This window comes from Artibeus jamaicensis, unplaced genomic scaffold (genome assembly GCF_021234435.1).
Source record: "Artibeus jamaicensis isolate MK-2021 breed Jamaican fruit bat unplaced genomic scaffold, CSHL_Jam_final contig_384, whole genome shotgun sequence".
NCBI lineage: Eukaryota > Metazoa > Chordata > Mammalia > Chiroptera > Phyllostomidae > Artibeus > Artibeus jamaicensis.
The window spans coordinates 1524916-1597004 of NW_026521810.1; the positions used below are offsets into that span (position 1 = coordinate 1524916).

Below are 72089 nucleotides of genomic sequence, written 5' to 3' on the forward strand. Positions count from 1 at the left end.
TGAAAGTATAATTTCATATCAACATTATCATACAAATCAATTTTACTTTCTACTTGTAAACTATTCAAAAAGCTTCATTATATAAACAGTAAGACCAATTTATGTTTGTCAGCATATGGCTTCAGGCTAGTTCAGCAACATGGAGCCAGGCTCACCTGTTCATTCATTCACTGAGACGTGGACCTATGTGCTGAGGTAGCTTCAGGTAGAGGGTTGTGAGTAAGGATATCACTAGGGGGCTTGTAGGAGCAGTTGTTCACAACCCTGGCTGGACTGTGGAATCACCTGTAAGCTTCACAAACACTGATGTGTGTGCCTCGGTCCCAAAGATTCTGAAAAGACTGATCTGGACTGATCTATCTCCCTGGTGATTCTAATGTATAATCAAGGTTAAGAGAACCAGCACTCTCAAAAGGGATACTAAGAGATGATACTTCTGATAAATTATGATAATATTATATCACCGGCTTCAGATTTGAGCCTGTTCCCCTGAGAAAGAGGAACCATACAAGCTCTGGAATCAGATTTTTAAAACATAAGAAACTGTCATTATGCCAGGCTGCAAAGCTGTGTTAGGGCTAATGAATTACTGCTGCTTGTTCCTTTATGCTTTTCTTCAGCCCAGAATTTCTGGGGCAGCCAAGGTTAACTCAATTCTTGAGTTTCTGATGGGGATATCAAGGCGTGGAGTAGGAAAGCAAGACCCTGCCCAGCCTGGAAAGGTTACAGGAAGGGATGGTGTTAGGAAGGAAGCAATCATTTACTTAGTGCCTCCTGGGAAGATGGCCCAGTAAGCCCTCAGAACAAGCGTGGCTCCAGTCACTTGCTTGAGTGGCCTGCAAAGAGCAGGTTTCAGGCTCTGCCAAGACTCCAGCCCTTCCCACCCTGCATGGAGTTTTAGGTATGACCCTGGCCATTCCTTGCATTTCTCTGAGTAAGAACTTCCTTTGCAAAATGAGTCAGTGGGAATAAGTGGGTATTAAGCGTAAGAGAACACCCAGATTGGCAGAGAAGACTAGTATGAAGACTGTGCCACCTGTTAATTGCTTTTTCATATGGAATATACCCATAACAATAAAAGTATCAGGTGACTGGTGTAATGTTAACTGTTTCCACAGGTTTACACTAATTGCTCATTTAATCTCTCCAACCACTCCATGAGATAGGAGCTGTTAGGATCCCTTTTCACAGAACAGGGAACGAAGTTACAACGAAGTTAGCGACCTGTCCAAGTTCACAAAGAGCTGGGGACAGGCTCTCTCTCAGGCTCCAGGAACACAAGTGTGAGTTTTTCCGTCCGGCCCGACCTCCGGTCCAGGGGCTTCGCAGTAGGGTGGCAGCCCGATTGCGACGTCTAGGTGAGAAGACCCAAATTACTTTGAGGGGGGGCCTCGGTCGCTGCCTCCCGGGGTCCCGGCGGCCGACGGGGTGCGGGGACGCCAGCGTGGCGGCCAGCGGCCGGAAGGGGTCGGCCGGGGGTGGGGCACCGGGCCAGCTCACTGGCTGTCCGGTCTGGCGGGGCCTCGCAGTCTCCGCCTTCTGCCCGCCCCAGCGCCCGTGGAGCTGGAGCCGGCGGTCGGGCCTTGCAGTCCCGGTAGGCAGGTTGGGGTCCTGCTCCGACGCTCCGCCGGGAATACGCCCGAAACTGGCCCCCGGCAGCGGCCGCCGGAGGGATTGGTGTGGGCCAGCGCCCCCAGGAACGGCGGGAATGTGACTGCTCTGCGCTGTGGCCGGAGCTCCCTCTCTCTGCTCCCAGGGTCCCGGCAGGGCCGGCTTCCACCCCGCACGCCCCACGGGCTCGCCACGGTAGGAAGCTGGTGGGGCGGGGTCACTGGGGGAGGGCAGCTTGTGGCTTCGTGGAGGCACCTCTCCTTTCTGAAGCACGGGGAAAGCGTCCTGTTACCCCTGGTCTTCAATTTGTATGTGGGGGCGGGGGCGGTTCTTCTTTGTTTCTGTTCCTGTTCGGAGCAGGATAAAGGTTCAGATCCCTTTTGGGGAAGGGGACTTGGCAATCTTTCTGGGAAATTGTTGTAGGTGCCTATGTGAGGGTGTGTGTGTGTGTGTAAAAACTGCTTCCAGGCGTTATAATCCGACCAAGTTCAACTGGTGTAGGAGTGACCCTCTTAGGGGTACAGGAGTTTACCTCTTACTCATTTTTAGGTTGAGAATGATCAGGCTCCTTAACAAAATGAGAGATGAATTCTCTGACCACAGTGGGGTAAGGTAACTTGCGAACCCTCTACATCAAGGATGATGCTGGGTGGTATAGCTATAGACACCAAGAAGACTTTTGGTATCCCCAACAGGCATGTCCAGCACTATACATTTTTTAAGGCCCTTTATAGTTGTTGCTCGTTCATCCTTCCATCAGTCTTATGAGAGAGATGCTGTTAACACCCTCCTTTTACATCAAAGGAAGCAGAAGCTTAGCAAGGTGACTAATTTGGAGAATGGGCACCCAGAGGAGAGAGAGAATTCTGAACTTCAAACACTATGCCTTCCACTTTATGGCAGAATGCTTCCCAACAATCCCTGTTTACCAGGCTTTTCCCTCTGTTCAGCTGGGAGGGAGGAATGCTGCCAGCAGGGTGTGTGGGTGTGTGGATTCCTGCCAGGGACAGTTGTCTACAGAGTTTCCTGGATGCAGGGGGTGCTTGTCAGATGGGCATGTTCGAGTGGTTTTAGCTCCAGAGCTTAGAAACCAAGTAAGGGTCACTGATGCTGTGGAGAAAAGATAAGCTGAGATGCATCCAACATGGAATGTGATGTCTGGGTCACCTGGTTTGGTGCCAAGCTTCTGGAAGGTGCTTGCTGGAATGTACAAAATGGACCCCTCTGTGCCTGTTGATGAACTGAGGAGAGGCAGAAGTGGTGCTAGGGAAGTTGATTACCTTTCCTCTCTCCCAATTTACTATGCAGCTATAGGATGGGGAATTGACAGGAGCAAAGATGTGGACCACTGGTCTGTTTCCTGTCTCATTTGGCTCACTGACATTTGGCACTATGTGAAGATCACCTGTACCTATCCACCTTTGGGTCACCTCCATGTGGTCCCAAAAAGGATAACTGACCAGCATTCTCGCATGACCAAACCCTCAATTTCTAGTAGGCTCTACTGAGCCTGGTATGGCACAATGTGGCAACAAGTCTTTCTTTATGGCTTTGAGACAAGTACCATTTTTTGAGTAATTCCTTTACTATTTGCAAAACACTTCTTAGTATTAGAATCATTTATTTATTGAACCAGTGCTTATTGAATGTCTGCTGTATGCCAGGTACTGTTCAAAGTACTGAAGATAGAGCAGTGACTAACATAGATGAAAATCATACCCTCTAACAGATACGTTCTGGGTGAAGTCATAGGACATATGCAGTTGCTCTGCATGAGGGGGTGCTATGAAGTTCTCCCCTTTGAACAGGGTGTGGGTATACTAGCTGTTCACAGGCAGGATACTACTTAGCATCTCCAGTGGAGAGAGCAAGAAGACAGTGGACACAGACACAGCTCCTTGATTCCCTAAAAAAACAGAAGGGATATTGAGATAGACTGTGGCTTGGCTGTGCACCTGGACCAGGACAGATGGGAAACTTGTGGCTGGGATGTACCAGGGGGAGGTGGGTGTCCACCTGGAAGCAGGTAGAGATGTTGAAAGAATGCCCCATTTTCAAATTGGCAAAACTAAATAATTGCTGTGACACTACCATAGTCTTGTGGATAGGGAGGTGCACAGATTTTATTATTATGCTACATGATAGACCCACTGTGCACTTGTGGCTTTCGAGAACAAAAGTCATCAGGGTGCACTGTGACTTCTTGGCCATAGCTCGGCCCCATGTTTCCCATCTGTTGCTATTCACAGGTGTTTGGTTTGTGTTTTCCTCTCTTTGAGGCTACCACGTGGGCTAACAGGATCTGCAATGTCAGCAGCTTTGTTTCCCCCACTGATTGCGGGCTGTGACCATTATGCACTGCTGCAGCCTCCTGGCCACGCTGAGCACGTGGGAGCATGCAGAGGGGCTCCGACACCAGAATGATCCCACCAAGTATGAAAGGGGCTGTGGTTACTGAAGGCCCCTGGTCACCACTGTCTCCTCTTTTCATGCATGTAGAAGAATAATGGAGATAATTTTTTTATTCCCACCTGTTCTGGGAGGGATTTATGAAATGCCATAAATGGATGGAACTGGAGAGCATAATGCTAAGTGAAATGAGCCAGGCAGCTAAAGAAAAATACCATATGATCTGACCTATAGGTGGAACCTAATCGACAAAACAAACAAGCAAGCAAAATATGACCAGAGACATTGAAATAAAGAGCAAATTGACAGTAACCAGAGTGGAGAGGGGAGGGCAATAACAGGGAAAGAAGGGAAAGGATCATCAAAGAACATGTATAAAGGACACATGGACAAGGCCAAAGGGAGGAAGGAGTGAGGGTGGGCAGTGGGGGTGGGTGGGGCAGGGGAAAGTGGTGGCAGGAAAAGGGAGACAACTATACTTGAACAATAATATAAATAAGTAAGTAAGTAAGTAAATAAATAAATAAATGCAATGAAACAAAATCAAGAGTACAGATCAAATGGAGACAAAGGGTAGAGAAAAAGCAGAGCCTGAGTCTAGAAATGAATACAGTAGTCCACAGTTTTACTCTCTATGGTTTCAGTTACTCATAATCAACCACAGTCTGAAAATATTAAATATTAAATTTCCAGAAATAAATTATAAGTTTTAAATTGTGTACTGTTTTGAGAAGTGTGATAAATCTCTCACCATCCCACTCTGTCCCACTGGGCTGTGAATCATCCCTTTGTCTAGTGTCTCCACGATTTATATGTTCCCTGTCCATTAGTCATAGTCACTTATCAGATTGACTGTCACAGTATTGCAGTGCTTTTGTTCAGCTCACCCTGATTTTACTTAATAGTTGCCTAAAGCTCAAGAGTAGTGATGCTGGCAATTTGGATATGCCAAAGAGAAGCCATAAATTGCTTCCTTTAAGTTAAAAGGTATGTATATAGAGTAAAAAACATACTATAGAAGAGGTTCAATATCATCCATGGTTTTAGACATTTACTGTGGATCTTGAAAGTATACCCCATGGATAAGGGAGGACTACTGTAAAGTGTAAACCTCACTGACTGAGCTATACATGTTGCCAAGTGGGGCTATAAATGCGGAGACAAAACCTGGTGCTCAGATCCTGTCTCTATCTTGGCACTGTGGGAAATGCCAGGGCTGGATCACAGAGCAAACATTCACATCTCCAGGGGTGTGCCCAGGCACTGGTATTTTTAAAGCCCCAAAATGGTTTTAACATGTACCCAAGGTTGACAACACCAATACACATTCCTGCAGGCTATGGGAGACAGGAATCCTGGCTGGGCATAATTTCTGTGTTTTCAAGATGGAAAAAAGTACTCAGGAGAAGTGAAAGCATTACTGGTACAGAGAAGCCAGAATTTTCTCTTGAAGGTCCCCTTTTGAGAACAAGTTAGAGTCTGCCTCCTGGAATGACTCCCAGTGAAAGTGGAGCTTGGTAACCGCATTTCAGCCAGACTCACTGTGCTAATATGGGGGGGGGGGGGGGATGCTGTTGAAGCCCTGTGGGCCCTGCACATCTGGCTTCCCAGACTAGAGAATTTGTGACCCTTGAAAATGTAGCCAGTGATTCTTGACCAGGAGTTAAATTAAGAGTTAGATGCTGTCACTTTAGTTTAGTGCTGTGCACCTTGTTCAAAACCTAATACTCCCTTTTAATGCAAATATTTTTAAATACCCTTATAAAAATTCTGAAGTAATGTAATAAAACTTACCTACAATATGTAATTAATATAATAGCAATATGTAAAAAGTATATAGAAGCAATTTGTATTAAATTTGTGTATTTCAGTGTGTGGATGCTTGGGCTGAGCCAAACTAGAAACTCATGAGATCACCAGATGCTTTATGTTGACTGACTGTAGGACGGCCACAGTTGCAGTGTGGAATAGATGGTCCTGGTGGAAAATCCAGATACCACTGAATGATGAATGACTCTTGGTCAAAGTCTCAATGGTATTCAAAGGCCAGTGTCTCCATTTTCACAGTGCATTGTTGGAAAGGTCAGTATGTATGAAAAGTGTGCCAACAATGCAGGAGTGGTCAAAAGTAGGTTTACAGTTGTTCATATGGCAAATACAATAATTAATTAATAACACAGGAATGAACTCCATGTTTCATGTACTCAGCATTATAAACCTACTTTTGACCTACCCTGCACATATTTTATATATGTGTAGGATGGAGTGAGCTGCTGGGCTCAAAAATGATAAATGACATTTTCCATTGGCATGAGTGTCTATGTGATGCCTGGAGTCATGCAAGATGAGGGACAAGTCTTAACTGGGCAGAACTGCCTTTCATTGTTCTAGAAATGTGGCATCCCTGGCTTTCAGCACTAAATGCATTGTTGTGATCACTATTCCCCACAATTTCCAAAATGCTTTCTCAAGGGCCATATTGGCCCTTTGAGAACCAGTGATATCCTCCTATCACTTGCTAGGAAGTGAATAAAGCACTGATCTACATGTGTGCCTTTAAGAAGCAGGGTTTGGGTATAAGCTAGCTGTCCAGGATGACTCATGTTAATTGTCCAAGTATCATGAAAATAATGATAGAAATTAAAATAGTGGGGGTCAGGAGCAATGAGGGGTGCAGTCTATTGTGAGCCAGGCTTTGGGACTGATCCATCTGCTGTTGGAAGATTGCTAAGCTTTCAGTGTTTCTTGGGATTTCAGTATTTCTGAGATATTGAATGTTTCTCTTGCTTCTGTCTTGGAATAGATTTGTTTGCTCATAGTTCTGTAAAGCTTTTTCTGGGGGGAAAATCTGAGAGCTGGTGAATACACAGTTGGGTTTTAGGATGTCTGTGTGGTGGAGTGTATGCCGCTCATCTCTGTAGAACAGAAACAGCTATGTCACATTTGGAAACTCCTCTAGGGTCACTTCCATGTTCTCCTTCGTCTCTTCCATTCTGGAAGCCTCCTCAGTAGTTAGGGTTAGGTGCCCTGTCTGTTTGACCCCATGGGTATGAGTTTGTGGGACCATGGTGCTAACATTTCTCACAATTGAGACAAATAGAGATGACTGAGTGTTGACAGAAGGCAGTGCTTCTCAGATTTTCCCACCAAAGGACTCCTTTTGGGAAATGAAGAATGAATGCTCAAATGAGTACCTCACCTTAAGAGCAGTTTCTTTGATGCTTTATGTTTTATCTCTTGGAGACTTTTCTTTTCACTTCAAAATATAGCCATGTTTTCTTTAATATAAAAATGATAACTCCCCCCAGAAAATATTTGGGTAAAGTCACAGACTTTGAGTTCTCTGGCTACCTATAATTTCTCCTTGGAGGTAAGTACAGAATTCTCAAATGTTTTCTTCAAGAACTTTATAAGTAAGTTTATTTATGCCTACTCTTTAAAACTGACATTTTGGTTTTAACAATATTGGAGACTGTTCAATAGCTGTTTGAACCCTTGTAACAGGTGAAGGTCATACTTTTGGGTCTTATTTTAATACCATAACCTATTCCCCATACATGTTTCTACTGATTCTTAATGGGAAATGGAGGTTGTGACATTTTGTGAGCTAAAGAACATAATTCAGTCCTTGCTTTTTCCAGGGACTCATCCACAGTCATTTTTCAGTTATAGTCAATTAGTGGGAGCCTGATTCTCTGAACATTTCTTCATCGTGTCAACCATACATATATGTACATGCTAATTAATGTTTGAGATATGAAACTTATTAAATTATGCTGTGTATTTATTGTTGAGGCACTCGGTGTAAAGAGTGAGTTGGTATAAGGTGGAATGTGGAAATTACCATTAGGATTTCCTTTTTAGTTGCAGAAGTGGGACTCTGCTACTTCTGGCCCCTGGAAGAAGGAGTCACCTAATATTGTATCTCTCTTCTTGGGTTTCTGCAGAGGTTTGGCTGCTGTACCTTCCCTTAGACCCACATAAGAGAGATTCCACCCAGGCCCTGGAGGGTCCTGTCCTGCTCCTCAGCCAGTTGCATGCCTTGGTATGCCAGGAGTCTGAAGGCCAAGAGCAGGTGCCCCCTTGGAACCCACCAGCACCTCCCTTTTGACCATGACCCATGGACTTAGAGGGACAGCTGGAATTTTCTGCCCAAATAGCATGGACTCTGATTTTAGGACCCCTGCAGGCCTTTGTCCTGGGCCATCCCTCATGGAATCCACTGTCTGTGTGCCTCTCTGATATGAAGAGTGGGCGGGGGCCTTATTGGGGTGATGGATGTGGACATCTGGGTTTGGATGTATACCTCTGCATGCTCAGGGCCACTCACTATGTGGGATGTAGCTGGAGGCAGGCTGAGGCATCAGGCTTGGAGGTTACCGTAGGTAGAAACAGCATGGGACACTGCTGTGTGCAGGCGCATTGTGGAACACAGGACATTGCCCCCAGTGCCAGGTGTCTCTGCTGCCACTGGCCCCACACTTGTGCTACCTGTTCACATATCCCCAGGATGTCGGGGGTATGTCTGATGTGTGCCACTCTGTCTGATGTGTGCCACTCTGTCCCATGCCTGGCTTTTGTCTTTGAAGGCAAGATTCACAATGTGGGGAAAATTCCTCAGGCATGAGAAGGAAATTCCTCAAGGTTGTTGGAAATTCCTCAAGAATAAGAAAGAGATAATTGGTACCATACAGTCATAAGGAGGAACAGATACTCCCTGCCCCTGCACTGGAGCCTGGGGTCTTGAGAAAGCTGCCTGGGTTGTTGTGACACCACTCTGTTCCCCAGTAGTTACTTTTCATTTGTATGCACTGTGTATGGCGTTTCTTGAAGAGTGATAGGACAGTGCTATAGATAAAGTCAGTCCTTCCTCGAAGTGGGGCTTCCTTTGGGAGCCAGTTTGTTCATTGTTAATTCTTATACCTAAACTCTGCCTTTGTAAATTAGTTCATGTTGAAATTTCTCGTTCTGGGTCTAGTAGGAAATTTCCTCATGTTTCAAATATGCATTTTCATTTTATCTTTAATAAACAAGTAGCTTTGTAGGTAAGTTCCATGTACCAAATAGTCATGTTGTCATACACTGATGTTTGATGATATGTCATAATTAGCAAAAAGTAATGGGAACTATATTTGGGAGGTTCATAATGGCCAGCTTTTGCATGTGATTGCCACAGAAAGCTGCGCTTCCTGTTTCCATACTTGATATCTTATAGTGAATGGACCAAGCTGCTGGAGGTGGGGGTGACTGGTCCAAGGTGACTGCTCTGGGCTGGGCATCATTACCTCTGTGCACCATCTCTACACATACATGTGCATGTCAGCTGGAAGCTGCTCTAGAGAGGGTGTTAGGGAATCCAGGAAATTTCATGTGTGATGTAGGTACTTCAGGTAGAAGTTGGAACAGTGTGTTTGTGCTGGTTAAATTCTGGTTAATTTTGTGGAGGAGTTAATCTTTTGCTTTTCTTTAATTGTTTTATGTGGAAGAAAGATTCATCCACATAGTCACACAGTGAAATAATTCTGTGACTTTTTATTATTGTCAGGATTTTCTTTTTTGAAATTATGCTTTATTGATTATGCTATTATAGTTGTCCTAATTTTTCCCCCTTTGCCCTCCTCCATCCAGTACCTCCCACTCCCTCAGGAAATCCCCCTACCAACTGTTCATGTCCATGGGTCATGCACGTAAGTTCTTTGGCTTCTCCATTTCCTATACTGTACCTTACATCCCTGTGGCTATTCTGAGACTACCTATTTGTAGTTAATCTGCTCACCTCTTCACCCATCACCCCACATCCACATCCCATCTGGAAACCATCAAAACACTCACCATATCCATGATTCTGTCTTTGTTCTTCTTGATTGCTTAGTTTTTTTTAGATTTAGTTGTTGATAGATATGTATTTTTTGCCATTTTATTGTTAGTAGTTTTTTTTTTAAGATTTTATTTATTTACTTTTAGAGAGAGGGTAAGGGAGAGAGAGAAAGAAGGAGACAAACATCAGTGTGTGGTTGCCTCTTGTGTGCCCCCAACTGGGGACCTAACCTGCCACCCAGGCATGTGCCCTGACTGGGAATCAAATTGGCAACCCTTTGGTTCACAGGCTCGCACTGAATCCACTGAGCCATACCAGCCAGGGCTGTTCATAGTTTTTATCTTTTTCTTTTTCTTAAATAAATCTCTTTGACATTTCATATAATAATGGTTTGGTAATGATGAACTTTTTTAGTGTTTTCTTGTCTGGGAAGCTCTTTATCTGCCCTTTATTGGTTCTAAATGATAGCTTTGCTGGGCAGAGCAATGTTGGCTGTAGGTAGTTGTGGGGGAAGGGCTCCACCTGCAGGACCCCCCCACCCCCACCCCCTGGCCACCATGGTGAGAATAAGTCTACCAAGACATGATCTGCTTGGGGAGGAAAGGTGGCCAATCTGTTGAAAGAGAAGGGCCAAGAGCCTTTTCCTCAATGGGCTTTTATTGAGTTCATTTTGCACAGGAATACAGGTAAAGCTCATTAGTCACTGTTAGGCAGTAAGGATCAAACAATAGATAGCATACAAAGAACTATGAGGGCTTATTATGAGTCAGGGTCTATTGGCTAAAGGGCTACAAAACTTTGGGAAACAAAGTCATTTTCTGCTTGGACCCTTATCATTTAGTTGAGAACATTCTTAGTAAAGCAGGTTTCACAGGATTTTCTATATTCTTTCTTAGATCTGATTGCCCCAGGAACCTGCCCTTTCCAGACAGGGCTGCACTGCCCTCTGTCATTGTTTCAGGCTTAAGTCAGGCAGGGGAAGTAAGGCAGCCAAGAGATAAGGAGACTTCTTGCAGACAGAATGAGGACTAAGGCTATGTCAAAGTGGAAGGGTGAGGGTCCATCACCTCCTTTTACTATAGCCCCCCCCAAGTCCTTCTCTGGGGGTCCTCTGATTGTTTCTGTCTTACGTCATCCCTCCCTTGAGGAATCTTACCCATCATTGGCTAACTGATCAAGCATTGAGGGCCAGGCAGGGTGAAGTAAAAGGGGCAGAGTTGGCACCCCTGCCAGGGAGATAAGTTTTGTCTCCTTAGTGGCTTATGGTCTGAAGGTTGCTCACTCAGCCTTAGACATGGGGGGTTTACAGCTTCTGAAACCAGGCAGGGCAGTTCCTAACAGGTAGGTTCCTGCTTTTCATGACTTCGAATATTTCTTGCCAATCCCTTCCAGCCTGCAAAGTTTCTTATGAGAAATTAGCTGACAGCTTAATGGAAACCCCCCTGTAGGTAACTAACTTATTTTCTCTTGCTGCTTTTAAGATTCTCTCTTTTTGTTTAACCTTTGTCATTTTAATTATGATATGTCTTGAAATGGGCCTCTTTGCATCTACCTTGTTTGGGAGACTCTGTGCTTCCTGGACATGTATGTCTATTTCCTTCACCAAATTAAGGAAGTTTTTTCATTATTTTTTCAAATAGATTTATAATTTCTTGCTCTTTGTCTTCTACTGGCACCCGTATATTGCAGATATTGGACCTCTTGAAGTTGTCCCAGAAACTGCTTATACTATCCTCGTTAGTTGGATTCTTCTTCTTGTTCTGATTGGTGTTTTTTTGCTTCCTTATGTTCCAGATCATTGATTTGATTCTCGGCTTCATCGACTCCACTGTTGTTTCCCTGTAACTTGTTCTTTATTTCAGGTAGTGTAACCTTCCTTTTTTGCTGGATCTTTTTTATGCTGTTGAGGTCCTCACTAAGTTCCTTGAGAATCTTTATAACCAGTGTTTTGAAGTCTGTATCTGAGAGATTGCTTTTCTCCATTTTGTTTAGCTCTTCTTCTGGAGTTTTGATCTGTTCTTTCATTTGAGCCATGCTTCTTTGTCTCCTCATTTTGGTAGCCTCCCTGTGTTTGTTTCTATGTATTAGGTAGAGCTTCTGTGACTCTGTGTCTTGGTAGTGTGGCCTAATGTAGTAGGTGACCTAGAGGATCCAGTGGCATAGCCTCCCCTATCACTCAAGCTGGGTACTTGAGGTTCACCCTCCATGTGGGCTGAGTACACCCTCCTCTTGTAGTGGAGTCTTGGTTGCTGTTGGCAGATCAATGGGAGGGATTTACCTAGGCCAGTCAGCTGCAAGGATTGGCTGTGACCACTTACCCCAACCTCTTCCCTCTGTGGAGGATCAGCTGTGCAGGGGCAGGGTCGTGGTGCTCTGACCAATGTGGTCTGTAGGTATCCACTGGGTTTGTTGGCCCTGGGGTTTCCTGGATGGTACAGGCCAAAGTCTGTTCTCACTTGAGTTTTGCCTGGGGCCACCCTGCCTGAAGTATGAAGCAATCTGAAATGGATGATACTTATACTGGGCTTGGATATTTCCAGGCAAAGTCAAGCTGTGAATCTAGGCTGGCTACTGCTATTACTGAGCCTGGGATTCACTGAGGCCAGTTGTTGCTGGTTTGAGAAGATTTAGGAAGTTGTGTAGCAAGAGCCAAGACCAACCATTCATATGGAAAAGCAGCTTTGATGGGCTGATAAGTTGGGTGGGGTGGAGTCTCTAGGGATCTCCAAGGTGGGTCAAACATTGTTAACCAGTTTGATGGAGTCTCAGATACAGCCTGCTGACTCTGTGGTTGGAGGACCTAGAAAAGGGACAATGGCTTCTTCTTGCCTTGATGCCAGATACCTCAGCCTTCCCCTGCATTACACTGGTGCCTCGTAAGCCACCACCCTGGCACTGGAGCTCAGGGGGAGTGAGTCTGGGTAGGTGAATCCATGCGTGGGTCCTTCAAGAGGAACTGCTTGGAGCTTGGGTAGTTTCTTCTACCAACTCAATCCTTGCTGGGTTTTGCAGCCAGAAATTGTGGGGGCTTACATTTCTGGTATTGGAACCCTGGGCTGGTGGGCCTGATGTGGGGCTGGGACTCTTCTCTCCCAAGATAACCCTCCCAAATTTTTATCCACCACACATGTGGGGGACCATTCAGAGTCTGCTGTGTTCTTCCTACCAGTATGGATGAATGTGGTTTCTTTAATTCTGTATTTGTCAGACTTCTATTCAACTCAATTTCTGATGGTTCTGAGTGATCGTAGTTTTATATTTTAGATGTAATTTTGATGTGGTTGTACGAAGAGGTGAGCCAAGCCTGCATATGCCAACTTCTTGATCAGAAATCCCTATTATCATCCATATTTTCTAAAATAATATTTTGAATTTTACTTTAAACTGTAACATACCCCAATGCGAGCAAATGTCAGAAGCCTTCAGGAGTTTAAGATGGAACTTTATTGGCCAAAGTTTCAAAGTTTTACCTGCGTAGGGGCGAACTCTCGGGGTGCCTCCGGAGACACACGAGTGCCAAAATGGCTGCAAATGAGAGTCGCACCTAACGCTTACAGCCTGGGGTTCTTACAGAGGCGAGCAAGCAAGCAATTTCTAGAGGCGAGAGGTGGCCGTTAGCCGTTGGTCAGGGGCTCAAGCTAGGGCTCGTGATCTTGCTGATGATTGGCCTGCAAGGTGTATGAACAGCTCGTGCTCAGGTTAGCTATTGGCCTAGGGGCTCATGCTCTACCGACTGAGCTAGCTGGGCTCATGCTAGGGGGTAAAAAAACTTCCAGGAGGCTATCCGCTTGACTAGTTATTACTTCATTGTTCTTTTCTTAACTTCTTAACTTCCTGGAGTATCTGCCCGAGGTGGGGTGTGCGGTTTCCCCCACGCAAGCTTGAGCAAGCAGCTAAGGTTGAACAAACAACTTAGTTTTCTTAAGACTATTTCCCTTAGCCCCTAACATAAACCAATTTCAAAAATCATGATGGACTTTGCAAAGTCACCTCTGAAGAATGGAGGTTTTACTTACCTGCTGTTCCTTGTGGCATGAATAGCTTCCATCTCTAGCCCTGCTCTTCCCTAGCCTTTTGGCGATGAGCCCTTTGTCTAACTCCTTTGGTTTTCTACCTTCTCCAGAATGATTCCTGGCCATCTCTGGATTCCAGTAATAGCTCCCTTTGTTTTTCTATTTTCTGACTTACACTTGGTATCTATAGTTCATTCTTTACACCCTTGATTCTAGACCAGGTTTTTGTCCTTATGTCTAATGCAAAGATGGTTGTCTAATGGAAGCTGGATTCCTTCCTCTTTCCCTCCCTCCCTTTCCCTTCCTCCTTTCCTTTCCTTTCCTTCCCTTCACAGCTATTTATTTTGCTCTTACCATAGGCAAGATGTGTAGGGTGGGGTTTTCTTCATAGGAGTGTGCGAAAGGAGAAGTGCTGTCCTGTACCTTTCCCTTCCGGCCCAGGTAGGGAACGCTGGCAAGCATGGGAGCCACTCATTGCTGCTAGAGGGTGAAGCTGTATGATTTGGCATTCCTGGCAGTGGAGGAAGGCATTTTACAGGGGTCTTTAGGAGAGATTTCTGATCAGAATCTGCTTAGAGCTAGGCAGAATCACAGAGGTGGGCCAGCTAGGATTGGTGGAATGTTAGGACAGTCCTGAGAAGCAGTATGGAGGCCTTACAGAGGCAGAATGGCAGTGTGTACATACAGGAAAGCGGCAGAGCTTAGAAGGCCCCTGAAAGTTGGAAGATGGAGGTAGAAGAGCAGGATAGGCATGGCCTCATCCCAGGAAGTCAGATAGGAGGGAGGTGATGGGTAAGGCCAGGCATTCAGGTACTGTCCAGGAAAATGGAGACTGAGGGCCCTTTGCACTGAGAGACTCTGAGCTGGTGGTGGCCCAGCAGTGTGTCTCAGAGGAATAATGAGCAGAAAAGGAAGCTGGCAGTGTTGTTTAGCAGTGGACAGGAAGTGGAGGAAGGGAATATAAAGTTTCTTATGAAGAGGAAGAGGAAAAGTGAAGCATTTAGGGGGACATAGTGTGTTAACTCATCTGTAAAAGGTTTTCTGGGTCTTCCAAATAAACTCGTTCTTCGTCCTTGTCCTCTTCCTCCCCCAATCTATTAATTTCTCTGATATTCTCTATGTAATTCCCATTAGCTGCAGTCATTTCTGAGGCACACTTTGGGAGGCTGGGGGACACTGTGCTGGTACTGTGAACAGGCAGATCACCAAGTCTTTTCTTTGATTTCATGGTATATTATTAGGCATGTTGATAAGCCACAGTATCTCTGGAACCTTAAGGTTTTGCTGTGTCCTTTCTCATAACTCTAAAGTGAATAATAAAATGGTATTCATTTTGTCTAATCAAAATGTTAGGCTGTTAAATGCATTGATCATTAAAAGGGCTTATGCTTAGGGCTTCTAAGCTTTTCAAAGGCCTCAGGAAATGATTCAGACCTCAAAAAATATGAGACACCAAAGTACCAATGGTAGACCATAGAGGCAGAGAATAAATGGTGAGATGTTTCCAGGACATAATGGGAGGGCAGACACAGCTAACCAATTTTGAAAGTATTTTACATTATGTAATTTGCAGTGCAGGTGTAGTCTGTGCTTGTTATAAGGGAAGGCGAGGACTCAGAGAGTGTGCCTGTTCTTAAAAAGGGCCTGTTCATTTTGTTTTGGCATCTGGTGCATTTCTTTGAGCTTTATTCTTCAAGTGCATTAGTCTGTGAAGTCCCCAGAGGTGTTTGATTCGTTGTATCTGTTTATCTGTGTAACTGTGTCTAGCAGAGTCCCAGGTATGTGTATTTAATCAGAAGGAGCTGGTGGTGTGGAAATCTTGGATTTCTTTACCCCTGTGACTAGATTTTCTGAAACTGTGTACACTCCTTAATGTACACTCCATAAACATCTGTCTCATTTTCATAAGCATTGTTTTGATGCCTGTTGAGATCTGTGTTGCAGTTGATGACTTTAAGATTCTTTATTTAAACTTATGCCCTTATGTTCTCTTCCTTCCCCAGGTAGATGTGCTCTTTAAGGATGGCTCTCTTCTGAGCAGCAGGACCACTTTCTACAAGTAAGGCCTTCTTGGAGATAACAGGGTTGGTTCACCTCAGGTGCCCACCATCAACTGAAGTCCTGCAGCCTCAGTTTTAGGTGGTCCCAGAATACCTCCCATTGAATACAAAGTATGTTATTTTTTGGTACACTTTTTCTTTGGGACAATTCTATGATTTTATCAGATTTCTGAAGGTGTCTGCAACCCATTCAGAGCCACTGCTCACCCACTTCCCCAGTGTTACTTTTCCTAGAGCCACAGCTATGACCTATGTGATGATAGGTCCCGTTCAGAGTCTTTACCCTCTCCAGTTTCAATGCATTCCAAAGCCTTCTGTCCATTTCACTTACCTTTCCCCTCACACTCAAATTCTTGATTTCATTTGGAGGCAACACTGCTCACCTAGTCCCAGGAGACCCAGGCCCAGGGATGCCAGGGTGGCACCCTCTGGGCATCTCCTCAGGCTATCTGGATGCCAGAACCTGCCTTCCTTACCTGGATCTCTCCATGCTGGTCCCCACTTGAGTGAATCAGAGCTGATGAATCCCAGACCCACTCAGTCACCCCTCCTTTGCTGCTGAGAGGTCTGAGCTATAACCTTTCTATGTGTCTGGTGCTGTAGCCGCTCATGTCTGCATTCTTTCTCATCAGGACCTCCTCGTGGCAGCCTGCTCTCCCTATTTCCCCTCTTGTCTCCAGTTTATACTGCCACACATTAGGTGCCAACATTTCTGAAGAAAATGAAAATTTGTGTCCCATCCTGTGGCTTAAAACTTTCAAATGAGTTTTTGGCCACCTAGAAGGTGCAGTCCCAGTGTCCCAGCAAGGCTTTTCCTGTTTGGGGCACTTTCAGCCTCAGCTTTGCCTGGTGATACCCTGGCTCCAAACTGACCTCTTCCATGCCCTCCCTACTACCCCAACACCTCCAGGGGCCCCATCCAGGCTGAGTTAGGGCCCTGCCTCCCTCATGCCCTGCGCACTTCCATTCCTGTAGACACACTGGTATTACCATATAATTCTCTGTGGACATGCCCACTTGCCGGGCAGACTGATGAGCTCCTTGAGGTAGGCTCTGGGTCATTATTCCTGTTTTTGTTCCCAGGGCCAAGTGAAGATACAGGTATATAGTAGATAGTCAATAAACAACTGTTGAATTTGGCAGTGAGTGAATAAAAAATGAATGAACATCTAAAAGCATTTTTTCAAAACCTCTATTTGTCATAAGAGCATGGGGTGATTTGTAATAGCTAACATTTAAGTGTGACCATTTGTCAGACAATTTTATCAGCCCTTAAATGAGGACAACTCATTTAATCTTCACAACAAATGTCAGTGAATACTGTTATCATTTTCCCTGTTTTGTCAAATGGGAGCGCGGAGGCTGAGTGCCATTGATAGAGTGTATGGAACATATCTTGTAATCACATGTGGTCAGATGCCTAAATTGTGACCCTCTTGAGAAGAAGGTTCTCCTTTAATATTTTATTCTATTTAATTTTTTTACTACTCTTGTCTCTAGTACTAGCACCGTGCCTGGCATGCAATAGGTCACAGGTGTTTTTGAGGGACACTCTGACTTGGCTGCCTCTCGCGGTCTGGTAGTATGAGGATTGGGCAGGTTTGGCTTCACATTTGGAGTTTCTGTCTTACTCTAGAGTATAATGGAGTTTGTGTTGATTTTTGTTGGTAGCATGGTTTGTTTAGTCTTGGCTGCCTCTTTCCTTTTTTCCTTTCCACTGTCCTTATTCTCTTTGGTCATGCAATCCTAACTCCATTCCCATGGCTTGAAGCTGACCTCCTGCCCTTAGGGCCCTGGGACTGATGTGGCTTCAGAAAGTCCCCTGCTCTGGGGGAAGGAGCCACTTTCCCATCCTGCTTTTTTGTAGTCCTGAGGCAGGCTAAATAAAACCTGGACCCATGGGGCTTGCTTTCCACATTTCATGGGCTTTAGAACAGGAAGGAGTCCAAGATCATCTGACTAATTGTCTACCTGTGCACATGAGGGAACTGAGGCCCAGGGAGAAGTCATGTCCAAGGTTACATTGCCCTGTGGCAGCAGACTACTGACTTGGACTTAGAATCATTAAATGTTCTTTGCTCACAGTTAATTTGAAATTTTGTTTCGAAATGCTCTCTGTATGAGTGCAGCCTTTCACTTGCCTGACTAGTAGTCAAACAAGCCTGATCTTGTAACTAAGTGAAGTAATAGCTGGCATCTTCATTATTTTTATAGTTCCTTTATTTTTGTTTTTGATAAAGTACAAGTCATTGACTATCCTGGAACTAGTTATTGGGAAACATTTTAACCCTTTATTTTTTTCTTCTCTGGCAGGGAGACTTAAAACACAGGCTGTAAAATGTCAAAGCCTTCTATCTTATTTTAATAAACTGAGTATAGTTTAAAGGTAAATATGATAATATAATGAATCTAGGCTAATTTGGGAGAAGGCCAGTTTATAGGTATAAAAGTCAAAATTACAGGACATGTAAGGAATGCAGTCTTACTGCTCTGGGTAGGTGTTCAGGCTTGAGCCAGGCATATCAATCCTTTTTCTCACACTGCGGGTAATCTGAGGAGAACATAAGTGGGGGTGTCTCTCATAATTGGAGTCTTTTTCCTACATTTATTTGAAAGGCACAGTATAACATTTTTATACCTTTAAAAAATAATGTGGTTTATTATTATTTTTTAATATATTTTGTTGATTATGCCATTACAGTTGTCCCATTCCCCCCTTTATTCCCCCCCACCCTGCACACCCCCTCCCCCCATTCCCCCCCTTTAGTTCATGTCCATGTGTCACAAGTACTTTAGATTCTATATTTCCCACACTATTCTTGCCCTCCCCCTGTCTGTTTTCTACCTAACATCTATGCTACTTATTCTCTGTACCTTCTTTCCTCTTCTCCTCCTCCCACTCCCCCCTGTTGCTAACACTCCATGTGATCTCCATTTCTGTGGTTCTGCTCCTGATCTAGCTGTCTGCTTAGTTTGCTTTTGTTTTAGGTGTGGTTGTTAATAACTGTGAGTTTGCTGTCCTTTCACTCTTCATGGTTTTTATCTTCTTTTTCTTAGATAAGTCCCTTTAACATTTCATATACTAAGGGCTTAGTGATGATGAACTCCTTGAACTTGACCTTATCTGAGAAGCACTTTATCTGCCCTTTCATTCTAAATGAAAGTTTTGCTGGATAGAGCAATCTTGGATGTAGGTCCTTGCATTTCATGACTTGGAATACTTCCTTCCATCCCCTTCTTGCCTGCAATTTTTCTTTTGAAAAATCAGCTGACAGTCTTATAGACACTCTTCTGTAGGTAACTGTCTCCTTTTCTCTTGCTGCTTTTAAGATTATTTCCTTCATTTTAATTTTGGCTAAAGTAATTATGATGTGCCTTGGTGTGTTCCTTCTTGGGTCCAACTTCTTTGGGACTCTCTGCGCTTCCTGGACTTCCTGGAAGTCTATTTCCTTTGCCAGATTGGGGAAGTTCTCCTTTATTATTTGGTCAAATAAGTTTTCCACTTGTTGCTGTTCTACTTCCCCTTTTGGTACCCCTATAATTCGGATGTTGGAGTGTTTAAAGATGTCCCGGAGGTTCCTAAGCTTCTCCTCATTTTTTTTTTTTTTTTGAGTTCTTGTTTCTTCATTCTCTTTTGTTTGGTTGTTTCTTTCTTCCTTCTGATCTACTCCATTGATTTGAGTTCCAGTGTTCTTTTCATCACTATTGGTTCCCTGTGCATTTTCCTTCATTTCACTTAGTGTAGCCTTCATTTTTTCATCTAATTTGTGACTAAAATCAACCAGTTCTGTGAGTATCCTGATCAGTGTTTTGAACTGTGCATTTGATAGGTTGGCTATCTCTTGGTTGCTTAGAAGTATTGGCTCTGGGGCTTTGAACTGTTCTTCTTGAGCCATAATGTTTTGGTCTGTTTGCGCCTGTTACATATGTGGTGCTGAGCCTTAGGTGTTCACCAGGGCCAGGCAACTCAGTCACTGGGTTGTGATGCTGTATGTGGGGGTGGGGTCAGAAAAGGGCAATGGTGTTTTTTCTGCTGTCTTGGATTTCGGTCCCCTCTGCTACTTTCCACAAGCAAACTGGGCCCTTCTGGTGCTGGTTCCCAGGTATGTTGGCCTGTGCACCCTCTAGGACCCTGTGGTTCTCTCCAGTGAACTGTCTGTAAGCCTGGGAGCCTCTCCTGGCACCTCGACCCCCGAAAGTTTTTCCAATTGGTGCTTTTAGGCTTTATTTCCCGGCACTGGGGCCCTGGGTTGCACGGTCTGTCTCACTGCTCGTTCCTTTGCCTGGTTTATCTCCGCGTGAATGTATGACCACAGTCAGCCAGCCACCTTGCGCCCTAATTGGGTCCGCCCGTTGCCACCCTGCATCTGGGATCTGCCAACTGCCGCCTGCGTGCCTGGATTGGTCCGGCTGCTTTTTCCTGCTGCAACCCCTCTCTGCCAGCCACTGACTCTGCCCCTCTTACTGATCTGGATGAATGGTTCGTTGTTGTCAGACTTTGGTACAGTTCAATTTTCTGTTCTGGTTGCGTTCTGGTTTCTAAATCTTTATTGTTCATAAACTTGGCTGTGTGAGGAGGTACAGTATTTCCACCTATGCCTCCATCTTGGCCAGAAGTCCACATTTTTATACCTTAATGCCACTTCTTAAATAGAATGTTTTTTCACTATTCACCACTATTTAAAGATTGCATGTCATTATAGTCTAAATTAGTGATGTCTTGGTTAAAATATTTTGTGTTTGTAATTAACATATAACTACTGATAAGAATATAGGCCAATGTAATCTCCTATAAAAATTAAAGGGCAGGTTTTTTCAACGCATGAAATTATCAAAGTATGGTCTGCTCTGGACATTGCTGCATTTAGTGAAATCTGGTAGAGGATAACTGTTTCTATTGTTCATATTTTTATTCATTCCACAAAAACTTATTAAGGGCTTCTGGGTGCCAAGTGCAGTGCCAGATGCTGTGGGCACAGTGGTTTCTGCCCTCAAAAGAGGTGGTGGGTACAGTGCAGTGCTGTGTCTGTCACTGGGGTTGGGGAGTCAGTTTGGTAGAGAGAGTTTAGTTTGGGGCTTGTTGAGTTTGAGGTACTCAGGAGCCCTGAGTAGATTCATGCAAAAGTTCTCTGGAGGTCCAAGACTGGAACTTATTGTACATTAAGGTCCCCACTTGGGTGCAACTAACAGGAACACTCAAAAAATAAGAGAGATTATACTGAACATTAGCTTCATTTGAGCTTGAGGAGTTTAGAAAGTAGGCAAGGTTGAGTTTTTTCTTTTTCACATTCAATTGCTATCTTAGTGACCTTGTTTTTGTAGATAAGGGAATGGTATGGTCTCCTTTCAGCATGAAACATGTGCCTAATTTGATTATACCTCTGCCTGTATGTGGACAAAGCATTACAAAATTAAAATAATAAGTTACTAGGACCTCGGTTTAATACATAGTCCTATCATTGATCTATGCTGTTGTAGCTGATTGTATGTTGGTATGCCTTCTAAGCTACATGGAGGGAAGGGGGAACTGTGAAGGTTTAGCTACTTTGTGATATAATTGATGCATGCTTACGATAGAAGTTTTATTTTATTTTTTAATTGAAAATTTTTATTTTAATTGTTGTTCAAGTACAGTTTTCTGCCTTTTACCCCCATCCTAGCCCACCCCTCCCCCAGTGCTTCCCACCTCTGTCCTGTTTCCACCTCCTAGTTTTTGTCCATGTGTCCTTTATACTAGTTCCTATAAACCCTTCCCCTTTTCCCCTGAAATTCCCTCCCCTTTCCCCTCTGGTCACTGTCAGCCTATTCTCTCTATTTCAGTGTCTTTGGTTATATTTTGCTTGTTTGTTTTGTTGTTTAGGTTCCTGTCAAAGCTGAGATCATATGGTATTTGTCTTTAGCTTCAGAAAAGGGGAAACCACCCAACCACAAGAACCAACCCAATATTAATATATTTTTGTTATCTTTTTAATTCGTTTTTGGTGTATTTTCAGGCAGCTGTATAATTTTATACAAATGATTTTGTGTCTTACCTTTTAAGATGAAGGTGTGACTTTTGAGCTGGACCTGGAAATGTGGGGAGACTTTTGCACATGGGTCTGTTAGTGGGGTGCATTCCAGGTAGGAAACAAATCCACATAAGAGCTGCAAGCTGGTTTAGGGTCTAGTAAGTAACCGCTTTGGATGTAGTTTAGATAAAATTCATGCGAAATTTAAGTGGTATTCAAGACTACAAATGAATATAGGGACAGATAATACAAGTTTTACTATTTTTAAGTTGTTTGAATTTTTCCTTAATTCCATTAAAAAAATGGAATCCCACCACCCCCATTTTATATCCAGGAACATGATTACATTAATGATGTAGAGAGATTTACCCATCATTGTGACTTGGGGGTAAGGGTGGGGACAGGTATATAGTTTTAGAGATTTTTCTGGAATAGTAACATTTTTATTTTTTGTTTTTCTTCCATTCCTGTTTTTCCAGGAGAATATGAAAGTGTTACTCAGACTTGTTTGTTTCATAGCTCTACTCATTCCTTCTCTGGAGGCTGGTAAGTTAAGCATTTCTATGTATTATTATTTGCTGAGAGAATCTATTATTTAGAAATATGAAATACTTTATTTAACACACATTTTTCTTAACTTTTCTGTTGAATTCCATGACAGAGAGCCTCCTGGTAATGGCCTGAACTGCTGGGTATTTCTTTCATCATCTTTACTTCTCATTCTCTTCTTTATATATTAGGAAACTAAGGCCCAGTGAAGTTAAGAGCTCAAGATCATGTTCCTAGTTTCAGAGCAAGAGTTTAGATCCAGGTTTCCTGTGCCCAGTCCAGGCCTCTTCCCACTGTATTGCCCATTGGAGAGTATGGTACAGGAAATCCTGACTTTCATTCCAAAGAGGTGTTAAATGTAGTTCTTATGAACCCACAGCTGAACACCATCAAGTGACAGTGCTTTGTTTTCTTTATTTATTCGTTTTCACTCTTTCCCTCTCCCTCCCTTATTCCAAGTGCATTTAGCCCTTACCATGTGCCCGACACTAGGTGCAGGGGATAATGAAGTAACAAATCCAGACAGAAATACATGCCTGCAGATGGTTTACATTCTAGTAGGCTTAGAAAAGTAAATATTTATTGTCATATGGTAATACATGTAGAGAGAAAAACACAGGGATGGAAGATATAAAGTTTTGAGATTGCGGTGGGTGGAAGGTTAAATTTTTTTATTATTGTTCAGTTATAGTTTCCCCTTCTTTTCCCCAACTGCTCTCCCTTAACCCTGTTCTGCCCCCGCACTCCCACAGTCAATCCCTCCCCAATGTCCACACCTATGAGTCCTCTATTTGTGTTCCTTTGTTTGCCACTTCCCTTTCTTTCCCCTTGTAATCCCCCTCCTCCATCCCCTCTGGTGTCTGTCAGTTCTTTATTTCCAAGTGTCTGGTTCTATTTGGTTCATTTGTTTGTTTTATTGATTAGGTTTCACTTACAGGTGAGATCATGTGGTATTTGTCTTTCACTGCCTGGCTTATTTTACTTAGCATAAAGCTCTCCAGTTCAGTCAATGCTGTTGTGAAGGGTAGGATTTCCCTCTTTCTGCTGCATAGTATTCCACTGTGTAAATGTACAACAGTTTTTTAATCCCCTCATTTACTGATTGGCAGTTAGGTGTTTTCAGCACTTGGCTATTGTAAATAGTGCTTCTATGGACATTGGGGTGCATAGGTTCTTTTAAATTGGTTATTGAGGATTCCTGGGCATAGCCCTAGCAGTGGGATCACTGGATTGAAAGGTAGTTCCATCTTTAGTATTTTGAGGAAATCCCATGCTGTTTTCACAGTGGCTGCACCAGTCTGAATTCCCACCAACAGTGCACTAGGGCTCCCTTTTCTCCACAACCTCGCCAGCTCTTGTTGTTTGTTGATTTATTAATGATAGACATTCTGACTGGTGTGAAGTAGTAGTGTCTCACTGTAGTTGGCAAGTGATGTTGAGCATTTTTTTATTTGTCTGTGGGTCTTCTGTATATCCTCCTTAGAGAAGTGTCTATTCAGGTCCTTTGCTCACTTTTCCATTGGATTGTTTGTCTTATTGGTATGGAGTCATGTGAGTTTTTTATATATTTTGAAAATCAAACCCTTGTCCAAGGTATCATCGGCAAATATATTTTCCCCTACAGTTGGTTCCCTTTCCATTTTGTTGATATTTTCTTTTATCTGTGCAGAAGCTTTTTAGTTTGACGTAGTCCCATTTGTTTTTTCTTTCCTTTATGTCCCTTGCCTTAGGGGATGTATCATTGAAAATATTGCTCTGTGGGATATCTGAAATATTCCTGTGTTTTCCTCTAGGACTTTTGTGATGTTACACCTTATATTTAAGTCTTTTATCTTAAAGTTTCTTTTGAGTTATTTGAGAGTTTGAGAAATTCTCATCTTGAGTTTCTTTTGGTGTATGGTGTAAGTTGTTGGTCTAGTTTTGTTTTTTTGCATGTACTTGTCCAGATCTCCCAACACCATTTATTGAAGAGGCTACTTTTACATCTATTTGATGTTCCTGCCCTCTTTGTTAAATATTAACTCACTGTATTGACATGGGTTTATTTATGGGCTCTCTATTCTGTCCCATTTTTCTATATGTCTACTTTTATGCCAGTAACAAACTGTTTTGATTACAGTGACCTTGTAATATAGTTTGATATCAGGTATTGTGATCCCTCCTACTTCATTCTTCTTTCTAAAAATTGCTGGAGCTATTTGGGGTCATTTATGGTTCCATATAAATTTTTTAAATATTTATTCGGTATCTCTGAAATGTCATTATTATTTTGGTAGGGATTGTGTTGAATCTATAAATTGCTTTGGGTAGTATGGACATTTTGATGATGTTAATTCTTCCAATTCATGAACATGGTATATGCTTCCATTTGTGTCTTTCTTAACTTCTTTCTATAGTGTTCTATAGTTTTCTGAGCATAGATCTTTCAAATCCTTGGTGAAGTTTATTCCTAAGTATTTTATTTTTCTTGTTGTTATAGTAAATGGGACATTTTTTCCTAATTTCTGTTTCTGATATTTCAGTGTTGGTGTGAAAAATGCCTTTGATTTCTGAATATTGACTTTGTATCCCGCTGTTTCGCCAAATTCACATATTAGGTCGACTAGTTTTTTGGTGGAGTCCATAGAGTTTTCTGTGTACATTATCATGTCATCTGCAAACAGTGACAGCTTTACTTCGTCCTTTCCAATTTGGGTGCCTTTAGTTCTTTTTCTTCTCTTACTGCTGTGTCTAGAACTTCCATTACTATGTGGAATAGAAGTGGTGAAAGTGGACCCCCTTGCTTGTTCCTGATCTTGGTGGGAAAGCTTTTAGTTTTTGCCCATTGAATATGATGTTAGCTGTAGGTTTCTCATATATGGCCTTTATTATACTGAGGTATGCTACCTCTATTGCCATGTAACAGTTTTTTTCATAAATGGGTGCTGTACCTTATCAAATGCTTTTTCTGCATCTATTTATATGATCACATGATATTTTATTTATGTAATGTATTATGTTTATTGATTTGCAAATATTGTACCATCCTTGTATCCCTGGGCTGAACCCCACTTCATCATGGTGTATGATCTTTTCAATGTATTGCTGCATGTGGTTTACCAATATTTTATTGAGGATTTTAGCATCCATTTTCATCAGTGATATTGGCCTGCAGTTTTCTTTCTTTGTTATGTCTTATCTCGTTTTGGAATTAGGATAATAGTGGCCCCATGACAAGAGTTTGGGTATCCTCCCCCTTCTTGGATTTTTTAGAAGAATGTGAGAAGAATGAGGGTTAGCTCTTCTCTAAATTTTGGTGAAATTTTCCTGTGATTCTGTCCTGTCTAGGGCTTTTGTGTGAGAGGTCTTTTTTGCTTACTGCTTCAATATCACTAGCTGATATCAGTCTACTCAGGCTTTCTCCTTCGTGTTGACTAAGTTTTAGAGGATTATATGTTTCTTGGAATTTTCCATTGTGCCCTGGGTTTTCAAATTTCTTGGCATATATTTATTCATAGTAATTTCTTACAGTTATTTGTATTTCTGTGCTATCAGTTCTAATTTCTCCTCTTTCATTTCTGATTTTATTTATTTGAGTCCTCTTTTTTTTTCTTGATGGGTGTGGTTCAAGGCTTATTGATTTTGTTTCTCTTTTCATAGAACTGGCTTCTGGATTTATTGATCCTTTGGATTGTTCTTTTAGTCTCTATGTCATTTCATTCTGGTCTGATCTTGATTATTTCCTTCTTTCTACTTGCTTTGGGCTTTGTTTGTTGTTCCTCTAGTTCTTTTAGATGTAGGGTTAAGTCATTATTTGAAATATTTCTGTCTTTTTTAGACAGGCCTGTATTGCTATGTATTGCAGGCCTCTCAGGCCTGCATTTGCTCTGTCCCATAGGTTTTTGGTTGTTTCGTGTTCATTTTCATTTGTTTCCAGAAACTTTTTGATTTCTTTCTTGATCTCATTGTTTACCTATTTATTGTTTAATAACATTTATTGAATCTCCATGTTATTTGAATGTTTTTGAGTTTTTTCCTTGAGCTTGGTTTCAAGCTTCAAGTCATTATGATCCTAGACAATACTTGATATGATTTCAATTTTCTTGAATTTGTTGAAGCTTGTTTTATGTCCTGTCATGTGGTCTCTCTTTGAAAATGATCCATGTACATTTGAAAAGAATGCATATTTTGTTTCTTTGTGGTGCATGGTTCTATATATATCAGTTAAACACATTTGATCTAGCATGTCATTCACTGCAACAATGTCTTTGTGGTTTTTTATTTGGAAGATCTATCCATTTTTGACAGTGGGGTGTTAAAATCTACTAAAGTTGTATTACTGTCTATATCTTTCTTGAAGTCTTCTAAGATTTTCCTTATATATTTGGGTGCTGTAATGTTGGGTGCATATATGTTTACAATGTTTATAGCTTCCTGATGGATTCTCTCTTTTAGAATTATGAAATGACCTTTTTAGTCTCTTTCTATGGTCTTTGTTTTGAAATCTATTTTGTCTGATATAAGTATTGCTACCTTGGATTTTTTTTTTTCTGTTTGCTTAGAATATTTTTTTCCAATTTTTCACTTTAAGTCTGTGTAGGTCTTGTGTTCTCAGAAGGGTCTCTTGTTGACAGTAAATTCGGGTCATGTTTTCTTATCCATTCTGCTACCCTATGTCTTTTGATTGGAGTGTTTAATCCATTTACCTTTAAGGTTACTACTGATAGGTACTTATTCATTGCCATTTTTTCAGAAGGTTAAATTTTTTGATAGTGTGATCAGAAAAAGCTCACTAAGAAGTTGACTTTTGAGTTAAACTTGAAGGAGAGACCTATACAAATATGAGGTTGGAGATGAAAATAATATTCCAGGCATCATGTACCAAGGTCCTGAGGACAATTGTACTGACATGTTCCAGGAGGTAGCATACCACTGTGGTTGGAGTAGAGTGAAAGATGAAGGAGGTGATAAAGGATTTCGGCAATAATACTGTCAAATGCAGATATGCTAAGTAAAATGATGTCTGATAGTTGTTTATTTGATTTAGGAACGTAAAAGAAATAGGTGACATTGATCAGAACAATTTTGATTGAGTGGTGGGGCAAACCCCAGATAAATAAAAGTGTATGTATAGCTAAGACCTTACTTTAGGTTTACACTTTTTATCACTACTATTGCTATTGCTACTGCTTTTCCCATTGTCTAATTACTTAGAAGTCCTTGATCTGCACAGGTAGTATGCTGACTGCTTACCCACTTTTATTTTGATTCTGTGTTTTTTAAACAGCTTTATTAAGTTTATAATTGACACACAGATGTTTAATACACAATTTGGTGTATTGACATACATGCCTACTCCTGAAATCATCATTATGATCAAGATAAAAAATATACATCCATGTTTCTGAAGTTACCTGTTGATCGGTGTTTCCTGTAATGTATGGTTACTGAAGTCTCTGCTTGGTCATCTAATGATTGATCAGAAATTTCCTTAGACTATTTAAAAATTAATTTATTAATTATTTGCAAGAGAGAGATATCAATTTATTGTTCCGCTTATTATGCATTCAGTGACTGATTCTTGTGACCAGACGAGGGATCAGTCCTGCCAACTTGTCATATTGGGGCAATACTCTACAACCACCTGAGCAACTCGGCCAGGGCTCCTCAGACTGTTGACCCAATAAGTCTTCTATCCTTTGCTGAGGGACCCTGTGTGTGTTGGGGTATGCCCTCAACACTTAGGCTGTTCACAGCTCTGCCTTAGTCTTCACTTCCTGCTTATGTGTGACCTTCAGGTCATCCATATTTAAGAGACCAGTGACTTCTCTGGTCTTCTCTGGGCATGTACACAGCCATACATACATATGTACTCTTAGATTATCCAGGAGTGTATTAGAGCTTTTCAAATCTTCCTATGGATATTTTTATGGATATTTAATTCCCCAGATCTTCCTTTTTCTTTTGGCCAGACTCTTGTGTTCTTTGGTATTTCGGTTTCAGGCAGCTGCAGTTTTAAACAGTTGCCAGTGATTGATTTTTTTTTTAATGAATACTCTGGGAATGGGGCTTTTCCTGTGGACCTCTGAGTCAGAATAATAACACCACCACTCTCTTGAGTGTGACTTTTCCACAGTGCTGCCAGTCAGGTCAAATTGTATCAGTGCCCTGAAATGGGACTTTTTGAGGGGCTCCAAACTTGGTTTGCTCTTGCCAGCCTAGTGGATTTTACAGCTACTGTGTTTGAAAGACTCTTGGTTTTCAAGTTCAGGGTGAAGTTGGGAAGAAGGGAAGATAAGCGTAGTTTAAGTAACAGAGCCACAAATTCTGCTGTTTTACTGAGATTCAACTGTTGCTGGTGTTTTGTTTTTTTGTTTGTTTGTTTTTATCCTCACCTTAGGACATGCTTATTGATTTTAAATAGAGGGGAAGGAGGGAGAAAGGGAAGGAGAAAACACAAATGTGAGAGAGAAACATCGGCCAGTTGCCTTTCATATACACTCTGATTGGAACTGAACCCTCGGCTTAGGCATGCTTTCTGACAAGGAGTTAAACCAGCAACCTTTCAGTTTGTGGGACAGTGCCCAACCATTAAGCCATACCTGCAAGGGCACTGCTACTTTTTAAAATAAATGTTCTGATTTTTGCAACCCTTTGATTTAGAATAATTTCCAGTCTTTTTGTTGTTTTTGTGGAGGAGTGATTTGTATGGAGACTCTCACCTGGCCATTCTGCAAATCCTGCCTTAAGAGCCCAGAAATTTTTTGTTGTTGTTTTACATAAGGATATCCAATTTGTGAAAAGACTGTCTTTTCTCCACTGAATTTCTTTAAAAAAAATCAGTTGAATATGTTTGTGTATTTTATTTCTGGAACCTCTTTTCTGTTCAGTGACTTATTTATCTCTATGCCAATACTACGTTGTCTTAATCCATGTGGCTTTATAAGTGTTGAATTAAAGCAGCGTAACTGTTTCCATTTTGTTTTTTTAATGGCTTGTTTTGAGTAATTATATGTAAATCATATATAAATTTTAGAATCAGCTTGTTACTTTGTGCAAAAAGTCCTTTTCAGATTTTGATGGGGATTGAGTTGAATATAACCCAATTTTGGGACAATTAACATTTTAATGATATTGAGTATTCTTATCTATGAACAGAATATATATTTCTTCATTTATTCAGATCTTGTTTAATTTATATCAGCACCATTTTATAATTATATTGGATAGGTCTGATGCATCTTTTGCCAATTTTATCCTCAATTATTCATATCTTTTGATGTCATTGTAAATAGAATTTAAAAAAATTCAGTTTTTAAAACTATGGTACATTTACATAATGGAATACTATGCAGCAGAAAGAAAGAAGGAGCTCCTGTCCTTCACAACAGCATGGATGGAACTGGAGAGCATTATGCTAAGTGAATTAAGCCAGGCAGTGAAGGACAAATATCATATGATCTGACCTATAAGTGAGTGGAACCTAATCAACAAAACATACAAGCAAGCAAAATATAACCAGAGACATTGAAATAAAGAACAAACTGACTGTAACCAGAGGGTAAGGGGGAGAGGGATAATGGGGGAAAATAGGGGAAGTGTCATTAAAGAACATGTATAAAACACCCATGAAAAAAGCCAAAGGGTGTAGGTACGAGGGTGGGGTGTGGAACGTGGTAGGGGGGTCAATGGGGACAACTGTATTTGAACAACAATAAAAAAATCAGTTAAAAAATAAAAATACAACATAAAAATTTTGGTGTTTAATTGTTCTTAACTAGTGTATGCAAACCCATTCAACTTTGCATACTCATATTACACTACAATTTACTAATCCATCTAGGTCTATTGTAGATTTCATAGTATATTCCACAGAGATGATCAAGTCTACAAAGAAAGTCATTTCACTTTCCTCTTCAATCTGGATGGCATTTATTTTTTTCTTAATGTGCTAATTAGATCTTCTAGTACAATGTTGAATATGGATAATTAGAGTGGACATATGTACCTTATTCCTAATCTTACTATATATGAGAGCTGTAGATTTTTCATAACTGTTCTTTATTAGGTTCAGGAAATTTCTCTCTATTCCTAATTTGCTGAGTTTTTATTAGGAATGGATACTAGATTTTGTAGGTTGCTCTTTCTGCATCTATTAAGGTAATTATATAGTTTTTCTTTTAAACCAAGTCAATATGTAGAATTTTATCAATTATTTTTTTGAATGTGAACTCAACTTTACATTTCTAGGGATGTTAGGTACATCATAATGTGTTACCCTTTTTTAGTATATTGTAGGATTTTGTTTGTACACCATTACAAAGAAAGTTTGCATCTATGTTCATGATGAAGACTTTTTTTCTTATAATGTCTTTGTCTGGCTTTGGTATGAGATCAGTGCTGACCTGAGAGGGTGAACTGACAAGGTTACTGACTCTTCAGTTTTCTGGAAGAGTTTGTGTAAAATTGTTGTTTTTCCCGTGAATATACCAGTGAAGCCATCTAGGTCTGAAATTTTTTTTGTTGGAAGGTTTTTAGATACAAATTCATTTTCTTTAAATATCTCAAGGGCTACTCAAATATTTATTTTTTCTTGAGGGAGCTTTTATAGTCTGTGCCTTTCAAGGCATGTGAAATTTGGTCATTTCTCAATAGATCGTTGAATTTATTGGCATAAAATTATTCTTAATACTTCCTTATTATCCCTATGAAAGTATTTTTTTAGCCTCACCTGAGGACATTTTTTTCATTGTTTCTAAAGAGAGAGGAAGGGAACGAGGGAGGGAGAGAGAAAAAAACATCAGTGTGAGAGAAAAGCACCAATCCCTTGTCTCCCATGCATGCCTGGACCTTGGATTGTACGCGTCCAGACCAGGGATTGCACACGTGTGTACCCAGGCAGAGAATCAAATCTGCAACCTTTTGATTAGGGGGTGGTGTTGCAACAAACTGAGCTACATGGCCAGGGCTTAAAGCATTTTAATGAGAGATGTCACCTCTCTTTTCTCCTGATCAATTGGGCTGGAGATCTTATTAGTGATACTGATTTTCTGAAAGAAATGGCTTTTGGTACCTGATTTTTCTGTATTGTTTTTCGGTTTTCCATTTCATTGATTATCTCTTGGATCTGTATTATTTTTTATCTTCTGCTTACTTTGGGTTTGATTATTTTCTAATTTATTAAGTGGAAACTGAAGTCATCAATTTGAGATATTTTTTTCTTATATAGCCATTTAGTGCTGCAGGTTTTCCTTAAACACTGTTTCCATTGCATACCATTCATTTTGACATATGTTTTCCCTCCCTTTTTATTTCTTCTTTGACTGATGGGTTATTTAGAAGTATGTTTTTTAGTTTATAATGAATAATACTTTTCATGATTGCATTCTGCATACTGTGGAAGTTCATGTTCAAATCTGCTGGTGCTTTATGGAACTGATAAATTAGAACTGTATGGCTTCCCAGCTAACAGTATATTTTATATTCATTTAAAATGTTTTCTCAGATATTTTGGGAATTCCTAGTTATCTTTCTGTTATTGGTTTCTAGTTGAATCCCATTTCACTGGAGAATATAACTTTGACTAATTTGAATCTTCTTAAATGTATCATCAATCATTGGCTTATGAGCAAGAATATTGTATATCTTGATAAGTTTGTTGTGTTTACTTAAAAATATGTATTCTGCTCTTGTTGGTTAGGATTTTCTATAAATATCAATTATGCCAAATTGGTTGATACATTGTTCGAATCTTCTATATCATTAATGATTATTTATCTAATTGTTCTACCTGTTCTGTCCATTATTGTGAGTAGGGTATTGGAATCTCTGACTATAATTGTGGGTTTCTCTATTTCTTCTTGCAGTCTAGCAGTTTTTGCTTCAAGTATTTTGAAGCACTATTAGTAGGTAAGTAAATATTTAGGATTACTATGTACTTCTTGATGAATGACTCCTTTATCATAATGAAATGACCCTTTTTATTCCTGATGATATTCTTTACTACAAAATCTACTTTGGTTATTAACAATATAATAACCGTTTAAACCTTCTTTTTATTAGTGTTAACATGGTATCCTCCACCACCTCATTTTTTAAACTTTTGAACATATTTGTATTCTTATATTTAAAATGTGTGTAAATAGTGTGACAGCATGTGTGTGTGTGCATTAGGCAGCATACAGTTGGGTCCTTCTTCCTTCATCTATCCTGACCATCTCTGCCTTTCAGTTGGAGTGTTTAGATCATTAAAATTTTTAAATATGATTAATAACATATTTGGGTTTAATTTTAGGATCTTGTTATTTTAGTTTCTGTCTCATCAACTCTTTGTTATTTTTTCTCTTTTTGGATTGATAAGAATTTTTTTAATTGATCTGCCTTTTGAATTGATTGAGGATTTTCATGATTCATTTTATCTCCTTTGTTGGCTTATACTAATAACTGTTTTTGTTTTTTGAATAGCTGCTCTCAGGTTTCTAGTATCCATCTTTAACTTATCACTGTCTACCTTTACATGATGCTATACTATTTCACATATAGTATAAAAATCTTAAAACAGTATACATCCCTTTTAGAACTTGACCTTATTGTTTCCATGTATTTTGCCACTTTATATGTTATAAATCTCACAGTACACTATTATTTTTGCTCTAAACATGCAGTTGTTTTAAAGGAGATCTAAATATTAAGAAAATTATTTTATAATTACACATGTAGTAAACATTTTTGGTGTTTTTATTCTTCTACGTAGATTCATTTTTCATTTGATACTATTTTCTTTATTTCTGAAGGATTTCTTATATTTTTCAGATAGTACAGGTCAACTGGTGATTAATTTTTACAGCTTTTACGAATAAATGCAAAAAAGTTTATTTTGCCTCTGTTTTTGAAAGTTACTTTCACTGAATATAGAATTCTAAGTTGATTATCTTTTTTCTTTAAGTACTTATTATTCCACTTTCTTCTGGCATGTGTTGTTTCTGGCAAGAAGGCTGCATCATTTTTTTCTTTGTTTGGTAGAGTTTTCTTCCTGGTTCTTTTGCTTGGGGTTCATTGTGATTTTGGCATTTGTGAGTTCCTCATTTTCATAAAAATCTTGAAAAATTTCAACACATAGGTCTTAAAAATTTTTTTTTCTGATTCACTCACCTTTCTCCTTCAGGAATTCCTATTACATATATTGAAGTTGTCCTGCAGGTAACTAATGCCCTGTTAATTTTATGGTTTTTTTCTCACTGTGTTTAATTTTGAATAGTACCTAATGCCATGTCTTAAAGTTCACTTATCTCTTCTTCTGCAGTGTCAGATATGCTATTAATCAGATACTGTGTTATTTTTTAAGTCAACATTGTAGTGTCTATCTCCAGAAGTTTTATTTAAGTTTCTTAAAAAAGCTCTCATGTCTCTTCTCAACATGTATGATCTAGTATATTGATCAAGTAAAATGCAATAGTAATAACTATTTTAATTTTCCCATTCTATCATCTCTGTCTTTTTCTGAGTCAGTATTGATTATTTTCTCCTCACTATTAGTTATATTAATTCTTTGCATGCCTAGTAATTTTTGATCAGATGCCAGACATTGTGATTTTTACTATGTTGAGTGCTGGATATTTTTGTATTACTAAGAATGTTCTTGATTTGTTTTGTCACAAGTTTGTTACTTGAAAGTAGTTAGTCTTTTCAGGTCTTGCTTTTAAATTTTATTAGTCATATTCAGAAAAAAAAGTTATTCTAACCCTAATTTTCCCCACTTACTAAGTCAAATCCCTCTGGGTATTCTACCTGATGCCTCATGATTAATGAGGGTTTCCATTCTAGTTATCAACACACATATTTCCAGAATTGTGTGCACTTTAATCCGTATGGCAGTTCTCACTCTAACCTTGGGTAGTTTTTCTTATATCCTAACACTAATCAATACCCAGCTGAAAACTTGAAGGAGATTCTCTGTTGATCTCCAAAGCACTTGTTTTTTCTTTTTCCCTCTCCTTCTTCCTTTCTCTCTCTCTCTCTCTCTCTCTCTGCAGTGCTAATCTGTTTGGCACTCTGCCCTGTGAACTTTTGATTTACCTGAATTTCCAGCTCCATTTGCTCAACTCGAAGAACAATAGACTTTGCCTGCATTTCTTCCTCGCAATACTTTGTTCTAGAATCTCTCTAGGCAGTAATTTGGGAATATTATAGGGCTCACCTCCTTTGCTTCCTACCTTTCTGATATTCCTGTCCTTTGTTTCCTGATGTTCAAAGTCTTGAACATTGTTGTTTTATGGATTTTGCCTATTTTTCAGTTGTTCAGATGGTAGGGTGAGTGCAGTCCCTGTTACTCCATCTTGTACCCAAGTAGATCTCTCACCTGATACATTTTCATCAATGTTTAGATGATTAGGAGGGGATAAGAGGTTAAATAACTTGTTCAAGAGCACTCACATAGTACATAATACAACTGGATTTGAATATTAACCTTTGATACTTTCAAGATAATGTCAATAATATGGCTACTAAAACTCATATTTAATAGGAATTGATATACTGAATAATTGATGTTTATATGTAGATATCATGTTAAGAAACACTGTCAGATTTCACATAGAAATCGTTTTTTTCTCCCTTTCAAAGGTAAATGTGAGAAACGTAAAGATAAAATAATTTTAGTTTCTTCTGCATATGACATAGATGTCCGTTCATGTCCTCTTAACCCAAATGAAAACAAAGGAACTATAAATTGGTATAAAAATGACAGCAAGACATCTATATCTACAGAAAGAGACTCCAGGATTCATCAGCACAAAGATAAACTTTGGTTTGTTCCAGCTAAGGTAGAGGATTCAGGACATTACTATTGTGCGGTAAGGTAAGAAAGTAATTAATGTATTAAAAACATGTGTTCTATGTACCTATAATTGTTAAAGACAGAAAAATCTTTTAATAATGCTTAATTGACCTATTTTGATTTACTTTAGAAATTCAACTTACTGCCTCAAGATTAAAATAACTGCAAAGTTTGTACAACGTGAACCTAACTTGTGTTACAGTACACAAGCTATATTTACACAGAAACTGCCTATTGCAGGAGATGGACAACTTGTGTGTCCTTATTTGGATTATTTTAAAGATGAAAACAATGAGTTACCAAAAATACAGTGGTATAAGGTAATATATTAAATATGGTATTTTACTTTCCAGCAAATAAAATAGCTTTCTGTTGTAGACAATATGTAGTATCTGAAAACTACTTTTCATTTGGCACATTGTTTGCTTTTTAGTGGTAAAATTTAATAGGAACGTTTTTTAAAAGTTGTAAGACTATATCTATTTAATTTGCAGCTTAATTAAAATCTTACTTTCTATTATTTTTATTTAATTAGATATAGTTGAGAAGAGTATAGTAAGAATAAAAGATGTTTAAAGATAAGACTATAAATTTACAGTTTTTAAGAGATAACTGTTTATGACAAAATGTATTATTTTGTGTTTTATTTAAAATATCTTGTGGTCCTTAAATAAGTTAGTAGTTTATGTCTTAAAAGTGATTGACTAACACTATATAGAGAGCACATTATGTTTGGATACCTTTGATCTCCCTAGGTTTTTGGAGCCTACTTGGAGAATTATCCTGTGTAGGGTAAGAAACACAAAATAAATAGCATCAGTGAAGAAAGGAAGTACAGCATTACAGAGAAACTATAGTTTGAGCATTCCTTCCTCAAATGTGTTTTTTAATTGACAAAGAAAAATTTGTTTTCAAAATGCAAGGCTCATAGACCTAACATTTAATATCCTAGGAATACTATGCTTTTGGCCATAAAAATGACAATATTAAAACTTGTATACAAGGAAACTTTCTTTTCATATATATGTATATATACATAAATTCATATAAAGTATAATGTATATATTATATATCTATAAAACATTTGCTGATGTGAAAAAATAGATTTTTTTCCTGGCTGACTTGAGTAAGTTATTAATTGGTTTTCAATACTTCCATCCTGTGCCTCTGTCTAGGATTGCAAACCTCTACTTCTTGACAATATGAATTTTATTGGTGAATCAAGTAAGCTCATTATCATGAATGTGACTGAAGCGCATAAAGGGAACTATACTTGTTTTGCATCCTACACATATTTGGGAAAGCAATATAGCATCTCCCGGGTTATAGAACTTCTAACTCTAGGTGAGTCATAATTTCAGTCCTATGAGTTCACATCTGGGAAAGCCCAGAGACCACAGTTCTACTATTACCTTCATCATCCATGGAGGAACTAAATCCATGAGAATCTTGATGACTTGCCAAAGGTCACATGGTCTTAATTTGTTGTTAAATACTATGTAAATGGCTTTTATTCCTGCTTCAGATGCAGATCTAATTAAACAGACAGCATGAGCTGTATTTTTCAATTGAACTAGGAGGCTTGTTCTTTGGGATGGCTAAAGATGGTTCTTCCTGAGAACTTGGGCTGATTCTAACTGGTGTATAAGGGACAGTTCTGGGCTCCTTCCCTTGGGGAATCAATGTCTAGCAATGATGATCATTTGCATGATGACGAGGATGCTAATGGGTTTTGGAATAAGTTACACCCCCATAATGTCCCTCTTGTTAGTTCCTATTAGCCCAATTACTTTACCTCTCTAAGCCTGTTTCCTTCTCTGTATGAAGATGATACATCCTTCCCAGGTTGTTGGGAAGATTAGAGATTAATTATGTGATCATGTATTTGATGCAGAACAGATGAGCAATAAATAGGTTCATGGTGATGATTCTTGTTAATTTTCCGGGGCTTTCAATTCTCTATTAACCATGTTTCATATTAAAAACTATTTTACAACAAAGTGCACTCTGACAAGTTATCTGGGGATGAAAGAATGCTTGATCTTACTGTTGATATCAGAGCTTTAAACTTTTTCCAATATACAAAGAGTTACTCTAACCAGGAGTTTGAAAGTTAAAGGGGTTTTTATTAATAATATGCTGGGACAACAGGCATAAATAGGGAATATCACAGGTCACCCAGAACATGATCACCCTACATATAGCTGAGCTATCTCAATTCAACAGTAATTTATTTTTTCAAAGTTTATGTTATTGAACCAGAATTAATTCCTACAAGCATTAGTGACTTGTAATTTTCAATAGTCACAAGCATCTTGAGTTTTTAGCAGCCTCTCTCTGGTCATTGTCTAGCTCTGGTTTGTTTTTCCTGAGATCGATCTATCTATGTATTTATCCATGTGTCTGTCTATCATCTATCTATCTATCTATCTATCTATCTATCTATCTATCTATCTATCAATCATCTATCCAGCCATCTACTTATCTAGTAACTAGACCAGCAGATATATTCTTCATGTCCTTTTGGATCCCTTATATAGAAATAATATACTTAATCAGGGATGAGGTCAATTTTTTTTTTTTTTTCTAAAGGCAGAATCAAAATTATTTGTTGATCATCTACTATGTGCCAGTCACTGTTCTAGGTATATATAGCAAACAAAAAAGACAATATCCTGCCTTGATGTAGCTTACTTTTTTTTTTTTTTAATACTTTACATTCAAGTTCATAGTTTTCCAGAGTTGGCCACAGACTACCCCTTGAAGCCAATCTTCTTATAAATAAAAGCCAGATTACTTGCTGGAGCTACTTAATATTTTTATGTCTGTTTTAATAAATTATGCCTAATTTCTTGACATTCTACTCTTGGGTCATTTTTAAAGACACTGGATATAAGCAGATCTAGCATTGGATGGCCTTTCTGGGAATAATGCTTCACCAACAGAAGTACCTTTCCACGATTGCTCATATTCCTGGATTCACTTTAAGGGAGGCACTTGTCTGGAGCCTCAAGCCCTGGTGTCATGTGTGGTTTTTTTTTTTGTAGCACCAAACTCCATGGGTTCAGAAGGGTACAGGCCTTTTAGTGGGTATTCACAGTTTCGCTATGGCCTTCATGTTAGCCTCCTTCCTTCACCTCTTCTGTCTCCTGCCATAAGTGCTTCAAGCACTTTAGGGAATATCTGGCAGGATGCTGTATAGTATGTTTTGGTATATTTAGCCAAGTGTTGTTGTCACTTGAAATTCTAATCTATATGAGACTGAGAAACCCTGTGGGTGTTTTTCTTTCAGAGGAAAATAGGCCCATGAGGCCTGTGATTGTGAGTCCAGTTAATGAGACGATGGAAGTGGTCTTGGGTAAGTGGCCTCAAATTAGGATGTGCTGAAATAATTATTTTGAATTCAAGATTAAGATAAATTGTACCTTTACTACACATACTAGTAAACTTAAGTTGTTTACTGGATATCTCTATATTTAGAAAGAAGGTGGCATAGATCGTATGTTAAATGTTTCTTTGGATTTCTTGCTTCTAACCAAGTCTGATTTGACCATCCTTGCTTTTCTGTGGAAACCTATTACCCATGACAACACCAGTCAAAGGCCATTTTCAACAGGCCTAGGAATGAGAAATGTAATTTATTTGGTACACAATGAATTTCTTATGCCCAGGGTGTTAAGCTTTTAGGCAGAAGAGTAAGATTAGAGGTCAAAAAGATAGTCATTTTAGAAAAATACTTTTTTAAATTAGTGAACACTTTTTATTTCAAGAATGAGGAAATATTATAAGCATTAGACCTACACTGTACAATGCAACAACCACCAGGCACATGTGGTTATGTATATGTAAATTTAAATTAAATCAATTATTTAGTTCAATTGAACATTAGTGTCTCAGTCAAGAGCTTAATAGATATGGGTGACCAGTAACTATAGTATTAACACAAATATAGGACATTTTCACCATCACTGAAAGTTCTATTAGAAACCACTGGTCTAAACATAAAAACAGAGAGATCTGAGATATCAGTGAAGTAAATGGAAGCTTACATACACCTATTCCCAGAGCCAAATGAGATTTACAGCTAAATTACAGAGCAATCAACCTGAGTGACCAACTGAAGGACAGCTGGACAGGAGTATTATATCCAAGGATTTACAGAAGTTACACAGAGACTGATAATGGGGGAGGTGCAGAGGGCTGGTGCCTCTATCCAGGTGTGGCGGCTGAGAAGCTGTAAAAGTTCCCACCGAGGTTGCATGGGGTCTCAAACCCACATCAGGACTCCCAAATCAGAGCACTAGGGCTAACTTAGGTGATGTAGAAGATTGCACCTCTGTGACCCATAAGGTGCCTATTTCAGAAAGCCCTTATACAAGCTGGGGACTCAGCAGATCTGCATAATACACAGAGATGAACATAAAGTGCAGACAAATGGTGTAAAAAGAAATGTGCCCCAAACTAAAGAACGTGAGAAATCCCTCAGAAAAAGAATTAAATGACATGGAAGCACTCAAAATACCAGATGCAGAATTTAAAACAATGTTTATAAGCATGTTCAAGAGCTTATTCAAGAGCATGTTCAAGGGGAAGAATGGGTGATCTCAGTGAGAACTTGAATAAAGAGATAGTTAGCATTAAAAAGAACCAGACAGAAATGAAGAATACAATATCTGAAATGAAGAATACACTAGAAGGAATCTACAGCAGGTTAGATGAGGTTCATCAGAGTATTGAATTGGTGATTTAGAGGACAAGATTACATTAAACATCCAAGCAGAGCATCTAAAAGACCAGAGAACTTTTTTAAAAATGAGGAAAGTCTAAGGAGCCTCTGGGACAACATCAGGCATAACAACTCTGCATCATAGGGGTACCCCAAGGATAAGAGAGTGAGGAAGGCATAGGGAGCTTGTTTTAAAAAGTAAGATCGGAGAACTTTCCTAACCTAATGAAGGAAAAACTCACCCAAATTCAGGAAGCGCAGAGAGCCTCATCCAAGAAAAACTCAATGAGGCACACACTAAGACACATCGTACTTAAAATGGCAAAGCTTAAGAACAAAGGATCTTAAAACCTGCAAGGGAGTTCCCATAAGGCTGTCAGCTGATTTCTCAAGAGAAACACTTCAGGCCAGAAGGGATTGGCATAAAATGTTCGAAGTGATGAAAAGCAAGGACTTACAACTAAAACTATTTTACCAAGCAAGGTTATCATTTAAAATTGATGGCAAAATGAAGAGCTTCCCAGACCAAACAAAGAAAGGGTTAAAGAGGTTCATTACCACCAAACAAAAATTGCAAAAAATGTTAAAGAGACTACTTTAAGAAGAAGAAGAAATAGAGAGGGAGAGGAACATATGTACAAAGAATAAAATGGCAATAAGTACCTACCAATAATAACCTTAACCATGCAGTGGTTGCAGCTGATTTAAGGGATACAAAGTCTTTTTTAAAATATTGTTACGTATATCAGGTGTATAAACTCAAGGTCATGACTAGCTGTGTGTTTGTGACTAATGTTATGCCATACCTTTAAGCCATCAGTTTGGTTATAACATGTGTTTCATAAGGGCATGTGATATTTGATAGGAAATTGTATCTGAGAGACCTCAAACTCTGAAGTCAGTATTAGTGTAGTTTTATTCACGAACTTTGAAGTCAGCACTTTTTTTCACTTACCATTGAAAATGGCTGGAAAAATATATCAATTCAGTAGTCCAAGAGATGTTGAACTTCAGCAAATTCTCTTTGAGTCTGATGATGAGAATGATGGCATTGAATGTGAAAATGAAAGTGATTTAGAAGATGAAGATTTTGTGGAAGTTTGTTCAGAGGGTTTGGATACTGAACAAGATATTTCTAGTAAAGAAAGTGAAGATGACTTAGACATGAATGAAGAGTATTTTTGTGAAGAGGATAAGGGGAAAAAATAGAGGAGAAATCCAATAAGAAGACAAAGTAGAAAAGAGCCGCAGAATATTTTGTGTCAACTTCATTAGTGTGGCCATATGCAAAAAAAAAAAAAAAGCCAAAAATGAACTTGAAACTGCTTTATTACAAACGTTTTAGATTTAATCTTATTACATACAAATAAATACATCAATTTTACCTCAAATCAGTTTTCAGCAATCTTGAAAAATAAGAACAAAGTTGGAGGTATCATTTTATCTGATAACAAGCTATGCTACAAGGCCATTGAATCAAAACAGCCTGGTACTGGCATAGGAACAGACATATAGATCAGTGAATAGAACAGAGAGCACACAAATAAACCCACACCTCTATGGTCAATTCATATTTGACAAAGGAGGCAAGAGCATAAAATGGAGTCAAGACAGTTACTTCACAAATGGTGTTGGGAAGATTAGACAGGAACATGCAAAAAAAAGAGAGAGAGAGAAACTAGACCACCAACATACAAAATTCATAAGAATAAATTCAAAATTGATAAAAGATGTTTATGCAAATTGTAAAACCATAAAAATCCTAGAAGAAAACATGCTCCAGGTCAGACATCTGCCCTGGTCAGGTGTCTCAGTTGGTTGGAGTGTTGTCCCATACACCAAAAGGTTGTGGGTTCATTCTTCAGTCAAGGCACATACCTAGGTTGCAGGTTTGATCCCTATTTGATTATGTATGGAGGTAACTGATCAGTGTTTCTCGTATCTCTCCCCCTTCCCTGTCTCTGTTGGTAGCACCTCCTTTCCTCCCTCCCTCTCTAAAATCAACAAACATAACTTCAGGTGAGGATAAAAAAAAACCCTCAAACATTTCTTGTAGCAATATTTTTGCCTATATACCTCCTCTGGCAAAGAAAACAAAGGAAGAAATTAAACAAAGTGGGACTACATGAAAATAAATAGATTTTGAACTGCGAAAGAAATCATCAACAAAATGAAAAGGGAACCCACTGAAGGGGAGAACATGTTTGTCAATGATATGACTGATAAGGGGTTAATTTCTAAGATATATAAATAACTTATGCAGCTCAACACCAGAAAGACCAATACCCAGTTACAAATGGGCAAAAGACCAGAATAGATACTTCTCCAAAGAGGACATAGAGATGACCAATAGACATATGAGAAAATCATCAGCATCACTAATCATGTGAGAGATTCAAATTAAAACTGCCATGAGCTATTACACCTGTTAAAATGGCTATCATCAAATCAACAAACAAGTGCTGGTGAGGATGTGGAGAAAAGAGGATTTTGTTCAGTGTTGATGGGAACATAGACTGGTACAGCTACTCTGTAAACAGTATGGAGTTTCATCAAAAAATAAAAAATGGGCCCTGGCTGGTGTAGCTCAGTGGATTGAGTGCCAGCCTGTGAACTGAAGCGTCATGGGGTTGACTTCAGTCTGGACACGTGCCTGGGTTGTGGGCCAGGTCCCCCATAGGGGGCGCATGAGAGGCAACCGTACATTTATGTTTCTCTCCTCTTCCTTCTCCTCTCTAAAAATAAATAAACAAAATCTTTAAAAAAATAAAAACAAAAACAAAAAATGGAACTACCTTTTGACCCAGCTGTCCCACTTCTGAGAATACGCATATAAAGAAACAGTAATTTGAAAGAATATTTGCACCCCTATATTCATTGCAGTGTTATTTACAATAGCCAATATCTGGAAACAGCTCAAGTGTCTACCAGTGTATGAGTGGATAAAAATATGTGGTATATTTGCACAATGGAATATTAATGGACTGCAAAAAAAAGGACAATCTCACCTTTTATGACAGCATGAGTAGTAGATCTGGAGATTATTATGCTTTATTATGCTAACTGAAATAAGCCAGTCAGAGAAAGACAAATACTACTATAAAATCTCACTTATCTGTGGAATCTAATGAAAAAAATAAGCTGATGAATAGAATAGAAACAAAGGCAAGGATACATGGAACAGATTGACAGCTGTCAAAGGGGAGGAGATTGGGGGGAATGGATGAAAAAAAATGAAGGGATTTTTTGCTTAAAGTAAAATATATATATATATAACACATAGACACAGATTTAAGTGTGGTCATAGCCAGAGGGAAAGGGGAAGAGCTAGGTGGAGGTGGGTAAAGGGAGGAAATATTGGGACAGAGAGAGACTTTGCTTGGGGCAATGGGCACATATTACAGTGTGCAGATGGTGTTTTATTGAGTTGTACACTTGAAACCTATCACCCTTCAATAAATTCAATAAAAAATAAAATAACACAAAAACAGATTTTTGTATCAGAGGATCAAAAATCAAGTTGGCATACAGCATTATTTTCTGTAATAGTAACTACATGAAGACAGAGATTAGAAGATAAGAATTTGTTACCTGTGGATTCTGTACTTAGCTGAATTGTTATTTATACAGTAACCATTGTGTGAGACATTGTTAGTTATAAACTAACAATAGGAAGGTAATATAAAGACATTCTTAGTTATAAACTAACAAACATGTGAAAACTGAAAATTGAATATAGGCCAATATAATCTAGAGTAGTATTCCTCTTTTTTGTGTGTGTCATTGTTCCCCTTTAGAGCTGAAAGAGGCATTTTTCTCTAGTCTTCTTCTTCATTACATGTTAATACCACAGATAATATTGTCTATCTATTAATGTACTATGATACTTTGAAGGGCCACAAACAATGGCAACAGCTAAAATTCTCTTGCCCCCTTAAAACTATAAAACAGTACAACAGTGAAAGTATTATTTCCTCCAAATAAAGTGTACATAGATATTTACCTGATTTGATGGAAGAGATTTTAGGAAAAAAATAGCAAAAACAGATAAAATAAACATATACATTTGACCAAACAAAAAATGAAAATATCTGTACCAAATAATTATAAATAAAAGTGAAATAAAAGTGACTAATGCTGAAGGATTTTTGGAGTAGTTTTCATGTATGGTAAAGAATTAATACCCTTAATGAATAAAGAACTCTTCCACATCAGTAAGTTTAACACGAGAATATGATTAATGGATCGTGGGAATAACAAGCAGTTCTTAAAGGTGAATGAACACTAAACTTATGAAAAACCTGTCAATTCACTATTAATTGAAGAAATGCAGGTGAAATTTAAATGTAGTTTTTTTCTTTTCTGAATCGGCAGTGACTGCTCTGGGAGTTGGGGAGGGAAATGGCAGTTGCACACAGTTCTGGGGGCAGTGTAGGCTTGCAGTCTCATTTGAGAAAGGGTGGTCAGCTTTTAAAATGTATATCGACTTTTAACTGAATTCTACTTCTAGATTTTCATTTAAAGTAGTACTTAAGGGTATGTATAATATTGATGTGCAAGAAGGTTCATTGGAATAGTAATCATAGTAATGAAAAATTACAAACACTATAGCAATGGGACAATAATTAATTGTATTGTGTCTGTATTGTGGAATATTAAGCAGCCCTGAAAGGCTAATGGCATGAGTCAGCATTCCCAATGCAATAATCATTACAAATAGTATACATTATACCTCATTTTAAAAAGTGCATATGTGCATAGAGAAGATAAGATATGAGATAAATAATGTTACTAATAGTGGTCACTTCTAAGTGGTAGGTTTAAGGGTGATCTTTTTCTTTGTGTTTTCATATAATTTAAAATTTTTATTCAGTAGTCATTTGTTAATACAGATAGATCACATAAAATCAATTAATACAATGATTAAAAATACATTGCTTTGCAGGATCCCAGCTACAATTGATATGCAATGTCACTGTCCAGTTCGGTGACATTGTCTATTGGAAGTGGAATGGGTCAATGATTGATGATGATCCAGTGCTCGTGGAAGACTATAGACTGTAAGTATGCTGAAAGCCAACCTTATAATAGAGAAGTTTTGGTGCTAAATCGCATGTTATACTTTATATAACTTTGATGGTTTAACCTAATAGCAAAGGTTAGTTGACAGTTGATTGGTTCTTATCCCGTTGCTGCCCACACTGAGTTTTGCAAAGCTAAACAGAATTTAAGAGGTCTTGTATATTTAAGATAAAAATACGTGTCATTGTGGTGCAAATTCAGGACCATTTATAAGGCTTTCTCTTAAATTAGTTATATATGTTGCAACAGTCCAGTGAAATAATTTTCCTGAATAACCTTTATGTTATTCTATTTTTTAAGTACTCTAACAAAGACTCATTAAATGGGGTCAGGAATCATGCACTCTACTTCTCAAATCTCCAGAGGCTACCTATAAGCTCTCTAGCGTTAAACTCCTGACTCCTTAGCATCACATTCCGACCCTCTGGCACCTGCCCACTCTACTCTTTTTACATATATTTTTCTCTGTGCCCCATGGAGACCAAAGTGCACATATCTCTATTTTTCTTCTTGAAAGCTTGTGATTTTAATTAAATTTCTCTGCTGCTGAGTCTTTTATTGACAGTGGCCCTAAGGCTATCACATCTACCATCAGTGTGGCTAGCAGCCTGATTGTCACACCTGTTCTTAGGACTGGTGATTACTTCTGCTGCAATTTATGAAACAAATTAAGAGATAAACCATGCACATGTGTCTTATTTGTTGTTAATGCAGTTTACTTAAGTAACTTTATTTACTCTCTCTCTCTCTTTTGAGCAGAGTGGAAAATCCTTCATCCAAAAAAAGGAATACATTCATTATAATGCTTAATATTTCAGAAGTGAAAAGTAAATTTTATCTATATCCATTTACCTGTGTAGCCAGGAATACATATGGTATAAATGCAGCATATATCCAATTAATACATCCAGGTAAACAACAAAACTATTTATTGGGAATGTAATTTTGTTTTAGCATGGTATGATTCCTTGAAGTTTTCAATGCTATTTCCTCTGCCAAAATGCTGTTGGATTCCTGTTAACCTGGATAACTTCTTTTTTCTCTTCTTGGCTGAACAATTTCTTCTGTTAGGGAACTTTTCTGTCCTGCTCTCTGCCAAAATTAATCTACTTCCATAGCACTATATGTCCCCATCACAATATTTATCATACTTAGTTTTCTTTACTTGACTATAAATTCTGTGATGGTGCAGACCATTTATTTTACTAATTATTCTATTTCCAGAACTAGTGGCAACTTAAATCTGGTCATGGTAGATACCTAATGAATGTGTTTAGCTGAATGATGGATGCACAGGGGAAATCTAAATATCCACTTTCTGGAGAGGATGTGAGAAGTCATTGATTTTTATCAGTTGTATATTCTTTATATACAGTATTAAGAGTATTTGTGAAATATTTTAAGGTTAGTTGTAGTTAAATTAAAATAGGGTATTTATGAATGCATACATGAAACAGAATCTAACAAACTGTTAGAACTGTAAGTGAATTTAGCAAGATCACACTAGTCTACATATATGTGTAGTATTGCTGTGTCTGTAAGTACCAACAACAAACCAACAATACCAGTAGAAATTAAATTGAAATGATAACCTTTAAAGTACCATCAAAGATTGTCAAAGTCATAGGAATAAATCTAGCAAGAGCTGTTAAAGACCTCCGTAATATGAACTAAAAAACAAACAAAAAATTGTTGAGATAAATTGGAAAAGACCTAAACAGATGGAGGAATATACATTGTTCATATATTGAAAGACTCAGTGTTATAAAGATGTTAGTTGTCTCCAAGTGAATTTATAGATTCAAAACCATTCCACTAAAAATCTCAGCACAATTTGTGCAAGTATGGGTGTGTATGTGGGGGGCGGCGGGTACGTGGTTTTAGGCGGGCTTACTTTAAAAGTCATAGGGAAATGTAAAGAGCCAAAAATACTCTCAGGGGTGTCCAACCTTTTGGCATCTCTGTGTCACACTGGAAGAAGAAGAGTTGTCTTGGGCTACACATGAAATATATTGTGACACGTAATCACAAAAAAAGTCGAATAATGTTTTTTTCTGAATAATGTTTTAAGTAAATTTATGATTTTGTGTTGGGCTGCATTCACAGCCATCCTGGGCTGTGTGCAGCCTGTGGGCCACAGGTTGGACACCCCTAATGGTCTTGAATAAAAACAGCAAGTCTGGAAGATTTATACTAGAGGTATCATGATCTTATATAAAGTTACAGTTATGAAGACTATAAACATCAATTATCCACTTAGCCAATCGGCTGTTGGTCTGGAAAGTGGTATATCTAGATTTCTACTTTATACCTCAATCAATTGCAGGTGGATCAAAGACCTAAATTGAAAATCTTAAATAAGTAGATTCTCTCTTTTTGATGCCTACATGGCCCCTGACATTTAGAAGTCACTTTCTTCTTTTTTCTTCTTCTTTACATCCTTTTTACCTCCCTTTCACTGTACTCCTTTGCCCCACCTGCTCTGTAGTCAGTCAGTAAATGAATAGAATAATTAGCAAGTGAAGCCCAGAGAACATGTAAATGAGAAACATTTTGTGTGGCATCCCTAATCCCCCTTTTCTTCCAGCTTTTACCTTTTCCCACCTGACTCTTCTACCTCTAGGAACTTCTGTTGGCTTTTGACTGACTTTGACTCATTTAATATGGAGTACTCTATTCTATTTGTTATTTTTCTATGCGATTGTATATTATACCACTTAGGTGGAAATTTAATACAGTATACTTTTTTTATATAGCATCTATTCTGGATGGCCTTGTATATTAATATCCATTATTAAGTGATAATGAATGGGTTAATACTATTTGGGATTTGGGACTGCGGGCTAATACCAAATATGGTTTCTCTGGGATGATAATGTTTAATTTGCTATGCTCAAACTTTGATTTATTTGGTTCTAATATTTTTTCTCTTTTTTGCTATAGTTCCCAATTTCCAGAAGCACATTATTAGTATATTTGTCATATTAACAGTAGTAATTACAAGCTCTGTTTTCATCTATAAAATCTTCAAGATTGACATAGTACTTTGGTACAGGGATTCTTGCTATGATTTTCTCCCCAAAAAAGGTACAATTTTTATATTCCGTGGAATGTTTTCTTGTTGAAGAGAGGGGCTAGTTAAGAGATGTAGAAGATAACTAAGAGAGGTTTATTTAAATTTTAAAATGAAATGTAACATACACTAAAATAGTAGTTATTTTTATATATAATTGTAGTTTCATAAGTGAACAGACTGAAAAGCATTGTTTTCCAAGTTACTGCCTTAATGTTTGTAATGGTTGGATAAACAGGCATTTAGAGCTTGTGTTTATAAGTCCAGTTATTCAGAAACCATTGTTGAAGACCTTCTCTGTGCTGGGTAGGACACAGATCACCCAAGGCTTGACATCAAATCAAAGATAAGATTCAATTTTCATGCATCAGAGAAGCACTCTCTTATTTCAAACCTTGTAAAAAAACCAAATACTACAATAATATATAAAAGGGAGAATGCTAGAATTCAGTGCTGTGACATTTGGGGAAAAAGATAAGAATTGGAAGATCCCATACAAAGAGGTAAAGAACTCTGCATGTGAGGTAACCATCAAATAATAGAAGAACACTTTGGTAGTAAAACAAAATAAGTAGAAAGTTGTAAAAGTAGAACACTTTTAAAAGGTATGAACATTGATATTACAGTTTCATTCATACCATTTTATGAAAAAATTAATAATTCATTCAATTTTTAAAAATTTAAATTATTTTATTATTGTTCAATTATAGTTGTCTGTATAACAAATAATTCATTCTGAAATGCATGTTTGCAATATTGACTTGACCAAGTCTCTTTCTTGTAGTTCTAAAATATAACATTTTTCCTTTAGCTTCAGATGGAAAGACCTATGATGCATACATACTATATCCAAAGACCCTTGAGGAAGGGTCCACCTCTAACTCAGACATTTTTGTATTTAAAGTCTTGCCTGAGGTTTTAGAAAAACAGTGTGGATATAAGCTGTTCATTTATGGAAGGGATGACTACGTTGGGGAAGGTATGAACATAATGGGAAGAAGTAAAAATCTTGTTTTGAAACAAATTTAATTATTAAATTAATGGGGTTAGGTTGGATTTTATCTTTCTAGAAAACTGTGGCATAGGCACACATTTGACAATTTTAAGAACCTCTTCAGTGGTGCATAATGATGGGTTTCACATTATTTAATGTAAAATATTTACTTTTCTCATATTTTGTTGAAGTTAACAAACTAAGTTGTATTTCACTTTGAAAAACTTAACAATTAGTTACATCTGAAAATTGCTTTAAACCAATACAATAAAAGAAGTGGTATAGATCAACTGGTTTAATAAGGTTTTAAAATTTCTACTGAAAGTGTTGAGTCCTAAGTGAAATATTCAGCTTTAGTAAGTCAATTTTTTAAGCAGGTCTCTAAAATGACAACCTCCTTTAATCTTAAGTAAGGCAAGAAAAAGGAGTGTTAGAAATATGGGGGATGGTTGGAAAGAAACTTTTGGGGGTTTGGTTCTGGAGAGAATGATTATAAACAGAAATTTTACTTACTCAGACATACTTCATGTTTTCTAGACTTTGTTGAAGTCACTAACGAAAACATAAAGAAAAGCAGAAGGCTGATTATTATTTTGGTCCAAGAAACATCGGGATTCAGCTGGCTGGGGAGTTCATCTGAAGAGCAAATAGTGATGTACAATGCTCTCATTCAGGATGGAATTAAAGTTGTCTTGCTGGAGTTGGAGAAAATCCAGGACTATGAGAAAATGCCAGAATCCATTAAATTCATTAAGCGGAAGCATGGGGCCATATGCTGGTCAGGGGACTTTACAGAGGAAACATCACAGTCTGCAAAGACCAGGTTCTGGAAGAATGTCAGGTACCACATGCCAGCTCAGCACCAGCCCCCTTCATCCAAGCCCCAGTTGCTATTCTCTGCCACCAGGCCAGATTCCAAGGAGAAACTGCAAAGGGAGGTGCACATGCCTTTTGGGTAGCAGTGAGGACCTTGGCTAAGAGTTCCTTGGGTGACTCCTGTCTTAGGATGTCGTACCTTGGGCCATGCCTCCACTGACTTGTACAGTCAAAAAATGCACCTGTGTAATCACTTATCCCCAAGGTCACCTGGAATCTGATTGGTAAGGGAACAGGACATGGTGACAATAGCAGGCCAGGGCAATTCAGGCCACAGGGCTTGGGAAGGCCTTTAAAAAGGCAACAAATGCCTTCTGTGAACATTTGAACTTCTGAGAAAAGGCACTGGGAGAGCAAACAAGAGGAAAGTACATTGAGAAAATATATTGTCTAGAGACAGTTTTATGAAGTCATTTACAGTCCAAGGGTGGGACTGTGGCCCAGTCTGGGGATTACAGGATCCCTTGAGTGGCAAGTGAAGTCCCAAAATGACTGATCTTCTTAGGAAAATGTAGAAGTGGTCTTGGAGAACTTTCCACTTGCCTTGTATTTTTCATACACATCTACAGCCAGCAGTTAGTTTCCAAAGACTGAATCTCATTTATAGACCTTTAAAATAGTCATTTCAGTGAACAAAGGGATTCTCTCCAGGATTCTAAGATTTTGAAATAACCTTAGCTTTCCACTGTAGAGAGAATTTCAAAAATAAGAGTAGCATAGAACTGATCCCCTTTAACACATTTCCCTCTGGAATGACCATTCTGTTGTACCTTATTTCTCTGCCTTTCATTTGACTCATTATATCTTGGGAAGGACAGCTGTCAAGTCACTTCCTCTCTCCACTGTGTCATACACATGGCCCACAGATTAACTGTCCTGTGTGGAACACTGCTCCCATATCATCCCACTCTTGCTAAAGATGACTCTACCTCCACAGGGCTCTCCTGGCTCAGGAACTAAAGCCCAAGTTCTCTCATTAATGTTTCACTGACGCTCCCAAACCTGCAGTCTGTCCACACAGTGATCTCCTCTCTGACCTGCTATGTGAATTCCCAGGTCAGTCCATGTGCCTTTGAACCTTCCCCCAGTGCTCCTCTATCTCTGCCTCCTTCTGTCTTCTCTGAGAAGAATGCCGTCTGGACTTTTCTCTAGCTTGCCATAATTCAAACTTATTCCAACTCTGTTTTTCCAAAAGACGCCTCTCAGTCAGTCTGATGGTAGTTACACTTGGCTGTTACTATGTGAGAAGTCGCTCTGTCTCCTGCTGAAGCCCTGCTCCCTGAAGCCTTGCTGTGCACAGTGCCTTCACAAATGATTTGCACATACGACATAAATTTGTCTAGTACTTTGTCTAAAAATGTCTACAGATTACCTTCATATTTGCAATAATCTTGACTTTATAGTGAGTAGGGGACATGTGGGAAAACAATTACACTCTGTCCTGGGCTTGTACCTCCAGTGCTGGCTTCTGGATGGTGTTTAGAAGATGTGATTTCAGGCCCATATATTTCCCTTTCTCCTCGATCCCAGCACTCTGGTTGGAAGAAATGATAGTTTTCTAGGCTAGAGGCTGAGTCAAGGCATGCTTCTAATTTAAAAAAAAATTTTCAAACTTTTGAATGATGGAATTTATAAAAATTATGTTAAATTTTATACAAAATTTTCTTTTGTATATTCTTTCCCTAAACATAAATGTGTCTTGTTAAATTAAGTAAAAATGAGAGCAAGTTGGATTTTTCTGATATAGAAAAATATTTTTAAAAACTTGATAATAGTCCTTAGGGTAATTAGAGAAAAACCCTGGAAAACTGAAATGTTATATGTATGTGCCATTTACTGCAATCGTATGAACATGGATGGGCTGGGTTTTTTTTTTTTTTGTATTTTTAACATTTATTATTATAGTTGAATACAAACTTTTATTTGGCCATATTTTTTCCCCTCAAAAGTAGTAAGAACTAGAGAGAAACAATTTAATACCTTGGCTCTCCTCTTCCCACCTCTTTTCTCTTGGATTCCCTCCACCAGTCTCAGTGACAGTTCTGTTCCAAAGTTTATGTTTTTAAAGAAAGTGCCTTCTTTTCATCCGGCAGCACACAAACCCTGCAGCTTTGTGGGTGTCTCCTCCAATAAAAGCTAATCAGAAGCTTTAAGTTATGCTGAGCATTTTAGTAGGTCATCTGTAAAATATATTTGCATGTGTAGTTCCAAGAAAAGCAGTTTTGAAACTGATAATTAGCGGCAAAATTGGCCAGAAAGTAAGGGTAATGGAAAGTAACCAGGAATGAGCAGTGGCGTTGCCAGCATTGTACCTGGAATATTGAGAGGGACAAGAATTAAGGGATATGCCTGGGCAGAGGAGGGGCCTTAGTAGCAAGGTGGGATGTCACACTGTCACTCCTGTTCCCTGGGGAGGATTCCAGAGGAAGGAAGTAGCTACACTCCTGGGAACTTCCTTTGTTTTATTGTTTTCCCCAAAAACCTCTTTTAAGCTCTTTTTTTCAGGACTCCCCTGTTAATTAGATTTTACTGCATTTTCTGATTATATATATATATATATATATATATATATATATATATATATTTGTCAGTCTTGAGTGTTTAAGAAGTTTGCACATACACTACAGTGTTTCATTACAAGTTGTTAACAACACTGGCTTAGCAGAATTTATATATTCATTCTCCTGACTCTATTTTATTTACGATTAAAGGAAAAGTATTGAGCCAATTTTTAAAAGGACATTTTTGGTTAATTATATTGTACTGGTTAATGAAGAAGGGCTTTTTACAAACTTGTGTATAATTCTGCAGTAGATACCAAATATTTTTATGTAGTAAAATATCAATTGATGTACAGCATATATCATTGATCAATGGACTATCCTTGTTTTCTAATAAAATTGTGAAGACCTGGTATTAAGTATTCTCATGAAAATCTTTCCTTGCCCACCCTCTCCTGGGCTTACCTACACATGCCCAGGTCCGATGGGGGGAAACACCTTCTGCCTGGGCAGGTCAGAGATATTAGCCAAAAATTGAGCCCTAACTCCCATTTGTAGCCTCAACCATACTCACTCTGTTTGCTTCTTTTTAAATGGATGATAACATTCATCATATTATTATGAACCCTTTACTAGGCCAGCAAATAAGGACAGAATTTGTATAGACTTTTGTATTTCACAAAAGTTTTGACCCAGGAGGTAAACACAATTGGCAGACTAGGTGGTAGACTCTACAAAACACAAATCCTAGTGGTCAGTGAACCTTTTATGCCCACCTAGTCAGTGCCTTTTTATTTTGCCTCATAAGCAGTTTTGACAAGCAGACAATGCTGTCAGCACCTACTAAGGTGGCAGGTCAACTTAGAATTGGGGTGGGGGTCAGCTATAAATCCTGCCTCCACTGCCTACTTGGTATGAAAACTTGGACAAACTATTTCAGCCCCAGTTTCATCACCTATAAAATGGGTATAATACCTAATTCATAGCATTGTATAAAGATTAAAAAGATGAAATAGATTATGGCAAACACAGTGCCTAGCATACAGCAGGTCCTCAGAAAATGGTAGCTTCATTAGCAATTCTATGAGTAAACTTTGTTTTCTCAGGCCATAGTAGAATCTGCAAAAGGAATGGATAAAACTAGAAGTGGCTATTGATACCAGGGAGGGAGTAAAGAATCCTAAAAATAAGGATAAAGTACAAGATAACCAGGTGAAGTTGTGTGATGAGTAATCTTGGAGCTCTTGTCTCTCCTCAACCCCAGGAGTCTCTGTGTCACTGACCACTGATGGCCAGCAACTAACATTCACAGTGACTCTCTGCCAACTCCAACTTTAAACGATGTTTAATGGTCTAAATAAAAAAAGAGATTTGTTTAACACAATCCTGAGGGACTTTTCATTAGAAATAAAAATGTAAGCACTTAATAACATGTTAGAATCAGCTCTTAGGAAAGCTTGCCTGTACAAAGTATTTCACTGGCAAAGTTCAGAGAGCTTTCGCCTTTCACCAGACAATGTTTTGGTTATTTTATCAGCTAATGTACTTTTTAAGGTTTTATTTATTCTATTTTTAGAAAGAGGAGAAATAGAGGGAAAAAAACATGTGGAGAGAAACATTGATCAGTTGCCTCTCATGCATTCCGCAACAGTGAACCAAACCCACAAGCCAGGCATGTGCCCTGACCAACCAACTAAGCCACACTGGTCAGGGCCAGCTAATGTATTTTTTAACAAACAGAAAATCAATACTAACAGCCATCTAAATATCTTATTTTTGTCATGAGGATTTTTATTCCTCTTTTTACCAGTTAACTTTTCCTCAGAATAGCTTTTATTTTATTTTTTACTTTACTTCTTTACTATTTATTTTGTCTTTGGAATAATTTCACAAATTGTTGCCAACTGGTGGAAAGAGACCTGAGTATAAATTCTTGCACTGTCATAATTTTGAAACTAGAGCAAAGCACTTGGACATTTTTAATCCCAGTTTTATCTGTAAAATAGGACTTCCAATGTTTCAGGGTTTTTATATGTGAAAAGGCCCCTGTATAATAATTAAGATAGAATTTCAAAGCAAGATATATTTTTAATTGATTTTTAGTCGGGGGGAGAGAGAAAGAGACATAGCTTTCTTGTTCCTCTTACTGATGCACTCATTGGTTGACTCTTGTATGTACTCTGAACAGGGATCAAACCCACAACCTTGGTGTAGTGGGGCAATATTCTAACCAACTGAGCTACCTGGCTGGGCCAAAATAAATTTTCTTAATTTTACTTCTTTGTCAGTACAAATAAAACACAAAAATATATTTATCCAAAACGTTATCTTATTTCAAATTCTAGGGTTTTGGAAGGAGTGCAAGGCATATGATCTTGGTGTTAACATTTAAAATAGTGATGATAACTTTTACTTAATACAATTTTAGCGAGTTAAATCTGTCTTGAAATTTTTGACATAGCAGCTTTCCCAAATATTAATTGAAGAACTTTAAAGTATAAGCATTGTACAGTTATGAAATCAGAGATTTCCTTACGCTAATTTGTCAGAAGAAAATCTTTTCACTTTTGAGGCAAGAGTCTGTGAGCCTGGTGAACTTGGCTTATGTGGAGGCCACAGAAAGGGTGGCAGGTGGGGAAGAGAAAAATCTGGGGTTGGAAGGGGAAAGTTGTTTCTTTTTTACTAAAAATGCACAAATGAATCATAACAGTAGCAAGTATTTATAACATATGAAAAATAGATTACATTTGAAAAACATGTACATGGGAGACAGGTGGGGAAGAATTTTTTTGGTGTAATATTTATTTTACAACTGAAATATGAAGGGGTGTATGTGTGTGTGTATGATAGATTTAGGAAGAATAAGAGTTACAGGAAATAGATGACACTGTTTAAAATGTATGTTAATCTTTCAAAACAAAAAAATACTCATCTTAACATACATTGCTCAAGTTTCTTCTAAAGCTTGGCTGTTTAGAATACATAAACCCTGTATACTGAATACTGAGCCCAAACAATACAGCAGTTACTAAAATTTGCAGCAGTTGGGCTGGTTAAACCTATACTTCATGATTCTAGACTCACAGGATCCTCTTGACTTATCTTGCACTGCACTGAACCAGTTGGGAAATTAATTTACTCAAGAGAGAAAGTCAATCAAGCTTGTTTTTCTTAGAACATTTGACCTGGAAGTGATCCCAAGGGTCACTTCATGTTTCTGAGTCTGGGACAGGTTACATTAATATCATTCCACAGTGTTCATTAGTTTTTGCTCATTAAACTTATCCTGAGATGAGATTCCTCCAATGCCTTTAGTGGGAGAGTATTGCATATTTAACAGTCATTGTAGGAATCCAATTCCCCTTTTGCCCAAGTGATAATTCAATCTGGCCACCACTTTTCTCTCTCCTCCAGATACATTGCTTATCCTGCTTATTCTGTGACAGAGTTTAGCATTTTGTTTGCCTTCATAGCTGTGGGCAAACATATTGCCATCTATCTGAACACTTTTTTTGTTACATGATATTGCATAATCCTGCTTTCTACACTGTGCTTGATTGATGCAGGCAGTGGCCTGCAGTGCCCATGGCGTTATGGATGGAAAATCAAGACAAATTCACATGGACTACCAAGTCCTGTGGAGGAAAAGGGATGGCATGGCGACTCCCTCAAAGGGGAAACGCCTCAGAATGGCCTGGCCACTCTCTCAAGGGGAGAGCACACCGACCCTTGCCTAGACATGCTTTTATTGTTTTTTTTTTTTTTTTTTTTTTTTGCTCAGGAGTTCAGGTACAACTTATTAATCATTGTTAGGCAGTAAACAGCATACAAAGAACTATTAGGGCTTCTTCTAAGTCAGGGTCTATCAGCTAAAAGGCTACAAAACTTTGGGAAAACAAACTCATTTTCTGCTCAGGCCTTTATCATTTAACTAAGAGCATTCTTAGCAAAGCAGGCTTCACAGGATTTTACATATCCTTTCTCAGGCCATATCACCTGGGGACCCTGCTATTCCCAGCACAGGGCTGCAGTGCCCTCTGTCATTGTTTCAGGCTTAAGCCAGGCAGAGGAGGCAAATAGCCAAGGAATTTTCAGAGACTTCTCTCGGACTCAGGAGAGTCAGGCTTCGTCAAAGCCAAGGGGTGAGGGTCCATCACCCCCTTTCTTCATAGCCCCACAAGTCCTTTTCTGGAGCTTCCACATGACCATGCCTGTCTTAGGTCAGTCCTCCCTTGAGGAATTTCACACGTCATTGGCTAACTGACCAAGCACTGGAGGCCAGTTATGGAAAAAGGAGTGGAAGCGGTGCTCCTGCTAGGGAGATAAGCTTTGTCTCCTTAGTGGCTTATGGTCCGAAGGTTGTTCACTCAGCCTTAGCCATGGGGGGGTTACAGCTCCTGAAACCAGGCAAGGTGGTTCCCAACACTTGATTGCTTCTGAAATCTTTCTGGACCCAGGGTTTGCCTTCAAATTCCAAAATGTAGGGGAAATATTTTTGTTCTCAAGTGTGGGAGGGCTCTACCTGCAGGGCCCCCCTGGCCACCATGGTGAGAATAAGTCTACCAAAACATGATCTGCTTGGGGAGGAAAGGTGGCGAATCTCTCGAAGGAGAAGGGCCAAGAGCCTTTTCCTCAGTGGGCTTTTATTGAGTTCATTTTGCACAGGAATACAGGTAAAGCTCATTAGTCATTGTCAGGAAGTAAGGATCAAACAATAGGTAGCATACAAAGAACTATGAGGGCTTATTCTGAGTCAGGGTCTATTGGCTAAAGGGCTACAAAACTTTGGGAAACAAAGTCATTTTCTGCTTGGACCCTTATCATTTAGTTAAGAACATTCTTAGTAAATCAGGTTTCACAGGATTTTCTGTATTCTTTCTTAGATCTGATTGCCCCAGGAACCTGCCCTTTCCAGACAGGGCTGCACTGCCCTCTGTCATTGTTTCAGGCTTAAGTCAGGCAGGGGAAGTAAGGCAGCCAAGAGATAAGGAGACTTCTTACAGACAGAATGAGGACTCAGGCTATGTCAAAGTGGAAGGGTGAGGGTCCATCACCTCCTTTTACTATAGCCCCCCAAGTCCTTCCCTGGAGCCCCCATGATTGTGCCTATCTTAGGTCATCCCTCCCTTGAGGAATCTTACCCATCATTGGCTAACTGATCAAGCATTGAGGGCCAGGCAGGGTGAAATAAAAGGGGCAGAGTTGGCGCCTCTGCCAGGGAGATAAGCTTTGTCTCCTTAGAGGCTTATGATCTGAAGGTTGCTCACTCAGCCTTAGACATGGGGAGTTTACAGCTTCTGAGACCAGGCAGGGTGGTTCCCAACATCTCCCCTTTTTCTGTTTGTGAAATCAATTGTAGTTGGTAAGCCTGTGAAACCTACTATTTGCTGTTCTTGAATGTGATCATGAGAAAACAACCTCCATCTACATCATAAAGCACAAATAAGGATTAAGGCAAGGAGGCATCCAAGGGCTGCCGTGACCCAAACTTGTAAATTCAGTTCATTGAACCAGTTTTTAGGGTTCAGCCATTATAGATTATTGTAGAGGGTCTGGAACACTTCCTGTTCATTTAGGCATTTGATGTCACTGAGCTGCTGCAGGTGGAGTTCAAGCTGGAGCTGATCAATTTGTCCTCTGAGATTGGTAGAGAACATGCTCTGCAGGCAATGATGAATATCTTCTTAGGAATGCTGACTGGAATTCCACCTTAATGGAGTAACACAGAGTTTAGAAAATCCAGGATCACAAGTAAGCTGTTGCCTTAAGGCAAGAGCATCCTGTCCTCTCCAAGCCAGGCTATGGCAGATTCTGTGGCAGAGTCCAGTAAGAATTTCCTGATCAATTTGGCTTTGTTGAATCATTTGTTGAGTAGGATTAGTGAGAAAAAACATCAACCGCATGAGTGGTTTGAATGGATTCAGTAAGGGCTACAGATGCAATAGTTGTGGCCCCAATTTTTACAATAGCAGAAATTATGGAGGCAATATGCATGCCTATAAATCAGTGGGTTCTGACCTGGGCAAGGGCCTTATTGAGAGCACTTAATCCTCCTGGATTGGCTCACTCCTAAGTAAGGTTAACATGAACCCAGGCCTGGGCCTATGGGCAAATGACAAATATGGTGGTAAGATTTAATTGAGTGACTTTCACACAGGTTAAGCAGCTGGTATATATAGTGCCAGGGTAGTAGCAAAAGCATATATAGAAGTCTCATTATACATAAATTGAGGTCTACCAGGGATAGCTATAAGTACATAAGGATGAGAAATACATATAGTAACCCAGGTATGTTTAACATTCCAAATGTTAAAGTCACCGAAGGCATTATCTCTCCTTTGGATGAGTGGAAATTGTCCATGGGCTAGTATGATTAAGACTTTTTATTCTGAGAATAGGGGTTCTTGCTCCTTCGCTATGCCAGCTAAGTTTATTGTACATTTTGAGAGGTGTTGTGTTCACTATTGCCAAGCCTGCTATGGTATATATCTTCCATTTTGTACCTCAGTTTTCTGCTACTAGAGGGGTGCTGATGATATTAATTAATGATGGTGCTTGATCATGGCATAATTTCTAAGTCACTGGTTTGGTTGATCCACCATCTATTTGACATAAAGGAAAATTGGTGGTTTGGTACTATCCCCTGGCCTTTCTCCTTTAAATCCTATTGCTCCAACTAAGGAAAGATTTACTGCAGGCAGAGACTGCTGAATGGTATAATTAGTTATTGCATAGGCATACCACTTAGACATAATAGGCAAACAGGGTATTGGTTAACACAGAAAAGCAAGCAGGCAAATGGTTAGTTAGAGACGTATACAGTGCCTTCTGGGGTGGACAGCTAATGATGTTTTTCCTCATTAGGGGTCTCTCCAGAGGGAGCCAGGTGCCTCTAGTCCACTCAGTATCATTACTAGACAATGGAGGCTCAGGATTCCACCAAGCGTGGAGCGTAAACACACATGGGTCTGTAACATGGCTCCAATATATGTGATCAATTTCAGAGGCTAAGCCTAGCCCTCCCAGGCAGGTGAACAGGCCCAAGATTAGGGCCAAGATTGGTGAAGTTTGAATAAACAACTGAAAAATGAGCTAGGAACCTGTTCTTTCTTTTTTTTTTTTCCAAGTACAGTTTTCTACCTTTTACTCCCTCCCTGGTCCACACCCCACCCCATGCTCTTCACCTCCCTCCTATTTCCACCTCCCTTAGCTATTGTCCATGCGTCCTTTATACTAGTTCCTCTAAATCCCTCCCCTTTTCCCCCTGAAATTCTCTCCCCTCTGGTCGCTGTCCCCCGTTCTCTATTTCAGTGTCTGTTTTTATTTTACTTGCTTGTCTGTTTTGTTATTTAGCTTCCTGTTAAAGGTGAGATCATATGGTATTTGTCTTTCCACACCTGGTTTATTTCACTCAGCGTAATGCTTTTCAGTTCCATCCATGCTGCTGCAAAGGGTAGGAGCTCTTTCTTTCTTTCTGCTGCATAGAATTTCATTGTGGATATGTACCACAATTTTTTGATCCATTCATTTACTGACGGGCACCTAGGTTGCTTCCAGCTCTTGGCTATTGTAAATTGTGCTGCTATGAACATTGTGGTGCATAGGTTCTTTTGGATTGGTGTTTTAGGGTTCTTAGGATATAATCCCAGCAGAGGAATTGCTGGGTCAAAAGGCAGGTCTGTTTTTAGTTTTCTGAGAAAATTCCATACTGTTTTCCATAATGGTTGTACCAGTCTGCAATCCCACCAACAGTGAAGTAGGGACCCCTTTTCCCCACAACCTCTCCAACATTTGTTGTTTGTTGCTTTGTTTATGATAGCCATTCTGACCAGTGTAAAGTGGTATCTCATTGTGGTTTTAATTTGCGTCTCTCTGATAAGTAGCAATAAGGAGCATCTTTTCATGTGTCTCTGGATCCTCTGTATGTCTTCCTTGGAGAAGTGTCTGTTCAAGTCCTTTGCCCATTTTTTAATTGGGTTGCTTGTCTTCTTAAAGTTGTGTAAGTTCTTTGTATATTTTGGAGATTAAACCTTTGTCTGAGGTATCATTGGCAAATATGTTTTCTTATACAGTTGGTTGTCTTAGGTAAGCCTGTATTGCTATAAACTTTCCTCTCAGGACTGCCTTGGCTGTGTCCCATTAAGTTTTGGGTTGTTGTGAGTTCATTTTCATTTGTTTCCAGAAACTGATTTCTTCCCTAATTTCATTCTTGACCCATTCATTGTTTAATAGGATGCCATTCCATCTCCATGATTTTGGATGTTTGAGATTTTTTCCTTTGGGGTTGGTTTCCAATTTCAGTCCCTTGTGGTCAGAAAAAATGCTTGGTATGATTACAATTTTCGTGAATTTGTTGAGGCTGGTTTTATGTCCTATCATGGGGTCTGTCTTTGAAAATGTTCCATGTGCATTTGAAAAGAATGTGTATTTAACGTTTTTTGGGATGAAGTTCTCTATATATATCAGTTAAGTCCATTTCATCTATGGTGTTGTTTAATGCCTCAATATTTCTGTTGATACTTTCTTTGGAAGATCTGTCCATTTTTGACAGTGGGGTGTTAAAATTCCCTACTATAATTGTGTTGCTATCAGTATCTTTCTAGAAGTCCTCTAAGATTTTCTTGATATATTTGGGTGCTCCTATGTTGGGTGCATATATATTTACGATGTTAATGTCTTCTTGGTGGATTCTTCCCTTGAGTATTATGAAGTGACCTTCTGGGTCTCTCTTTATGGCCCTTTTTTGAAGTCTATTTTGTCTGATTGTGAATTGCTACCCTGGCTTTTTTTTCTTGTCCATTTGCTTGGAAAATTTGTTTCCTGCCTTTCACTTTTAGTATGTGATGGTCTTTTGTCCTGAGATGGGTCTCTCGTAGGCAGCATATGTGTGGGTCATGCTTTTTTATCCATTCAGCTATTCTGTGTCTTTTGACTGGAACATTTAATCCATTTACGTTTAATGTTATTATTGATAGGTATTTATTGATTGCCATTTTTGTACCTGTCCTCCTCTCTGTCTCTCTCTTTTCCTTCCTTTCCTTAAAGCAGTCCTTTTAGTATTTTTTGTAGAGCTGGTTTGGTAGAGGCAATTTTTTTTAGACTTCTTTTGTCTTGGAAGCTTTTTTTTTGGCCTTCTATCTTTATTGAAAGCCTTGCTGGGTAAAGTAGCCTTGGTTGTAGGCCTCTGGCTCTCATTACTTGGAATATTTCTTGCCATTCTCTTCTTGCTTGGAGTGTTTCCATTGAGAAGTCAATAGCTAACCTTATTGGAGCTCCCTTGTATATTACTTCCTTTTTCTCCCTTACTGCCTTTAAGATTCTCTCTTTGTCTTGGAATTTTGCCATTTTAATGATGATGTGTCTTGAAGTAGGTCTCTTTGGGTTCCTCTTGATTGGGACTCTCTGTGATTCCTGGATTTGTGTGACTTTTTCTCTCTTCACATTAGGGAAATTTTCCATCATTACTTTTTCAACTAGGTTTTCTATCTCTTGTTTCTCTTATTCTTTCTCTGGTATTCCTATTATTCGGATATTATTACATTTCATATTGTCTTGCATTTCTCTTAATCCCTCTTCATTCTTTATGAGCCTCTTTTCCTTTTCTTGCTCTTTCTGGGAGTTTTTTTTTTCTACTTTTTCCTCCAACTTGCTGATCCAATCTTCTGCTTAATTGACCCTGCTTTTGATACCTTCTAGTGTGTTCTTCAGTTCAGAAATTGTGTTCTTCATTTCCTCTTGGCCTTTGCTGATAGTTTCTATTACCTTTTTCATGTTGATACAGTTTACGGTGAGATCATTGTAGCTCCCCTATAGTTTCTGGTAGCTCATTGTGAGCTTTTTGAATTTCCTGATAACCAGTGCTTTGAATTCAATATCTTATAGTTGACTTGCCTCTATTTCACCTAACATTCTTTCTGGAACTTCTGCTTTTTCTTTCATTTGGGGATTCTTTGTTTGTGAGACTCTTCTTGTTAGCCTCAGCTTCTAAAATTGATCAGTTCTGACTCCCTGGGTTTATGTTGTAAACTTCTGTGGTAGAATACCTGTGAAGTTCAGTGGTGCAGTCTCCTTCAGGTATCTTGATGTTCTCCGCTTCCACCTACTACTTTTTTGGGGGTGTGTGTGTGTGTGTTTGTGATCAGTTGGTGGGGGAGGGAAAATGGTTTGTGACAGTAGAAGAGTATTTTATGATATTTACAGTCACAGTTGGTAGAGAAGAGATAGAAGATCTTTAGGCTATATATAGTGTTAGCCAATATCTTCAACCCAACTTGCCACTTTTAAGAAAGGATGGACAGAAGATAAGTTTCTTGCAGGGGAGAGAAGGCTTGTGAGTTGGATCTAGAAATCAGTGAGGTTGTGGGGCGGTCAGATTTTGAGGTAAGGTGAGAGTAAAGAATAGTAAATAGGTGCAGTGTGTGAGCAAATAGAGTTAATCACTACAGTAATAGAATTCAGGAACCTGTAAAGTGGGGTAAGATCCGGGAGATGTGTTGTGAAGTATTTACAGTTGTATAGAACAGCTATTATTTATGATAATATTAGAACAGCAATCATATGACAGACTCTGTGTGATCTGTCTGAGTAGGGGGTATAGAGCTTTGGGTAGTGTGCTAAAAGAAAACAAGTAGTGTGAAGTATAGAGGATTAGCAATACACTGTGGAGGAAAGAACAGGGGAAACCTGTCAAATAATACAATATAACCAGCCAAGACTAAGAAGCCTATACAGAAAGTGGAGGAATACAAAGATACTATTAAAATATGAAAGAAGTTAGAATAATGAAAAATATGCAGCAACTTGTGGCTTCTCTGTTATAGCAAAGTGAAATTTGTCTCTCTGTCTCTACTGTTGAGATGCCCCCTCTTTGGGTCCCACTCTGGTCTTTTTGCAGTTGCCAGTTGTTTGTGTCTCTTGTGGGTAAAAGAAAACAAAGCAACAAACAAACATACAAAAAAAAGGCAGGAGAAGGGAGGCAAAAGCGATAAGTTTGGGAAGAAAGGAAGAAGGACTAAAACAGGAAAAAAGAAAGGAGAGGAACAAAATATTGAAAGATAAAGCAATAATAAAATTTAAAAAATATAAGATTACTAAAAAAAGAAAAATAGTTACTAAAGAAAGGGGAAAAACCACCATCACCACCAACATAAAACCTTCCCTCGTTGGTTTCAAACTGTCCAGACTGGTTTTTCTGGTTTTAGCAATACCTCTCTGTGGGCTGGGGTGCTGGCCCATGGTGCACTTGCCAGCCAGGCTACCAGACTGGTGTGGGAGCCTGCGCATTCACCAGGCTACTTGGGTCCCGTGGGATCTGGCAGGGTCCTTCCCAGACCTGTGGCGGGCCTCAAATGCTTCTGCCCCTCCTAGCACCCGCCAGGCTGCCTGGGAACCAGCACAGTCCTTCCCCGTCCTGTAGTGGGACTCAAATGCCTCCTCTTTCTCCCTGGATCACGGCCAGACTGGGTAGGAAGCAAGCCAAGCTGCTGTGGCAGAACACCTTAGTCCACTTTCTAAAATGTAAAAACCTCTCCAGACAGCTTGCCTGTCAGCTCAGCCCAATCCCTAGGCAGACTGGTGACAACAATGTGCCTCTCAATTCTCCTGGGCTCGCGACTACAGCGTCTGCAGTTGAACATGGCCCTTTGTCTTTGTAACCCTCCCCGTAAACGCAAGCAGACAGGTCTCAGCCAGGTGTTTTCCAGCCTTGCTTAGATGGGGAGGAAGGGAGCTGCTGACTGGTGCTGGTTGCCTACTGAGGCTGCTGGGTGCTCAGGCTCCTGTAGCAGATGCCTCTGGCCCTGGTCTCAGACCGATGCCTCTGGACCCTGACCACAGAGGCAGCACCGGGGCCACCTGGCCATGGGCGCCGGCCCCCGCCACCACTCTTATCTTTACTCTGGTCCCCGAGACCCCACTGACCTGCCACTGTCTGGTCCTTCAGTGTCCGTCACAATCTCTGGTCTTTTAATTTCATAAATGCTGGGAACCATTGGTTGATTGTGCTATTTCTCAGTAGATCTGCCAGGATTTTCACCCATGTGTACGGGAGCTGGAATCTGCTCGTCCTACTCCTTCGCCATCTTCCCTCCTCTAGGAACCTGTTCTTTGGAGTATCCCTGACTCTTAATTGTTGGGTAATCTGCTCTGCTCTTGTTTTAATGGTTTTTAGGTCACCCCAAATTACTCCCCGAGGCTGATCTAGGGAGTTACTCCTGTGAGTCTGTGTTTCCTGGTGGTGGCATTCTTTTGCTGTGGTCCTTGGGGACACCTGCTCCATCTGTTCCTTCAGTCAATCTACTTTCTGTTTGAGCTGTGGAATCCTGATGAACTGCCACATCTGTTGTCAGGGTGGGTCTGGTATGGTATGGTTTCACTCTTTTTGCTGGGAGCCACAGTGGGCCTGTAAGAATTGAAACAGAAGCATACCCTCTTCCCTGAGTTTAACTGGGCCCTCCCATTTTCCTTTCCCTAATGGGTCTTTATATAAGATCAAAGGGTATGGGCCTGCAGGTCTGTTTTGTAGAAAGTGTTTGTCTATGGGTGACTTCAGATTATCAGAACAATTCAAAACATTGTACATATATATTGCTAGTATGGTTAGATTCCTGGGGGGATGTTTCTTGGCTCCCCCTTTTTTGTCTGTTTAATAATATTTTAAAGGTTTGGTGAGCTCTTTCAACAGTTGCTTGGCCCATAGGATTATAGGGGATACCAGTTTTATGCCAAATTCCCCATTTTTCTAAGAGAGCCTGAGTGGCTTATGGTCCGAAGGTCACTCACTCATCCTTAGTCATGGGGGGGGGGTTACAGCTTCTGAAACTGGTCAGGGTGGTTCCCAACACTCAAGTTTACTTTTTAGTTGTTTAAAAAAATGCTAACCAGGTGCCTAACATTATACTAGATGCTGAAAAAATGACAGAGTAAGAAAAAACTTAAATCTAGCTATGGAGAGTAGTATGAAGAGAAAGTTGTTCAGGAAACACTCATCTGTTTATAGAATCTTAAAATCCCTGACTGAAATATGTAGATTTTATCATTTGGAATTGGTATATGTGAGTTACTGGTGGTTCTTGGATAGGAGAACACTAGGAATAAAGAAAGCTGACTGGAGAGGCACTATTTTGCACGAGAATTAGGAAGGAGTAAAAGGTTAGAGAGGGAGGCCATTAGGAAATTGGTATATATAGTAATCCCTCTGTGAGTTGATTGTATTAGGAACATTCTTCTTCTTAAGTAACTTGGAAAAAAACTTTTTGTATTATGGAAGCACTATTAGTTGGAGAGAATGCAGAAATTTCTGAAAACTATAAGGAAGGGAAGTATCACTCAACCTCACAAACTAAAGGTAATTATTAACACTTTATTGTCTTTTTATAAATATAACGGTGAGATCATGTAACATTTGGAGGTTAGTACCCTAACTTTTTTACTTAGTAAATGTATTTGCTCACATTACTATTATTGAAATATGATCTCTGAGTGATCACTAAATCTATCAGAATGGATGGTCCATAATTTAGATTGTCTGCCTTGGTTGGACATATTTCCAGTTTTTAGCTATCAGTGGTCAAAGTGAAATAGTCATCAAATTATCTGTCCATTTCCTGGGGATTTACTTTAACATAGATTACTACAACCAGTAGGTAGGAGTGTAATAGACCTTTTTGGGTTCTTGACTGATTGTGTTCTGTACTACTCATTTTAAATCTTTGCCAATTTGATCAATAAAAATGTATCCTTAATGATTGATTTTTTGTAAGTTAAGTAATTAGGTCAAAAGTTTCAATTAATATTGACTTTTCCTATGGCCACCCCTTTCCCCTAAATTTATTACAACCTTCAGCCTTGTTAGCAAGGGGCCTGAGAATAGAGCAGAGATTTTCTGATTCCCAGATAAGTGATCTTTTTAACCAACCACTGTTACCAGATGACACTGAATGGGGATAGATGTAAGACTTGCAATAAGGAAAGTGTAAGCACAGTTGGAGAAATTATGGCTTAGCGGCAATAAAAGTGAAAACATTTATTTAGGGTATTAGTATGCAATAATCTTAGAATTAATGAAAAAGCAATGTAGAGGCAAAACCAAACCAGATCAACACATACAAACCCAAACAGACCATTGGTTATATTAACACAAATCTAGCATTTGGAATTGAGAGATGACAGTTTCATGAACTCCATGTTTGAGAGGCCAGAAGCAAGCCAGCAGCTGAGTGGCCAAGGTCCGTTGGAGCCTCTGACGCCAGGTACTTGGTCTAGAGAGAAGGATCATTGGAGGAACTTCAGCAACATGAGGTGTGAGGCAATGTGGAAGACTAGATCCTTCTAAGGACTTAAAGGTATATATACCAAACATTCCAAACTGTATGAGACTTCCTCTTCCCTTAGGGAAGAACTCATTTGTTCACAGGCCCACAATATGGAATGGGCTGCTTTGGAGAAAATAAGTTCCTTGAAGCCTAAGCTGAATAAACTCTTGACAAGAACATGAAGAGATACAAACACCAGATGTGTGATTACACTAGATTATTTGTAGCAGGAATATCTCTACAGCACTAAATCACCAGTGCTGGGGAGGGCGGGGGTGCTATTACATCTGTGTATGTTTAGGGGTGTAACAAAAAGTCATTAAATTATGGGGACTTAAAGTGGTGATGTTTGTACTCCTCAGTGCCCCATGTATAAGAAGGTACTTACTGCTGTACCTAAGTGATAGTAATACCTTAGGTTCTGTTCCATCTCTGTGATTTTCTGATTCTCTGAATTTGATCTAAGATTTTAAAAGAACTGGGAGACATTCAATTGGATCCTAAACAGGTCTCCACATGTTCATCTCCACTGACATCAGCTTAGACCTACCAACATCACCTCTTCCTTAGTCTCCTGCAGTCGTTTCTGAACTGGAACTGGGTCCATATTTCTCCTCTGGTCACCCCACCCCTCAAACAATTCTTTGCACAGAATCCAGAGCATCCTCTGACTTTTCATAGAAGTATAACTCTTATTTAGAAAAGAGCACATAAGTAAACAGCTTCATGGAATTTCACAGAACACACCTATGCTGCCAATACCTAGATCAAGAAGGGAAGATGACTAGCATTGAAGCATACCTCTTAAGTGCCCTTCAAGTTTCTTATTGCCCTCGCCCCAAAGGAATCCATCATCCTGACTTTCAGCAACATAAATTAATTTTGCCTGTTTTTGAATTTTGTGTAAATGGAATTGTATAGTATATGATCTTTTTAAAAAAATATTTTTTCTTTCGCTCAGCACTTTATCTGTGAAATTCATTTGTGAGATTCATCCATATTATTATTATCTGTATGTGTATATGGTTCTTTCTCATGGCTCTGTAATGTTCCATTGTGTAATTGTAATATACCTGTTTTATCTATGCTATTGTGTTTTTTAATTTGATTTTAAATGATTTTTTTTTTACTTTTCAACTACAGTTGATACACAATGTTATATTACTTTTGGTGTACAACCCAGTGATTAGACATTATATATCTTACTATGTGATCACCGTGGTAAATCAAGTACCCATCTGACTGTTACTATAATTTATTGATTATATTCTCTTTGCTGTACTTTACTTTCCCATGACTATTCTGTAACTACTAATTTGTACTTTTTAATCCCTTCACCTTTTCCAGACATCTTTCCAACTCCCCTCCCATCTGGCAACCATCAAAATGTTCTCTGTTTATCTGTGAGCCTGTTTCTGTTCTGCTTATTTATTTTTTGTTTGTTTGATTTTTAGATTCCACATATAAGTGAAATCATATGGCATTCCTGTTCCTCTATCTGACTTATGTCACTTAGCCCAGTAACCTCTAGGTCTGTCCATGTTGTTGCAGATGACAAGATGTTATTCTTTTTTATGGCTGAGTCATATTCCATTGTACATAGTCACCACTTCTTCTTTGTCCATTTATCTATTAATGGACAGTGAAGTTCTTTCCATATCTTGACTATTTAAAATAATGCTGCAGTGAACATGTGGGTGCATATGTGTTTTTGATTTCTTTGACTAAATACACAGAAGTGGAATTGTAAGGTCCTTCTATGTCTTTTGTTATATGGCCTATGTTTTAAAGTCTATTTGTCTAGGATAAGTATTGCTACTCCAGCTTTTTTGTTTATTTGCTTCCATTTTCATGAAATATCTTTTTCTATCCCTTTACTTTGGGTCTGTATGTGCCTTTCGATCTGAAGTGAGTCTCTTGCAGACAGCATGTATAAGGATCTTGCTTTGTTATCCATTCAACCTCCATTTTTCTTTTGATTGGAGCATTTGATCCATTCACATTACAGGTATGTATTTATTGCCATTTTATTCAGTTCTTAATCTTTTTAAATTCTAATCCATTTTGAGTTAAATTTTGTATATTTGTAAGATAGTGGTCTAGTTTTATCCTTTTGCATGTGGCTGTCCAATTTTCACAACACCATTTGTTGAATAGATTGTCTTTCTCCATTGTATGTTCTGGGCTTTTTTGTCATAAATTAGTTGTTCATATATGTGTAGGTTTATTTCGGGCTCTCAATTCTGTTCCATTGCATTGTGTCTGTTTCCCCCACCGTAATACTATGCTGTATTGATTACTGTACCTTTGTAGTATAGTTTGAAATTGGGGTGTGTGATATTTCTGGCTTTGTTCCCCTGCCCCCAGGATAGCTTTGACTATTTGGGGTGTTTCGTGATTCCATACAAATTTTAGAATTTTTTTGTTCTATTTCTTTGAAAAATGTCATTGGAATTTTTATAGGAATTGCACTGAATCTGTAGATTACTTAAGGTATTATGGCCATTTTCTTGATGTTTATTATTCCTACCAATGATTATGGAGTCTGTTTTAATTTCTTTGTCTTCAATTTTTTTAAATAATGTCTTGTTAATGTCAAGAGGTATTTCACCTCTTTTGCTATGTTTATTCCTAAGTATTTTATGATTTTTTGTGATTGTAAATGGTATTGTTTTCTTCATTTGTTTCTGATAGTTCATTAGAAATACAACAGATTTTTGCATACTGATTTTATATCTGAAAATTTACTGTATTTGTTTATTATTTTTAATAGCTTGTTTGGTGGACTCTTGGATTTTTTTCTGTATGTGAAATCATGTCATTCACAAATAGTGAGTTTTACTTCTTTCTTTCCAATTTGGATACCTTTATTTCTCTGGCTGGGACCAGTACAATATGGAGCAAAAGAAGTGAGAGTGGACATTCTCGTCTTGTTCGCAATGTTAGAAACAAGCTTTCAGGTTTTTACCATTGGGATGTTAGCTGTGGGTCTTTACACATGGCCTTCATTATGTGGAGGAACTTTCCTTTTATACTCATTTTATTGAAATTTATTATCATAAATGGATGCATCTTGTCAAATGCTTTTTTCTGCATCTATTGAGATGGTCATATAATTTTTACCCTTCATTTTGTTAATGTGAAATATCATGTTAATTGATTTACAGATGTTGGACTGTTCTTGCATCTTTGGAATCAATTTCAGTTGTTATCACATAGATGTCATCACACATCTGATATCAATTTCAGATGTGTTATCACACATCTTGGGTGTTGTGTGATCATTTTAATGTATTGCTATTAATATTTTGTTCAGGATTTTTGCATTTCTTTTCAGAGATACTTTTACTGGACCATACTTTTACTTTTTTGTGTGTTTTCCTTGTCTGGTTTTGGAGTCAGGGTAATGTTGGCCTCATAAAATGAGTTAGAGAGCATTCCTTCCTCTTCAATTTTTTGGAAGAATTTGAGAAAAATAGGTATTAAACCTGATTTTTCCATTGAATTCATCAGTGAAGCCATCTGGTCCAGAAGTTTAGAATTTTGGGATATCTTTGATTACTATTTCAATTTCTTTACTAATGGAAATGGATTGTCAATTTCTTCATAATTTAGTCTACGAAGGTGTACGACTCTAAGAATTTGTCTATTTCTTCTAGGTTGTCCAATTTGGTTGTATATAGACTTTCATTAATTTTCTTTTATTATTCTTTGTGTGTATGTGATATTTTATAATTTCTAATTTTATTTACTTGAGTTTTCTCTTTTTTCCTTAGTGAGTCTAGCTAAATTTTTGTGCACTTTACCTTTTCAGAGAACCAGATCTAAGTTTCATTGTTCTTTTCAATAGCTTTTTAGTCTATATTTTATTTATTTCTGTTCTTATTTTTATAATTTTCTTCCTTCCACTGTCTTGGGGTAGGCCTGTATCTGGGAACACATTTGCTGCAGTAAAAAAATTTCAATATGTAATATTTTCATTTTCATTCATCTCTATGTATCTTTTGATTTTTTTCTTTTATTTCTTCATTACTCCAATGGCTGTTCCATAGCATGTTGGTTAATCTCTACACATTTGTGATTTTTTCAGCTTTTTTCTTGTAGCCAGTTTTTGATTTCATACTTTAATATGATTTCAATCTTAAATTTCTTGAAGTTTGTTCTGTGTCCCAACAAATGTTTTATCCTTGAGAGTATTCTATGTGTACTTGAGAAGAATGTGTATTCTCTTTCTTTTGGATGGAAAGTTCTGTAGATATCTATTGTGTATCTGGCCTAATATATCAGTTAAGGCCAATATTTTCATGTTGACTCTTCATTGGTACAAATAAGGTGTTAAAATCTCCAACTGTTTTGTTTCTGTATATTTCTCACTTTAAGTCTGTTAATTATTGCTTTATATATTTTGGTGCTTCAAACCTGGGTACATATATATTAATATATGTTATGTTTTCTTGATGGATTTCCTTCTTTATTATATTTGTTTCTTGTTGCCTTTTTTTTTCTCTTGGAGACTATGTTATCTGACATAAGTATGGCTGTACCCAGTTTCTTCTGATATCATTTGCTTGGAATATCACCTTTCACCCTTTCACTGTTAGCCTATGTTTGTCTTTAGACCTGAGATGTATACCCTGAAGGCAGTTTATAGTTGGGTCTCTCCTTTTTATTAATCTAACTACTCTGGGTCTTTTGATTGGTGAATATAGCTCATTTACATTTAGAAAGGTATTGATATATGAAGACTTACTAATGCCATTTTATCTTTTGTTTTCTGATTGTGCTGTAGATCCATTTTTTTCCCTTATGCTTCTGTTTTAGTTTGGTGGTTTTCTTTCTTTCTCCCTTCCTTCCTTCCTTCATTTTTTATACTTTAAAATTTTTATTGTTGTTCAAGTACAGTTGCCTCCTTTCTGTTCCAACATTGCTCCCCACCGTACACATTCGGCCTCCCACCCTCAAACCTGCTCCCTTTGGCTTTGTCCACCTGTTCTTTATATATGTTTCTTGATAACTCTTCCCCTATTTTCTCCCATTATCCCTCCCCCTTCTCCCATCTTGTTAATGTCATTTTGTTCTTTATTTCAGTGTCTCTAGTTATATTTTGCTTGCTTGTTTGTTTTGTTGATTAGTTTCCACTTATAGGTGAGATCATTTGGTATTTGTCTTTCACCACCTGGCTTATTTCACTTAGCATAATTCTCCCTAGTTCCAACCATGCTGTCATAAAGGGTAGGAGCTCC

At 38.8% G+C, this 72089-nt stretch overlaps 1 protein-coding gene across 6 annotated transcripts; it reads left to right on the top strand.

Annotated features, from left to right (window-relative positions):
- Nucleotides 1-1521: 1521 nt before the first annotated feature.
- IL1R1 (interleukin 1 receptor type 1) lies at nucleotides 1522-52953 on the top strand. 6 transcript variants are annotated; one of them, XM_053664654.1, is made up of 13 exons: nucleotides 1534-1806; nucleotides 5892-6102; nucleotides 15855-16022; nucleotides 22399-22465; nucleotides 35069-35303; nucleotides 35413-35602; nucleotides 36458-36626; nucleotides 38575-38640; nucleotides 44954-45068; nucleotides 45850-46001; nucleotides 48034-48177; nucleotides 48975-49142; nucleotides 49695-52953. In XM_053664654.1, the coding sequence occupies exons 4-13, from the start codon at nucleotides 22405-22407 to the stop codon at nucleotides 50114-50116; spliced, it is 1722 nt and encodes a 573-aa protein (XP_053520629.1). In that variant the 5' UTR covers nucleotides 1534-1806; nucleotides 5892-6102; nucleotides 15855-16022; nucleotides 22399-22404; the 3' UTR covers nucleotides 50117-52953. The 6 variants fall into 6 exon arrangements, with proteins under 6 accessions (XP_053520633.1, XP_053520629.1, XP_053520631.1 ...); XM_053664656.1 differs by having other exon boundaries at nucleotides 15855-15910; XM_053664652.1 differs by lacking the exon at nucleotides 15855-16022.
- The last annotated feature ends 19136 nt before the right edge of the window (nucleotides 52954-72089 follow it).

Excerpts from the sequence above, each read along its gene's own strand:
- IL1R1 (XM_053664652.1), top strand. The coding sequence starts at position 6,031 with ATGACTCTTGGTCAAAGTCTCAATGGTATTCAAAGGCCAGTGTCTCCA. Across the intron at positions 22,466-35,068 it reads CATTCCTTCTCTGGAGGCTG|GTAAATGTGAGAAACGTAAA; the intron begins GTAAGTTAAGCA and ends TCCCTTTCAAAG. Across the intron at positions 35,603-36,457 it reads CAAAAATACAGTGGTATAAG|GATTGCAAACCTCTACTTCT; the intron begins GTAATATATTAA and ends GCCTCTGTCTAG.